The sequence below is a fragment of the Cynocephalus volans genome, chromosome 13 (genome assembly GCF_027409185.1).
Source record: "Cynocephalus volans isolate mCynVol1 chromosome 13, mCynVol1.pri, whole genome shotgun sequence".
NCBI classification, from domain to species: domain Eukaryota; kingdom Metazoa; phylum Chordata; class Mammalia; order Dermoptera; family Cynocephalidae; genus Cynocephalus; species Cynocephalus volans.
This window is the reverse complement of record NC_084472.1, coordinates 6,266,295-6,338,383: the sequence shown is the minus strand read 5'-3', so window position 1 is coordinate 6,338,383 and position 72,089 is coordinate 6,266,295. Positions and strand designations below refer to the sequence as shown.

Here is a 72,089-nt window from a genome sequence, read left to right as displayed (position 1 = left end):
GGAAGGTATTAATGTCTGAAGTCTAAAAATCGAGAAAGAGCATCATAAGCATGATACTCAGAAATAGGGAAGTAAATATAAAAAGAAAAAAATTTGAATTTGGTTGACACTGGAAAATAGAACTGGAACTTGAGGAACTGATGGGCAAATTATGTGCATATATTACATTGATAAAATAATTCATTATTTAAAGACTCACAAAGTATCATCAAATTTAAAGATTAAATGTTTCTGAAATAATGACACACTTGATTCTACAGCATGAAAAAACACGGCCCCCATCACACACCCACACACAAAGCACATAAAATCACCAGTACCAAGTGTAGTCCAGGGTAGGTGCTGAACTCCCAGAGTACAGAAGGGTTCATAGGTTCCTCCGGCCAGAAAATGCACATTACCTATGAGGGGAAAGATTGGGTTGGGCTCAGATTTCTCCAGTTCAATATTTGATGCCAGAAGCCAGTGTAGCAATATTTAAAACGTTCTGAGTGGGAAAAGTGTCACACAAGAGTTTCATACTTAGCCACATTGCATATAAAGTAAAAAGACAAAAGGCAGATGCTGTCGAGCAGACAATACTTCAAAAATGAGCCCTTATTGGAAAAAGGAAACAAAAACAAACAAAAAAAAACCTTAATGATGAAATTTAGCCAATGAAGGGATGAAGCAAAATAATTCAAAAAAAAAAAAAAAAAAAGGAAAAACTGTAGTCAAAGCCTGGTGGTGAGCTCTGAACACACTTAAATATAAAACCAAGACTTAAAAACCAGGAAGTTGTGCTAAATGAGGAGAAATGTTATGAACTTTAAAAATGGAAAGTTAATAATATAACTTTTAAAAAGTGAGGACTAAAAATGATGCAAGGACCCAACGTTGCATCAATTTTCCCGTATTCCAGAGCAAAATCAACAGAAAATGCCTAAAAATGCTTGAAATAGTTAGATGCAAAAGGAAACAATTCAATCTATTTTAAGTTTGAGAGGAATTTTATAGAAATGAATCTCTTGTAAAGAAACATTTACCTGAATTTTAGTAATTCCTTTAGTTATTCTTCTTTCTGTTAAAGTCAATGGAGATTAAACGTTACAACTTTATTTTAAATTAGTAAATAAGATCCCATTCTATGAAATAATTTTTATATCTGTTTATATAAAAATACACCCGTGTAGACATAGAGAATGGACTGGCGTAATAGCCACAAAGGTAATCTTTACCATTTCTCAATAATGAGATTTGAAAGAATTTTTCTGTTCGACTTTCTCTTTGGGTTGCTTGATGTGCTTTCCTTTTTAAATAAATAAAAAATGATGTAATTTCTACAAACTAAAACCAAAAATAAATATTTACTGAATAGCAGTTATTTTCTGTAAGACATTGACTGTGCTTAAGTACTGTGGCAAATACAAAGGTTACTTTTACACTGACTTCTAGTTGGAAAGACAAAATTGACAGTGATGATGATGGAATTATTATATAGCTATAAATAGATGATAAGTACTATAGACATGATGGACGAAGATGATCAGCAAAAAGATAAACAGAAGTGGAAGCAAAGGCAGGGCCCGCCTGACCGTGCAGCTGGCATTCATGTGGGGTTTGCACTCATCGATTCGTTCAGTGAGGAAAATCGAGGCAGAGAGATTTCCTGGCAGTTAACGGTTTTGTCCAACTCAGTAAAGGGAGAGGAGAAATATCCCTAACAGGTGCTGTTATTTATTAAAATATTTCTCTGATTCCTTCATTCCTAATACCATGTCCTACTCGAATAAAATTTTATGCAATTATTCAAATTGAAGATCCTGGGTCGTTTTGATAAGGAGAAGTTTTTAAAGATTTTAATGCTGCAAATCGAAGGGGAATGGGCCACGTGCTTGTAGCTTAGTAAGGTGCCTGAAGGAAACCTGACTTCTGGACCCAGAGGCCCTGACAGCCGCTACTGCCCGCACCGGTGACAGGACGCCCAGAGCCTGGAGGAGGGGCTGTGGGGACCGAGCCCTCTGCTCCACGGTCCAAGTGACACACACAGAGCCTCTCTCGTGTTTCTTCTGTGGGAACGTGCTCAAGAAGCCAAAGAATGAAATTAGCTATTTTTTTGCACCTCATCCGTGCTCCATTTTATCCCTTGAATTCTGAGCTGTTCTAAGTGAAGAGTCTCCCTCATACGTGGGGAGAATACTCTCTCCAAGGCCTCCTGCTTGCGTCCTGCTCATTCTTCCCCAAAGTGAGGGCTTAAGGCGATAAAGCCCTGTCAGTTGCCCTCCGTCAGGTCCACGTGTTTGCTTCTCGGCTGAGCATGAGCAGGTGGAAGGCCACAGGTGTGGAAAGCCTGCATTCCGGCCGGGGAGCGTGTGATCAGAGCCACCCACCCAACTGCCTCCCTGCTCCTCTGCGAACTCAGAATCCTAGTAGTCCAGACCAAGCAGTGACTGTCACCCATCAAAATGAAGACAACCAACATGAATTATTGAAAAGCCAACGTGCCGACCTTTTTCAGGAGTGCTGGTTTGAAAGCACATTTGTCTTCTCTTTTGAATCCCCTTCAGCATTTTTACATGGAATTTTGGAAAAGACAAAGTCCTTTCCCAGGAAGTAGCACAACCTTATCTATCTGGGGAGTTCTCAGTCTCCCTTATTTACGTGCAGGACGTCCTGCATGAATGCAGACTGGACTTCAAAGCCTGGCCTCTGGAGGGTAGAAGCAGGCAATTCCCCGGCAGGTGTATTTGCATGAGTTATTATTTGAGACCTAGGGAAGAGGAGACTAGAGTCATTGGAAAGACAACACAAGTTGCATTGCACCTTAAACAAATGGGCTTGTTCATTAGCTTTTTTCCACATAACAGGAAGGCTGGGACTAGTTAGAAATGGATTGTTGCAGTAGCTAAGAAACATCACAAAGAGTTTGGCTCCAATCTTCTCAAAAGGTGGATGGGTCGCCCTGGGAGTGCAAGAAGTGTGCTGGGCATTCAGACAACACCCCATGTTCAAGGCTGAAAGACAGCTGAACTGGGAGCAGGTAAGCAACTCTCTCCTAGGAAGACTGTCTTCTTGTTGGGGAAGGGAGGCTCTCTCCAGCAAACATCCACTGTATGGCCTTGCCACAACCAGGAAACAAGTCTGCCTCAGATAAAAAGAGACTAGATGACATGTCTTTACTAGACCAGTGATGACTCATTCTCCAGGTTGAAGAAGGGCCTGCCTTCCCTGAGATTAAGTCAGATCTTCTGCCAACCAGGCACAGTGGGGTTTTATTAGCAGGAAGAAAGGAAGTGCCTGTGGTCTAGGCAGTGGGTGGGACAGTGGCCTGGCTTCTGACCCCTTGGGCTCTGGGCCTTTATGTAGATAATGGGTAGAGCAAGAAGGAAACGAAATTGCTTTTATTGGGTACTTTGTGGGAAGCTGAACCCCAGAATCGTCCTGCTTTGGGATTCAGAATGAGACACAATTTGGCACAGGGGGTTTGCTTCACAAATGCATACTAGTTGTAGAATGCTTATAACAAATCACTCCAAAACCTACTGCCTTGAAATGAAACATTATTTGTTATCTCTCTCAGTTTCTGTGGGTCAGAAATTTGGGGACAGCTTGGCTGGGTGGTTCTGGCTCGGTTTCTAGGAGGCTGCCCTCAAAGTATGGGCTAGGGCTGCAGGAGCTGCTTCCGTCATGGCCCACACACATGGCCGGCAAGACAGTGCTGGCTGGTGGTGGCCCAACAGGTCCTCTCCGCACCAGCCTCTCCGCAAAGCCGCTGAGTGTCCTCACGACACGGCCCTGGCTTGCCCAGCATGAGTGATCCGACAGACCAGGGAGGGAGCTGCAGTGCTTTTTATGACCTTGTCTCCAAAAGCAGGCGCCATTGCTCCCATGGTCTTCTATTGGGGCCATAGGTCAGCCAGATTCACTGCAGGACAGAACTACACGGGGCATTAACACCAAAAGGCAGGGGCCGTTGGGAGACATCTTGGGGGCCAGCTACCCCAGCATGGAAACCAGACTGCTCTGGAAGCTTGGAGAGGAGCAGCAAGCTGCACCCTGAGGACTCACAGAAATCACGGTGGGAGTGGGAGGAGCTAGTTGGAGAAGGGCCTAAGATCTCGCAGTTCTGCAGGTACCATCTAAGAATTGATGTTGGACATTAGTGTTAATGTGATGTCATTTGATTTGTCTCTCCTGCTTTGGCTGATATCACTAAACAACCAACCAGGGAGTGAACAATAGCCACTTGGAAATCACCTTGTATTAGTCTGTTTCCTCCTGCTTATAACAGAACACCTGAAACTGAGTAATTTTTAAAGAAATGAATTTTTTTTTTTTTGATGTTTGAATTTTTATTTTTATTTATTTTATTTTATTTATTTATTTTTTAAATTTTATTTTATTTTGTCAATATACACTGTGGTTGGTCATTGTAGCCCATTACCGAAACCTCCCTCCCTCCCCCCTCCCTCCCAACAATGTCCTTTCTGTTCACTTGTCATATCAACTTCAAGGAATTGTAATTGTTCTGTCTTCTTCTCTCCCCACCCCCCAGTTTATTTGTGTATTTATTTATTTATTTTTAGCTCCCACAAATAAGTGAGAACATGTGATATTTCTCCTTCTGTGCCTGACTTGTTTCACTTAATATAATTCTCTCAAGGTCCATCCATGTTGTTGCAAATGGCAGTATTTCATTCGTTTTTATAGCTGAGTAGTATTCCATTGTGTAGATGTACCACATTTTCCGTATCCACTCATCTGATGATGGACATTTGGGCTGTTTCCAACTCTTGGCTATTGTAAAGAGTGCTACGATGAACATTGGGGAACAGGTATACCTTCGACTTGATGATTTCCATTCCTCTGGGTATATTCCCAGCAGCAGGATAGCTGAGTCATATGGTAGATCTATCTGCAATTGTTTGAGGAACCTCCATACCATTTTCCATAGAGGCTGCACTATTTTGCAGTCCCACCAACAATGTATGAGAGTTCCTTTTTCTCCACAACCTCGCCAGCATTTATCGTTCAGAGTCTTTTGGATTTTAGCCATCCTAACTGGAGTGAGATGGTATCTCAGTGTGGTTTTGATTTGCATTTCCCGGATGCTGAGTGATATTGAGCATTTTTTCATGTGTCTGTTGGCCATTCGTATATCGTCCTTTGAGAAATGCCTATTTAGCGTTTTTGCCCATTTTTTAGTTGGGTTACTTACAAACTGTCCCTGTTTGCAGATGACCTGATCCTATATATCGAACAGCCTGAAATTCATTTCTTACAGTTTCAGAAGCTGGGAAGTCCAAAGCCCAGGGAATAAATCTGGTGAAGGCCTTCTTCTTGGTGGGACTTTCTACAGGGTCCCATGGTGACCAAGATATCACCTGGTAAGAATGGGCTGAGCAAGAGAGCTAACTTACTTGCTATCCTTTTAAAGCCATCAGAAACATGCCCATGACCACCCACTAAGCCATGTACCCATTATTCCATGAATGGATCAATCCACCCTTAAGGGCAGTCCTCACAATTTAATCACCTCTTAAAGACTCTTCGTTTCAGATGCCATAATTGGATTTCCTACCCTCTTAACACTGTAACCATGGAGATTAAATTTTCAATACACGACCTTTTGGGGAACACATTTGTCAAATAGCCCACCTGCTGCTGAAGAGGAGCCTGTCGAGGGGGTTCCTAGTATAAGTGACCTCAGGAAGGGAGATCAGCCATCAAAATGTATCTGTATACCCTGACTGAGGACAAAAAAGCTTTCTTGTTTTGAAAGTTAAAGAATAGAATAAAGCACAAAGTATCCTGTCTGCAATGAGTAAAGGGGATTTAGAAGAACTAAGTCACAGCTTTACTGTGTGGGCTCTGAATGTGCAGCCAGTAGCAGCCTCAGCCTCCCCTGCTGCCCCCTCCTCAGGACCCTGAGCATCTGTCTGCCATCCCCATGTCCCGCCACAGAGCAGCAGGCAGAACACATGTGTGCTGATTTGCCGAGCCAATTGATTTGTGTTAGGGACTGGTTCTGAGGCGGGCACCGGCTGTACTGGGAATAATTTCACTAGTCAGTTCCTCTCACATCCCAGGCCTGGCAGATGTTTCTGTGGAAAGACCCCTCCACCTCTGCTGAGCCAGGCTTTGCTTTTAATATGGTGGTGTCCCAGAGCGAAAAAAGGAGAGCAGTTTGGGCCAAGAGTGCCTGTCTGAGAACAAACCAGGTGCTTCAGGTCCTTACCACCCTGGATTGTTGATGGCGACTCCATCAGAAGAAATCTCGGTGGGTCACCTGGCTGGGGCGAGGGCAGAGCAAGTGGGGCCAGAGAACCCACTGCTGTTCCCCTCCCCCCGGAGCCAGCTTCCCAGGGAATCTGTGCCGCATGCTGCGCACCCCAAGGCGGGCACAGGAGGCTCCCCGGTGAGACTCTCATTCTCTGGGCTGAGGAGATGCCCATCAGCCGTACATGTGTGCCCATGGCCAATCCTGACCTGATGAGACTGAACTCCTAAGCTCACGGGTGAGACTGGCCTGCGCTCCTGCTGTGCTAGAGCCTGCTGCAGACTCATTCTGCCTCTGCCCAGTTTTGCAACCACGTGCTGGATTTTCTTTCCTGGTGAATGGACAGGAAGGGGCCAGAGGTCCATTCCCATCTGGGAAGGCGCGAGCGCACACAGGATATGCTCGCCTTGCTGTGCTGCCTGCAGACTCTCCAGCCCTCCACAGAGCTGGCCCCAAGATGCTCCCAGAAGCAGCCTCTGGACACCCCCGTCTTTGGCCTGGAATTCCCCATTTGTGGTTATTTAAAATTTACCACAGATAGGTGACAGAAAAGACTGTCCCCTCCCCTTGCTTCCCAGCCTCACACCCAGCAAATGACACACAGCCAAGCCCGGAGGTCAGAGCTGCGCCTCCAGACCCCGAGGGGGCTGGGGAGAGTCTGGAGAGAAGAGCCCTTTGGGGGACCTTGGGCAGTTCCACCTACAGGTCTGGCTGGTCCACACGTCTGGGACGTGGGCTCAAGTGCCACCTCATCAACACAGAGGTGCCTGCTCAGGGCCTCTGTGGTCTGCCGTGCCAGAAATCCCGAATTCCCACATTTACATCCATTCATCTTCCTGGCTGTCCATCAGCTGGAGAGCTGCGTAGTCCCAGGAGCCAGGATCCAGATTTTGTAGGACTGAAGCTTACACACTTTGGAAAAGCCCTCTTTAAGAAAAGTACAGAAATAAGAATACAAAATTAGGTATAAAGTGCATATTCTGTAGGAGAAAAAAATGACAGCATTCTAAAATTTAAAAAGTTGGCAAATACTGTAAATGTCACAAAATCCAAAAACAATATTTTTAATTAATTTGCTCACTGTTATAATTTTATAATACTTAATTTCCCTTATATTTAGGGTTTCATACTAGTTGATCATCTCCTCATATGACAACGATTTTATAATATTTTTCTATAAAGAGAATAGATAGTTCAGTCTCTTCTGTAGAAGTCCGTCTCTTCTGCTCAAAATTTTTTATTATAGATAATTTAGAAAAGTTTCTTTTGATTTAACAGCTCATTGTTTGTAATGCCTATCAAATGTCAAATTTGGGAAAATCTGTCTTTCCTTCCTACATGTAAAATTTCAGGACATTTCAAGTTTGCTTACACAGTAATTAATAATAAATATATTTTAGATTATAACTCATTATCCAGCTTGTCACTGATGTTCTTATTGTAGAGGTGTATTACAAATTTTATGTTATCATCAATGATGTCAGTGTTTTAATGCATCAGCAAGAAATCTAAATAGTTTTCCAATGTTTTAATATACTTCGCTGCCCTTTATTCATGCTGCCTCTAGGTTGACTTCGCTGAGAGCTCGGCCAGGGAACCGGCTACACGCAGGTCTCCATCTCAGTGTCAGTGTCCAGAGAACCGACTCGCACTGGGTTGAATAGTGCCCTCCCAAACTTCTCCGCCTGGAACCTCAAAACGTGACCTTATTTGGAAATAGGTCTTTGCAGATGTAGTTAGTTAAGATAAGGTCGCACCGGATTAAGGTGGATTAGGTCTAATGACTGGTGTCCTTATAAGGAAAGAGGAAGCACAGCAGGGAAGATGAGCACATGAAGACAGGCGGAGATGGAGGTGATGCAGCCACAAGCCAAAGAGCACCAAGGACTGACGGCCACCACCGGAAGCTGAAAGAGGCAGAGAAACGTCCCCTCCTAGAAGCTTCAGCAGGAACATGGTCCTGCTAACACCTTGATCTCAGAGTTGCAGCCTTCAGAGCTACCAGAGAATACATTTCTGTTGTTTCAAGTCACCCAGTTGATGGTACTTCATTACAGCAGCCCCAGGAAACTAATACCTGTCTTAAGATACTCCCTTTATCTGGACCCCAAAATTTCCCAGGCCATTTACTTCACATAAGGGCATTTGCAATGGGAAGAGAGGTCAGAATGGAAAGAGACGGTTTTACCCAATTGTATTTAAAATGCATTAGAAAATTTTACAAAATCATAAATGAACATGTTGTTGAGGTCCCTTTCCTAGAGGGCTCCAAAATACAAGCTGCCTTAGGAACAAGACTAGAAGCCTCTGCCCTAGAACCAGGCACCTGTTTCTAAAGAAGTTCTGTGTCAGGTTCAGGTCACAGGTCAGCCATTTGTGCTGTCAGGACTCACATGATGGGATTTGGAAGGTAATCCTCCACAAACAAAGATGCTTAGAGTGAATGAATGAATAAATGAAAAGAAAGTTCATTAAATGTTCTTTAAAAATCTTTTGTAAATGTTTAGAACTTTCTATTAAAACATAGTCCTTATCCTTAAATAACTGACAGCCCAAAGAGGTGCCGACCATCTGTGTGTGTGTGTGTACAGCACAGCAGAATTAAATAAATGCCACAAAATGTACATAGCAATGCTCTAGTAGCTCCAAGGAGGGAGGAGCAGTTCTGGGAGGTAGATGCTGGACATGTCAAAGGAGGGGTGGCAGGAGACTAAGACCCTAAAACATAGGGAAATTCTAACAGATGCAGTAGACACCTTTACTCCAGCCAGACCCCAAGACTGTTTTCCAATGCTCTGGGGAGAGGAGTCAACACTCAGAAGATCTGTCATTCTTCCAAAGAAGATTGAGCTTTATGCTGTAAAGTCCATTGCCCAAAAAAGCAATCCAACCTTATTGGAGCCATCCATGTTGAAAAGTTTGGCATAATGTTTAATACCAATTTTTATCTTCCCTTTGCAGCATTTACAGCATTTACTTTCCCTTAGTAAGCGCATATAAGACCTAAGAAATGGAATTTTTATACCTGTGAAAGCTGAGGAAAAGTAAATTAAAAACATCCTGAAAGAAAGAGGGCATTAGATAATTTTTTCACAAATACTGAGTCTTCAGTTATTTAGGGACCCTCCTTTTCCATAGCAGAGGAAAGTGGAATCCCGAGAGATTAAATGGCCACCCACAGTCAGAGCAAGACATGACCACCATAGCCCACGCCCTGGCTCCTGAGCTGCTGCAGTCTTGCTGCACCGGGCAGAGCTGCTGCAATGCTAGATAATGGCCATCCCTGATATAGGTTAACCAGGGGAGAAATGATAAAGTTGGAGCTTAATCTACCCCTGGATGAAACGGCTTTAATGGTGACATTTAAGCCAGATCTCCATAGTTGAGCAACATGGCAGGTGAATCCACACAAAAATCTTTTTGAAAAATAAGATAGAAAATTAGTCAATTGTTTTAAATTAGTGTATTTGAACTATCCTCATTTAAAACAATGATTTTGGCACCTGAAAACACAGTTTGAAGGCTTTATTCATTTCACTGACCTAAGATATAAATATTTTCACTAAATCGATCAGTTGTTTTATTAAACTAATTGACCGTTTTTGACTTCAGGAATGCTCAGCTTCACTGTTGGGCCAGGACAAGGGGTCCTGGAGGGGAACCTGGAGTAATATCTAAAACTGTGCCAGCATGATGCTGGAACAACTAGCTGAGATGTAGAAAATTAGTAAAAAGTGGTCTCCATGACAGCAAAGTAACCCTTTTGTCAACATCACCACTGCACGTGGGTCTTTGTATTTTTATCTAATGAGACCGGCTGCTCCAGCTTAATGGGCCATCACTGGCATATGTCTCAAGCAAGGGACACAAAGGCGGGAGCACTATTGATAGAGAGGGAAGCTGGGGCCCTCGGTGAGGAGGGCATAGGGTTGGTGCAACAAAGAAGCTCCTGGATCTGTAGGAATTGTAGTGGCTTTTTTTTTTTTTTTTTTTTAGGAATTGTAGCTGGCCTCTTTTGAGCAATTAAAAGCTGTATTTCTAGAAAAACAACTAATTCAACTGTGTTTATATAAGTTACAAGCACGTGAGCAGATCTAAAAGAATTAAAAAAGAAACTCTCCCACTTGCTGTGTCCATCTGTTTGGTGTGATCAGCCTTTCACAGGCAGGACAGGTAAAGGGAAACCAAACAGTCACAGATGGAAGTGGGGTTAAAAGGTTTAAAAAGGTTTAGAGATTTTTAAGTGTCTGAGATTTTTTTTTTAAGTGTGTTGTATCTAAAAGAAAAACAGCTGCCTTAACTCACAGGAGCATGGCAAAGGCCAGGGAAGTCTCTCATGAGGCAGGAAATCCATCTTTTATCCAGAGGCCAGGAAGCCATGCGTGATGCAGTGCCACTCTACAGTGGGCCTGGAGTCCCAGGGACGGCGGAGGGCGCATTGTCCAGATCATGAGCACACGGCTGCTGAGTTCCAGCTCCTTTGCATCTGTTGCTGCCAGACCCTCGTGCCCAAACTAAGGAGACCAATTCCCCTGTTTGCCCAGGACTGTCCTGGTTTCAGAACTGAAAGTCCCAGGTCCCAGGAAACCCCTCCAAGACCCAGGCTAATCAAGGCGTTTGGTCATCCCAGCTCTTCAGAGAATTTCACCATTATTTGTTGTTCCCTCACTTTATCTTCTTGTGTCAAGTTGATTGCTGCACTCTTTCCCAAGGATGCAGAAGATTAGACACGTAAATTCAATGAAAAGCAATGAGCACAGTCTTAAACCACTCGACTGCTGAATCCAAGGACAGCTTGCTCAGGCCAGCACTGGAAATCATAATGGAAATGAAGCTCTGCTGCAGGGAAATCAAAGAGCTCGTCTTGACCTAGGGAAGCTCTTGGCCTGCATTACTTACACACGAAAAGTGGTCCTTTTTGTGTTTGGGCGGGAGTCAGAATATGGATCAAGTGATTCCAAGTTTTTTTCTACAATAATAACCAACCAGTAAGTAATGAACTGGTTAACAGAAGGATTACTGTGCCTCAGTTTCCTCAGTTCCAAATTTAAAGTCATAACAGTATGTACCTCACAAGATTATTACAGAGGCCGGATAAGATAATACTTGTAAAAGCACAACAGTGTCCAGCATTGAGTCTATGTAAGTGTTAAACAAATAAACAAAAACTTAACTGGTTAACTTCTGTCTTTCAGATACAGGTAAATAGATGGAACTATACACAGACGTATGTACAAACTTGTGTGAGAAAAATGCTTACAGGAATGAGCGTAAGAAGATTGCAGAACCTCCCTTGAATGTACGGCCAAGATTTAAGACACAGACAGGGGTTGTTTCTTCTCGTTAGGGGCGGTTTCTTCACAGGGCGGAGTCCTCCTCTCACAGCGCTCTTGAGTCACCCGCAGTCGGTGCTCACACGGCTCTGCGGGTGTAGACATGGCGCGACCGCGTGCTCCGGCCCGCGGCTCGGCTGCGCATGGAGACCTCGGGGCGCTCTGCCGGGTGTCTGCGTCGCCTTACTCAAGAGTTTGCTGGCTCCTGGGGCTTATAATTTAGGAGGGACAGTAGGCACGCCCTGAAGACGAGCGCGGGCCGGACAGAAGGACGACACCGGGCCGATCCCGCCTGGCTCGGGCCCCTCCTCGGCGGCCGCCGTGCAGGGAGCCGGCCTCGCAGGGCAGGGCGGACGTGCGGGGACGCGGGGACAGGAGGGCAAGGGAGGCGGTGCAGGCCTGGGGGACGCGGCGGGCGGCGACGGCGCGGGGAGGGAGGAAGCGGGCCCGGAGGCGCCGGGCTCGGCCGCCCCTGCACAGCCCCGACCTGCGGCCGGGAGGCTGGATTTGGGCCCCGTGGCCGTTCAGCAAAGGGGGCCCTGCTCGGTGAGCCAGGCCGAGGCGACCGTGCTGGAGGATGATTCTCACGGGGACGGCGATCACCACCCAGACCGGTCACCGGGACAGGCAGAGGCGGAAGAACCGCACGTGGGATGGAGGCCGTTCAGTGGGTTGAGCCGAGACAGGAGGAGGTGAGCTGGGTCTGTGGCGCTTCACGTCCCAGGGAGACCAGACGAAGGAGCCGCTGAAGTTTTGGAGAAATTGTCCCGACTGAAGAGAACATTTTGTCACCAACCTAGAGTTGGAAATGGAAGCCACGAAACTGACAGGTTACAGGAAGGTGTAAAGAGAAACCAAGCAGCAGGCTGCAGACCTGTGGGAGGGAAGTGGGTCAGGGACCCTGGAAGTGAGGTCTAGATCTCTGATGACAAACTGGTCAGCTCCTATCCCTCCAGCCCTGGCCTGCGGAACCCTCAACGCGGAGACATGAATATCTTGGACCTCACTTCTGATGCACGCCCGGGGCACACCCATGGGACCCCACTTCCCATCCATGCCCTGGGATGCACCCGTGGGACCCCCACCTCCAATCCACGCCCTTGGGCACACCTGTGAGACCCCCCCACCTCTAATCTATGCCTGAGGGTGCACCTGTGGGACCCCACCTCTTATGCACACCCCCAGGGCACACCTGTGAGGCTGGATGATGGTGCGAGGTTTCCCTGGAGTTGTGACCCACCAGCACCTCTGGGTGGACAGAGACAGGCTAAAAGCAGGACTGCCACAGCTGAAAATACCTGAAAAAAAGGTGCCACCCACTGCCCCTCCAGGCCCACCCCTGAGACTGGATAAACCCCTACCTGGAAGAGTGGAGCAAGAGATCCTAGGACTGAGTTGCCCAAATCTTCCTCCCATACCCCTGCCCCAAGCTGGGTGGGAGGACGGAGCTTTCCAGATAAGATAGAGGCTGCAGGAGCCAAGTGGACACTGGACCCTGGCCTTTCATGCCATGTCCTGAGCCCTGGGGTTGGCAGCTTTTCCACAAAGGCAAATGACCATGAGAAGTTTAGGGGCAGAGTGAGTGCCTGATGACAGCTTCCTGTCTCATAGAGAAGCAGAAAGGGGTTCCAGAGCAGAGAAGCCCCTGTATTGAAGAACGTCAGGCCTAGGCAGTAATGCAGAGTGACCTGCGAGCCTGACCCCGGAGCTGGGATGACGTCCTAGACCACTCCTTGGATGCCCATGGCATGGATGCCAAGCCAGGATAATAATGCACCTCAGGAATGCCCAAGGGGACTGGGGACACACCCTAGTTACATTTGGAGCAGCATGTATTGGATTAAAGAAAACTTCTCATTAGAATGAATTTTACCTGTTTCTTTACTTTTTTAAAAGAAAAAAGTCACTTTTTTAATGTGACTACTAGAACATTTTAAATTACATATGTGACTCACATTTGGTCTAGACATTTTCTTCATCAGAATGAATGGGACATCCAAGTTAGAAATTAATCTGTGTTCTGTAAAATACAGGAAGTATCAATGCCACAGCTGGAAGTGAGGTCTGGGGAATTCATACTCACAACACATGCATTAAACTGCTGTTGTCATGCCTGACAACGTCTGTCCTCACCCAGGTCCAGTGGACTTGACTGCTGGAAGCAAGTGGCACAAAATGAGGCTGGACAGATGGACTGCCCTTGTAATCTGTATTAAGAGGTTAGATTTTTTTCCAAGTGCAAGGAGAGGCTATCAAAAGATTTATGGAAGAGCATAACATGATTTCACCCATATTTCCACAAGCCTGTTTTTGCTGCCGGGTACAAGACGGATTGGAGCAGGAAGCTGGGGGCATCTGTGTCTGCACAGGTAAAAGATGGGTTGCCGCAGTGGTGCACTACTAAATATTTAACAATCTGCCCTTTGGAAAGAAAAGACAAGGAAAAGCCCTGAACTGTAATCTTTGTCAGTTTCCATGGTGTAAATGCTCCTCCCTGTGGTTGCTTTTAAGCTGTGACGATGGAGTTGCTGCTGACAAAGTTGGGAAGAGTGTTAATGAGCAGCACAGCCCGGCCCGGCTAGAACAGAGGGGGCAGATGCACTGTGAAGGTAGAGCTGACGCTACTTGTAACGGACTGGATGTGGGGGACTAGGGAAAGGAGGGATCAAAGATGTGACTTGGGCACGTGGATGGAGGTGCAGCTGTTTGCTAGATGGGGCAGCGGAGGGAAGGAGTCCCCAGGTCTCTCAGAGACAACTCAAGTTTGAGACATTGAAATGAGAGGGATCAAGGAGACAACTGGATATGGGAGACAGACTCAGAGGAAGGGTCAGGCTCAGACACTGAAATTCAGGAATCATCAGGAAAAAAAAAAGGGTTTTTGACCCACAGGAAAAGAGGTGCCCACAAATAGAGAAAAGAGAGAAGGTAAGAGCCTGCCCCCGTCCTGCCCCCACCACCACAGAGAGGTCTGGAAGAGGCCTGAGGTGAGCCAGGCGGGGAGTGCCTGCAGGGCTGGCATGCCTCGCCCTGGACAGACACAGACTCCCTTGGGATGGGAAGGGACCAGCGGAGCCGCCTCTGCATAGAATTCTGCGTCTGCTCTCAGCCTTCACCTCTAGGCTTCCTCAGATGTGCAGGCTCCTTCCTCCTGCGGTGAAAATGCAATGACTGTCCCAGCCCAGAGCCGGGCACCTGGGGCCCAGCAGGGAGGGGGCTGAGGTTGGCGCCAAGTTGGTCAACACAGCTGGACCTCAGATTCTCACTCCTGCTGCTGTTGTCTGGGGCAATGCCAGCTGTTTCTGCAGCATCGGTGCCTTTGAGGGACCAGACGTTTTCCTTTGGAAATGAGGAACTTGCAATGTGAATTGGAAAGATCACTCTGAGCCTCTCAATATACCTGGTCCCTGCTGTCCTGTGCCTGCCAAACCACCACTGACCTCCATCTCGTCAATCTGAAAATGTCATGGTTTGATTCACCTTCTATGCTCTTCCCCAAATTGCCCCTCACCCCACTGCTTAAGCTCACTGAAATGTGCCTGGCATCATTCTAAAAGGTTTACACGTATCACCTCATTCGATCCTCCCAACAGCTCAGGGATGTGAGGACCCATAGCAGCCTCACTTACAGATGAGGAAACAGAGGCCAGAGAGGGAAAGTTACTTGCCCAAGATCACCCAGCCAGTGGCACTGGGATTTGGCCCCCAGCTGGGTAGCTCTAGAGTCCTCAATGATAACTGTGTGGGCACTGCCTATTGAGGGTGCATCAGTCTCAGTCCCCTTGAGGCTTAATTAAGCTCTTTGAAGGATGAACCATGTCCCACCCTCTTTCATTTTACCACATCCTGACAACCATCCTAACTAGGAATTATTACTAAGTAAGTTGAGCTCACAAGGATTTATAATTTTTCCAAGATCACACATCTGTAAGTGACAAATTTGAAATTTAAATTCTTGTCTATTTAATCCCAAAACTTATGCTTTTAACCACAGCAACAGAAAGAGACTTTTAGCCTGTAAATCTAGAGAGGACTAGGACACATGGGTAGAAGAGATGTGAAAACGAATGCCATCCCTGCAGAACAGTTTGGTAGAGAGAAAAGTAGCAAGGATTTGGAAGGAAAATATTTGGGTTTGAATTTCCATTCTACCAGCTCCATGATCTATGTGGCAAATTGCTTAACTTTTTTGGATCCCCTTTTTCCTGTCAAAGGCATGAAAACATCTTTCTTACCACTCAGGATGGTTAGACATTAAAAAGCAAACCAAGCCCTTGGTAAACTGCAAAGTGCTGTATTGTTGCTGTCGCTGCTGTGCTTACCAGTGACGATGAGACACCTTTTGTCACCAGGGCTGTGAGGGCTACCGCACGGCTCTTTCTCTGTAGGAAACTCGTTTCTGGTGGTTTCTCTCAGGCAGGGGGAGCTCGGTGTTGCTATCCAGAAGAGGAAGCTTCAGCTCAGAAACACCTCTCCTGATTGCCCTGGTGGTCAGGAGGACAGCCTGGGGGTGACCCTGCATCGATGTGGCTTTGTCTTCTTGGGACTTCCTTGCAGAGTGTGAACGGATGCTTTGTGGCAGGTCGTTACTGTCAAATACTTCAGGGAAACGCTGAGTTACACAGTATGTAACTCAGGACCTTTCGTTTGCAGCAGTGTGTTGTGTAGTTCCAGAAAATATTCCTAGGGGTTTCTTAAACATTTTCAACTGGTTTTTTGTTTTGTTTGCTTTTTTTCCAAGGAGCATCTCATGAGAATAATGGTCTGTGACTCATCCTGGGAAATGCTGTGTGCTGGAAAGATTTGAGAAACCAACAGCTGAGATGAAGAAAGTACCGGGTGGGCCCTCAGTTCCTCAGTGGGCTCCTTTCTCCACCAGGAGAAGGGTCAAACTTCTAGTGCCTTCTTGGTCGGAGATGTTCACTTATTTAACCCCCGCCCCCCCCTCCCCCAGTAGTTCATGTAGCATTGTTGCTTGTGGGAGCAGCAAGGCCTGTCTGGGCAGGAGTGCTGGCAGGGAGTCTTCTGAAGCCCACTCATGCAGTGCTATTCTGAGCAGCGGCCCTGCTCCCCTGCCCCAGGCCTTGTCCTGTGACTCACCCCTGTGTTCCCTGTCAGGGCAGGGGGTATTTCTGTCAGAAGTTCGTCTGGGATACTAAACTAGGAAAACCTTCCTCTACTCCAACAATCCAGTCTGAAAGGAGAAAGAGAAAGAACCAAGGAGTTTGCATTTAGGGACACTGTGAATTCTTAGGAGGGAGAGAATAACTCCTATGAAGTCAGACTGAAGAAATGTAGGTTTCTTGGGGCCCCTGAACCAGGCATGCGTTAGACTCAAGGGCTCACACAGAGGGAGCCAGATGAAGGGCAATCAATGAGATTCGGCCCCAGAGCTTCAGAAACGGACACCGAGTCCGCTCTACCTGTGCTTCTACCTGCACAGCTGGGAGGGCCATCTGGCCGCAGTGACTGCTGTCTCACAGATCACCAGGGTTCGTTTGTCAGATGCTCTAGTGCACGAGTCCGTGGCATGGGGCTAAAACAGTGCTCAGCTGTGCTTTAAAAGAATGATCTAGACGAGCATCACCCAATAGAACTTTCTGCAGAGACTGAAATGCCTGATATGTGCACTGTCCAGTATGGTAGCCAGCAGCCACACGGGGCTCTTGAGAATTTGAAATGTGACTAGCGTGACCATAGAAGCGAGTTTTTATTTTTATTTCATTTTAATTAATTAAAACCTTAATAGCCACATGTGGCTGCTGGCTATCCTGCAGGATGGCACCGACGTAGATCCATGTTGGTGTTGTTCTGTGTTACATGAGTAGGGCAGAGGGGTAAAGGAGGGGGATGCTGTGTTCTGAAATCTGTCTGTTATTCCCAATAAGAGAAGGTACCCCAACCCTGGGTGAGGCATCGGCATATGTGTGAGGACATTTTGGTTTATCACAGTTCTTGGGGGACTCTACTAGCATTTGTTGGGCAAGGGCCAGGAATGCTAAATGACCTGCAGTGAGAGAACAGACCCCCCCCCCCCCCCAACAGAGCATTGCCTTGAGAAGCGCTGCCAGGGACGGAGACTGAGCAATGGCCCAGGCTGGTGTGAGCCTCCACGAGTTTTATGTCATGGCTAGGGACTGGGAGAGTAACAACGGGTAAATATAACCAAGCGTCTGCACACGGAGTACGTGTGTGTGTACGCACGCATGTATGTGTGATTCAGAGAACACACCGCGGCTGCAAGTTTTCATCTGGTCGGTGAGAGTAAATCATACTCCCCATCCTGCCCTCCCCGCACGGACTCTGTAGGCTTGCTCTGCAGCGCCTCCTGGTGGCTAGAAAATTCTGCCATTGGCGCCCTGAAGGAGCTGAGTCTCCTTGGAAAACAGCATGAGGTGAGTCCCAGGAGCTCTGTCTCTAGGGAAGAGCTGCTGGGGAGGCCTGAGAGGATGTGAGGGCCTCCTGGTGTCCAAGGGCTTCCCCAGGAGGCCACCCGCGCAGCCCAGCCTGCCTCCTAGGAAAGCCACCTCAAGGCTGTGGCCGCATCCTCTGCACCCTTCACTGTTCCCTGTGTGGCTCCTGGAGGGGACCTGCAGTGGCCTCTCTGCCTTGCTTCCTCCTTTTCCTCCATAGGCGGGAGGCTTGGCCCCATCTAGTGCCCAGTTCAGGTTATCTGACCCGGCTTTGGGGCAGGGTGGAGTAAGGGGACATTTCTGGAGGGTGACCCAGAGAGCCCGAGGCATCATCACTAAGCAAGGGACAAACAAAGAGGAAGCTGGTGGCATGAAGCAAGCTCAGACCACAGGTGCTCAGAGAGGGGTCAGGGCCTGTTGATACACACAGAATCCACTTTTCAGCAGCCTTTTTTTGCATTTCTGTTGGGTCCAGGGGCTTACTACTGTAGACTAAGATTCCAGGTCTCCCTAAACCTTCCTTCCTTTCCCCACAATTGTATTCTCCCCACCCCCAGGGGTGTCTCTGAGCTTCGTAACTGAAGAACCCTGGACCAGGAGAAATGTTATTTGAATGTGTTTACTCCACAGTAAAGAGCCTGAATGGCTCGCCCCATTGCTGCTACTGACTGTGAGGCTGCTGTGAGAAATATCCTCACTTGTCCAGTGCCAAAGGATGGACACAGAGACACAAGGTACAGTGAAGTGACACTTTCACGGAAGTCTTGCAAGGTTGGGTGTCTGTTGGGCAGGCACGCTGGAAATGGTTAGTTACAGGGAGCAATTTATTCCCTAGTGTGCAAGTCCCTCCCCCAGTTCCTCATTGGCTGAGTACTATGGGTGTACAGTCTTCCCAGACATCGCCTAGGTTGCATTACTCCCTTATAAGGCATTTTATTGTCCTTCCCTCTGGCAGAAAGGGGTGGGCTCAGGACAAGCCCACAAAAAAGGCCTATCAGATGTCCTGAGGAGGAAGAAGAGCCAGGAGGTAAAAAGAACACAGTGACCAGCCACCACCTTGAGAAGCCACCCTTGGGAAAGTGTGCTGTCGGGGGTTATCACACCACAGGTTAGCCAAGCAACCCTTGTTAAGCTTCTCTTGAAAAGGAATCACTTAGGCTACTTTCCCACAGCTGCAGGCACTGCAAGGTCTGTCTTCACCCTCCCAGGGTGGACTCTGGAACCACGATCCCCATGGCCCATGGCAAGCTCCTCCAGGACGGAATAAAATCCAGGGTGGGGGTAAAAGGGATTTCCAGCTGCACATCTGCACATGAAAGCTGCATGCCAGAAGGGGACATACGTGCCCTACCTGGAGCCCCTGCCACTCAGTTGTCACGTGTCAGGGTTTGGCTCAGAAACAGGAGTGGCTCAGCTGCTGGAGTCCGGGTGGCTCCACAGGTAGGTGCCCAGGGCAGGGGTACAAGACCCATACTCAGATGGGCCCACACATGGGTCATCTTGAAATTCTTTATAACTTTATCTTTGAATTTGTGTTTTGTAAGCTAAATCCAATGAGACAGTGGATCCACAACTCCCCACGATGGGCTCTTGGTGGCCTGCTCCCCACCCCTGCCCACCAAGAGTGGCTGCTGCCAACCATGGGGCGCCCTAGGCACAAGGAGGGTCAGGTAAGTGGCCCTGTGCCAAGTTCAAGCACTCCCCAGGGAGCCCAACATTGAATAGCAAAGGAAAAACACCATGGCAGGTCACAAGAGAGACCACTGAGGGGTGGAAAGGCTTTTTTAACACTGCCGTTTTAACACTGGGCCCTGTGGATCCCATAGTCACCATGACGGAGAGTCCTCCACACTCCAGAGTCACTGCTGGCTGGGGCTGGGTGTGTCGCCAGCACCAGGAAGGGACCGCAGGCAGCGTGTGGAGACTGTTGGCAGCCTGCAGTCCCGGATCACGGGGAACGTGACTGCATGTGGCCTGGACCATGCACCCTGCCGCTGAGACGTTGGGTGACTCCCCCAGGTGCCAGTCACTCTCACTTCCACTAGGCCAGGTAACTTTTGTCATCCTGTCCCATCCTCACATGAATCTGTGGTGACTGTCAGAGTAATTTGCACCCATGAGCTTCCCCTCTCTCCTGCAGCTGCCCACGGGCACACAGAGGACTCGGGGGCAGGGGAGCAGGGCCAGCACTGGGTGGATGCCAAGCCCCTCCAGGCCAGGGGCCACCACTCGGCATTCTTTGCATCCACATGGTCACCTCTCAGTGCACGTTCAAAGCATGGAGAAGAGCCGGCGTGTGAGTGGCCTCAAGAGTCTCAATGGCAGCCATATCTTAATGAATCATAGCCCCCTGCCCCTCTTTTCCTCTTCCTGTGCCTTCTACTCTCTTCTCCGGTAACATGGATCCATTAACTCACTGTTTGTGTCAAGAGAATCAGGTAGGATAATACGATAAAATTATTTAAGACAACGTTCAGCTCGGAAAAGAAAGGTCTTGGTGTGGGCACTCAATACTAACACTAACATCAAAACTTTGTTGGTGTTACTTTTAATTTTATCCTGTCACTTAGGTCAATGATAGAAAAGTGTAAGCACTTAGACCTGGGGCAGAAAAACAGGTCAGATGCTTGGAGAACTCTGGTCGTTCCCCTGCAGAGATCCTGGAGGAAAATCCTTCATGCTGGCCGGGGAATCTGCCTTCCCATTAATGTCAACATGGGAAATGTGTTCTTCAAACAGATTTGTTCTCAGTTACTTAATCCATGACTGAAAACATTCTAAGGACTGACGAGCTAATGACACCAGCGCGAAAGCGGACTCTCTCCTCGGGAGCCTGAAATAACAGGAGTGTGATGGTTTCCCAACCTGCAGCTCAGTACCCTGGGCTCAGTTACTGCAGAACAAAGCACAGTCGGTGGTGGTTTTCTTTTATTTCCCTTAAGTGCAAGACCCATGTCTTGAATTCAGATAGAATCCTGAACAATGCAATTTTTTTTAAATGCATCTACTACTTGAAAGTGTCTCATTAGTTAACAATATTATACTGATTTTCATAATAACATACATAGTTAAGCCACAGGAATGATAGTTGAGCCACAGGAATGACTTACATTTTTAAAATAATATTCTTTGTTTAGTATACCACAGGTAAGATCTTTTTTTGGCCAAAATCTCTTTCCTGTGGGTGAATTAAAAGCCTAATTACTGCAAGTAATTTAAGTAATTAATGTCATCATGTCCATCCTCCACCACTCGGAGCACACTTGCACCAGCAGGTGTCACCTCAAAGCTTCCCGTAGCTTGCAAGCAGTCTGTAGTGACACGTCTGAATGGCTCTGGTGGGATTTTCTTTCCACATCCTCCCTCACCACCTAAGGAGGCACAGGATTCCTCACAGCAAAGAGCCTAAAACTAAGGCAATGAGCATAAGGCACCAACTTTTCTTCAAAGTTGATACAATAATTAGCTTTCAGCAATTTCTCTGACGGAAACCTGAAGGGAACATTAGACTTTGCATTGAGCTGGGAAGACCTAACACACAACATCCTTGAAGTTTCCTCGCATTATCGCAAGCATACCTGACTTAATGAAGCTTTCTACAGCCGGAAATTGGGAGAACCATTCAACACAAATATCAGCTACACACTGTACAGGAACAGGTAAAATGAATGAATAATTTGTCTCTGGCTCATTCATTAATTACAATAAAACAGGAATTAAGGGAAGAGAGGAGACTAGAGCTTTTCTTCTAGAGAGAGCCACAGAAGAATGACATTGCAGTTACGTATTGTTCTTAGTTTTGGTAATCTCATCAGCACTGAATGCTTGTCAAGCATGATGAAGCAGCAGGCGGGAGCTGGACACAGTTTCTTTGCCACCAGATTTGGGAGCCGTGAGAATAGATAAAGCCAATCTAAGCAGGCAGAGATCATGAGTCTTTGACTGTCCCCAAGCCTCAGAAGCTGAGAGAATGTTTCTGCTACAGCTAAGAGGAGCCCAGTGGACAGGGGACTGGACGGGGAGGAGCCATACAGGTCGGCAAAACCAAAAGATTCATTGGTCACCTTGGACAGTAACAGACATCGGCTTAATTATGCCACATTATGGACTAGGTTTAATTCACATATCTTGGCTTAAGTAGTTTCCCCTCTTAAACAAGCTGCCACATGACAGAACCATCTGCCTGCCTTTGCTTCCTGTGTCTGTCTGTGTTACACACCTGCCTGAAGAGAGTGGGGGTGGGAAAGTTGAGGATATAAAAAAAGGAAAACATCTTAAGACTGAGGAAGCTGTTGAGGTTGAAAAAAAGCAACTCAGCTATGAACCCACTTCCAAAACCTAAGAACATGTCAAAACATTTGTTGCTAATTCCACAGTATTCTAAACATCACAGTTTAATTGTGAGTTCGCTTAGCATGCTTGACTTTTGCCCTAAAATTAAAAATATTTATCTTCATGTTTCTGTGGGAGTATAACTCTGCCAAGTGACATTTATAAATCATCTTTAAAGTCATATTTAATCAAATCCCACTTAACATTTGCTAAAACCACAGGAAAAGGAGAAGCAATTAGGAGCAGAACTGAACCTAAATCATACTTAAAAGGTCAAACGCTAGCTCAGTTTTGAACAAAAATCTTTCAAAAGGAGGATTCTGCAAGTATTTATGCTATATGCTCTTGCAGTGTTGGTTGGTCTTCAGTGCAAATAATGGAAGCTGTGGAATGTTCCAAGTCTTGAATCGTGAAGCCCAAATTCTAGAAAGGGTTTAAGAAGTGCTTTCAGTGAAGATGAAAGGCAAGTTTTCTGTGTACAAGTTCTAACATTTGACCGTGGTCGTGCAGTAGACTGGGTGACGCCCAACCTCACTGAGGCTTAATCCCCCCTGTAGCTATTGAGCGTGGGAAATCCTACTGTGGTAATTAAAATGGAGGGGAGGGGCCTTGGGGTAGTGATTACATTGTAGAACTGTGCTGTAGTGAATGGATTAATAATGGTGGTCAGGGGTGTGGTTCCGAGGGCTTTAAAAAGAGAGTGAATGAGGAGGTCGGTCTCTCTCACTCTGCTCCACCATTTTCTGCCATGAGACCCTGCACTGCTCTAAAGCCACCACCAAGAAGACTCACCAGATGTGTTCCCTGGACTTTGGACTTCCCAGCCTCTGAAACGGTAAGCAGTAAATTTCATTTTCTTTACAAATCACCCAGTTCTGTGTGTTTTGTTATAAGCAACAGAAATGGACTAATACAGAAAACTGGTACCAGAGAAGTGGAGTGTTGCTTATAACAAATACTTGAAAACGTGGAAATGGCTTTGGAACTGGATGTTGAGGAGAGGCTGGAAGAATTTGAAGGAGCGGGCTAGAAAAAACCTCGATGCTGGTGAAAGTTTAGAAGACAAGAAAACCAGGGAAAGTTTGGAATGTTTTAGAGACTGGTTAAATGGTGGTGAGCAGAATGCTGATAGAAATATGGACAGTAAAGGCCATTCTGAGAAGATCTCAGATGTAAATGAGAAGGGACTTAATGGAAATTGGGGCAAAGATCACCCTTGCTATGAACTGGCAAGGAACTTAGCTGCATTCTGTTTATGACCAAAAGTTTTCTGGAATGCGGAACTTAAAGATGCTGACCCAGAGTATTTGTTGGAAGAAATTTCTAAGCAGCAAAGCATTAAGGAAGCTGCATGGCTACTTGTAACAGCCTATGCTGAGTTATGGTGGCAAATCATGATGTAAAGCCAAAATTTAAAAGGGAAGCAGAGTGTAAAGATTTGGAAAATTTGCAGCCTGGCCATGCGGTACATAAGCAGAGAGCATTTTCAGAAGAAAAATGCAATGGTATGAAGAAGATTAACACAAAAGAATGGGATTATCAAGAGAAGGGGGAAAAGGCCCTGAAGGCATTGCAGAAGCCTCTGAGGCCAACCCTTCCTTTTCAGGCCCAAAGACCTAGGGAAACATAATGGTCTCAGGGAACAGACCTGAGGTGCTCTCCACAGGCTCACTACCCAGGACCACGTCAGGAAGTTGCTTCCAGCACCAGCACCCAAGTTGCTTTGGCTGCTCCAGCTGTGGCCAAATTGGCCCCAGGTGTGGCTGGACCCACAGCTTTGGAAAATACAAGCCAGAAGCCTTGGTGGCATCCATGTGATGTAAAGTCTGCAGGCTCACAGAATACCAGAGCTGTGGAGGCTTGGGAGCTTCTACCCTGATTTCAAGGGATGTATGGAAAATCCTGGGGGCCCAGGAAGAGATCTGTCACAGGAGCAGAGTCACCGCAGACAGCCTTCACTAGAGCAATGCCGAGAGGAAATGTGGGGTCTGAGTAGCAGCAGAGAAACCCCATCAGCACCATGCCTAGTGGAGCCGTGAGATGGGGACTGACATGGAGACCCCAGAATTGTGGAGCTACCAGTTTGCAACTCCAGCTAAAGCATCATCTGAGACCAGGAAAGCCATAGGAGTGGAGCTGCCTGAGGACTTGGGGACCCAAGCCCCACACCAGCATGCAAAGGACATTGAAAATGGAGTCAAGGTACATGATTCGCCAGCTTTGAGATTTAATGCCTTCCCTGCTAGGTTTTGGACTTGTTTGGGACCTACTACCCCTTTCTTTTGGCCAATTTCTCCCTTTTTGAATGGGAATATGTACCCTATGCTTGTCCTACCATTGTATCTTGGAAGTAGATAACTTGTTTTGAATTTCACAGACGGGACTTTGAACTGTGGACTTTTGAGTTGAAACAAGTTAAGACTTTGGGGGATGTAATGAATGTGTTTGTGTGTGAAAAGGACATGAGTTTGGGGGGTCAGGGGTGGGATGCTGTAGATTGGATGGCCCCCCATCCCCTGCCAACCTCACTGAGGCTTAATTCCCACTGTAACTGTTGAGGGTGGGAAATTCTATTATAGTAATTGAAAGGTGGGGCTTTGGGAGGCAATTAGATTGCAGGATGACTGTCAGGGGCATGGTTCTGAGGCCTTTAAAAAGAGAGTGAATGAGGAGGTTAGTCTGTCTGCTCTCCCTGCTCCACCATTTTCTGCCATGTGAGACCCTGCATTGCTGTGAAGCCACCACCGAAGAAGACTTATTGGATGTGTTCCCTGGACTTTGGACTTCCCAGCCTCTGAAACTGTAAGCAATAAATTTCATTTTCTTTATAAATCACCCAGGTATTTTGTTATAAGCAACAGAAATGTCCTAGTACAGTGGCCCAAACCAATTTTGTTCTAGATTTGTTTTTCTCTCTTGATCACCAGCCCACCAGTGTATCACTCCTGCGAAACCACAGCCAAATCTCATCTTAGCCTCCCGCTATAAAACATCTTTATGGTTTGGCTCTAAGATTTGGAAAACTTGGAACCCGAGAATCATGGAAGACATCCACGCTGGGCTTTGAGAGGCTGGTCGCTGGACAATTTCCATGTGCTTAAGTATTTCTCAGAGCACATCTTCAGATGCTCAACGTGCCCCGTCCTCATATCTACAAGAGCAGTTCAGTCTCTCTAAGTGAGGCCTGGAGGGCAGGGAAAAACAAAGAAACCCATAAGCAATATTTTTCATGAACTGAGTAACGTTACATCCATTTGGTTTGAAAAATGTTGGATAAATATTGGTTCATAGAAATTAACAGTGGAAAGAGCATTACCAGAGACTGGCCAATTTCAATAAAAACAAAAAGAATAACATTTATTCAGTGCTTTTGTTCACGTATTTATTTGAATGTGTAATATGTGCCAAGCACTGTTCCAGAAGATTCAACAGTGAAGAAAAGAATCAAGGCCTCTCATGGAGTACACATTTTAATGGGGGAGACAGACAATAGACATAAATGTATAGCATAATTTCAAGCACTGAGAAGTGCCATGAAGTAAAGTAAAACAAGAGAGAGCAGCTTGGGGTGGTGGGGCAAGCGCAGGTCCAGCAGACAGGGAAGGAGGAGCAGACCCTGAGCAGAAACCTGAGGGAACCAGGAAGCCAGCGCTCCTGGGCAGTGGAGACGCAGAGGAAGCGCGGGGCTGAGAGCCCAGCATGTGCGGGCAGCAGCTCCGGGCTGCAGCCAGGGAGAGAGGGGGAGAGGAGAGGTGGGTGTGGGCGGAGCCCAGGGGACTTCTAGGCCATTTGGATTTTATTCTGAGTGAGACAGGAAGCAACTAGAGGGTCAGGTGATATCAACCGAATATGTTTTTGAAAGACCATCATCTGCTAAGTGTAGGACAGATGGGAGGGACGTAACAGCAGGGAAATCTGGTAGGAGGCTGCTGTAAGCCCGGGTGAGAGGTGACTCTGGGGAGACGGGGGTAAGGAGAAGTGGAAAGGGCTGCCTTCTTTATATGTTTTCTTTCAGGAGTTTTATAGTTTCAGGTCTTACATTTAAGTCTTTAATCCATTTTGAGTTGATTTCAGTATATGGTGAGAGGTGCAGGTCTAGTCTTATTCCTCCACATATGGATGTCCAGTTTTCCCAGCACCATTTTATTAAACAGGCAGTCTTTTCTCCAATGTGTGTTCTTGGTGCCTAAGTCAAAGATCAGTTGATTGTAAGTATGTGGGTTGACTTCTGGGTTCTTTGTTCTGTTCCATTGGTCTGAGTGTTTTTATGCCAGTACCATGCTGTTTTGTAGTATAGCTTTGTAGTATAATTTGAAGTCAGCTTCTAGCTTTATTTTTTTGCTTATGATTGCTTTGGCTAATCAGGCCTTTTGTTGTTCCATATGAATTATTATATTAAACTAAAAAGCTTCTGCACAGCAAGAGAAACAATTAACAAAGAGAAAAGATAACCTACAGAATGGGAGAAAATATTTGCAAACTATGCATCTGACAAGGGATTAATATCCAGAATATACAAGGAACTCAAACAATTTACTAAAAAACAAGTAACTTGATTTAAAAATGGGCAAAGGAGTTGAATAGGCATTTCTCAAAGGAAGAAATACAAATGGCCAACAGACACATGAAAAAATGCTCAACATCACAGCATCAGGGAAATGCCAATAAAAACCACACTGAGATGTCATCTCACCCCAGTTAGACTAACCATTATCAAAAAGACAGAGAATAACAAACTCTGGCGAGGATGTGGAGAAAGGGGACCCCTCCTACCTACACTGTTGGTGGGACTGTGAATTGGTGCAGCCATTATGGAAAACAGTATGGACATTCCTCAAACAACTACAGACAGAACTGCCACATGATCCAGTAATCCCACTGCCTGGTGTACACAAAGGAATGGAAATCATCACGTTGAAGGGACACCTGCACTTCCATGTCTATTGCAGCTCTATGTACAATAAATAGCCAAGAGCTGGAACCAAACTAAATGTCCATCATCAGATGACTGGATAAGGAACACACACACAATGGAATGTTACTCTGCCATAAAAAAGAACAAAATTTTGCCATTTGCAGCAACACAGATAAACTTAGAGAAAATTATATTAAGTGAGATAAATCAGGCACAGAAAGAAAAATACCGCATGTCCTCATAAATGGCGCTAAATAAATAAATAAGAAAAAAGATACAAAATCACAATAATTCGTTGAACTTTCAAAAGAAGAGAACAGAACTGAGGCCGCCAAAGGAGGGAAAAGGGGGGGGGGGCCTAGCAAGAAACTGGTAAAGGACCATAAAAGATGATTACATTGTACATTTTTGAATATACTAATTATTGTGATTTGAGCATCACATATTGACGCAGGTATTGATATTCAACACTGTATCCCACAGATACATACAATTATGTTTCAATTAAAGAAATGAAATACGTAGGTTCTCATGAAAGTTTGATCATCAAAATTAACTACTAACTGACTGCATATACAAAGTTCGCTATCTCAATCATTATCCTAACTAACATTTACTGAGTGCCTCTAATTGCCCAGCATTCCTTATAAGTGCTTGGCGGCTGGGAACTCTCTCCTCACAACCGCCCTCTGAGGAGGTAACATTATCCTCACGCTGTCAGGTGAGGCAGCCAGCTGGCCCCAGACCCCGCTGGGGCTGCTGCAGTCAGGAATAAAGGCAGGTGGCCTTGCCCAGAGCCCGTGCTCGCCAGCACTGTGCAATGCCACTGCAGCCAGCTTCAAAGAATTCAAACAGTAAAGCCAAACACACTTTTTAAAAGAGCAATTAGGATAATTTACACCAAATATACCTTAATCCAGGTCTATATTCTTAAACATGGGAAAAATGAAAACTTTCTTAAGTAGTTAGTAATAGTCAAATTATGTCCAAATCCTGGGACATTCTTTATACTCCAGTGCACTGGAAACCTTCTTCATTTTATGACGCCCCTTCTGCAAAGCTATGCACACCCCAGCCAGCCAAGCACTGCTTCTCAATGTTTCAGAGCATACGATCTGTTATTACTTGGATCGGGATTAAAGGAATGATGTTGAGATTTGACAGAAAAATTCTAAATACAAAACATAACTAAGCAAAGGAAGGAAGAAATCTTAATGATGACAAAGACCCTGCTTTTCATCTTCCCAGATGTTCCGGCACCAGTTGGTGCGGGAGCATCTCAGACCTCAGAGATCACCCCAGGATGCAAGTTATAAGCATCTGAACTAGAAAATCAGCCATTGTGAATCAAGTCTCTTATGTTTTTTAACAACTGATTGTTCACATTCCTATTTAAAAATTAAATTAAAGCTCAAACTCCAAGTTGGCCTGATGTTGTTTTTCATTCCAAATAAATGATAGAAAACCAAGAAGCCAATTCAAGCAGTATCTCCTGTTAGAAATCTAAATAGAGAAAACGTTCAGAGTTAGTTAATTTCTCTGCGTTTGCTTATTCATCTGAAAATGGGGATTACAGAAGGACTGTCAGAACTAAACATGATGCTGTGTGAAATCAGCCTGTACATATGTAGCAGGGTAACAGTGACTGCTTTAGGATTGAATATATTGTTTTCTATTAAAAACCTATGATGAGGATTAGGAAAATGTTTACCAAAAATAACTAATTGACTGCAAAAGCTTTACAACGTAAGTAGCTTGTGTGGTAGCGTAGCTGGTTCTCCTCCCCTTCTCGGTCCACAGGCAACTGCAGGTTCTGGCCCCTTGACGGGGAGTAAGAGCAAGTCAGGTGTCTCACTTCTGGGATGGGTGGCTTATTGCTGGTGTCAGACCCTCTTGAGTTTCCTTTCCTCTGCCACTGTGATCCACAGTGCCTCCTTAAGGACTGGCCAGTTAGCTCACTTGGTTAGAGCATGGTGCTGATCACAGTGCCTCCTTGTTCTGCCCAAAGAGAGGAGGACATGGAGCAGAGCCCACAAGTGAACTGTGGTGAACATGTGGCATGACTGAAAATTAAACTTTGTCATTTTAAACACGGGGATTTGGGGGTTGTTACTGTAGAATAATATGGTCCTTCCTGACTGATCAGTGTTTTATGACGTCATGCCTTTCCTGTAATCCAGACCACATTATCTACAGTGGTACCTGTTTCATTAAGTTTATCAGTATAATGCCTACTGAATTGTGAGTTTATCAGTATCACTACTGAATCATGGCCTAAAATCCATGAAACATGAAAAGATGCAGAAACCAACTGAGCAATATATGCTTCACTCCAAATCAAGTATGGAAAGACTTTATCTTCAACCTAGTTGTAGAATTCTGTCCAAATCCTACTAGAACGTTGAAGTAGGCTGAAAAAAAAAAAAAAAAAAACCTGCCTAAGGATGAGGATTTTTTAATGCCATGGTCCACTGCTTGACTTAATTCCAAGTTGAAAGATACAGCCTTGGTGTCCCCCATTGCCATAGTACAAAAATGGAAGTCAAAAAAGGCCGTGTCTGCTCCCCTGAGTGTTAGAATCATACTGCAAGTGGTTAGCCCCCGCAGCACACATCCTAGTCTCTGAACTCTGACTGTATCAGGGTCTCAACGGCATTTTGGGCCTCCTAAAATGATAAATTTGTTCCCCTTAACTGGCTAAACTAAATGACATCCCAGGGAAGGTATAAAAAGTATTTCCTATAGATAAAGTAAGACAACATTAGTGATAATTATAGTGATAATACTTTCTAGTTTGGGAATGAGCTTCATAGTCATTGTGATAATCTGTGCATGTTTTTATTTATGGTTCTTGAAACATTTAACAGAATCAGACACCTTTTGATTTTCATTTTAAATTGTTTGTGGTTGAGAATTTAAGTTCACAAGCAGTACTTTAAACTTTAAAAGCTCAATTTACCGTCTGTGTAAGTTGGATTTATTAGCTTTACAATAGTTAAGTGCTTACAAAGATTTTGAAAGTTAAGGTTTAAGACTGCCCAAATAAGTAAGGCCCCTTGAAAAATTTAGGAAAATCAGATATAAAAATCTACAAAGGTAATGTAGAATGCTTAAGCCTTGAACTCTACAGATGAAACTGCCTAAAATTAGTTGAAACTGGCTTATTTTCCCTATCTCAAGTTGTTTGGCAAGCTGTCTTGCAGGATGTAAGCTGAGCATACAGAGTCAAGGACCTTACCCTCCAGATGACCTAAGCAGAAACCAAAAATCTTCCCTCTGTGGAACCGAAACGCTGGAAGGTGAAGCACCAGAGAGCACGTGCGGAATGAGAGGTCCTTCAGCAAGGAAGAGCCGGCGTGCAGAAGCATCATCACCACAGACAGTCTGACTTGGAGCTAGCCAATCCACTTCACCCGGTCACATGGCCTGATTCAGAGCCAGCTAATCAGTTTTACCTCATTATCATATATGGCCTGACTCGGAGCTAGCCAATCAGGTTTGCCTAACGCCCCGTAGAGCCTGCACAGCGCCTGCACAGGGGAGACAGATTTGAGGCACCTTGCCTCCTGTCTTCACGCAGGTTGACCATGTGATATAAAGCCGTTTTCTTTCCTTGAAAACCAGTGCCATGGTGCCATGGCTTCTGTGTGCATTGGGCAGTGAGCCCTTGCTCAGTAACATGGAGATTTAATTAACCAAGTTTGTAAGTGGAGCTAATTATAAGGAATTTTATTCAATGTCTTTGAATATTAATTAAAAGCCATCTAAGTTCTTTCTATACACAAAGTTCTCTTGGCTGTTGAAACAATCAAATGGAAGGTGTGCTCTCCTTTCTCAAAATCGATGTTTGCCTGAGTCTTTCTTTCAAGACATTTTTAATGTCCTTAAATTTAAGTGATCAAATTAAAGTCAATATCAAGCCTTTTATTGGTACTAGCCTGATGAAAACAATGGGGGGAGGGGCAGAGGGAGATGGATTTTGTTTATCCTTCCCGGCTATCTCATCATACTGCTACAGATACCACAGTGACCCTAAAGCACACTCAGAACACTCCAAGGGTGTCCTGGAAGAAATACAAAATTGCATTATGTCCAAGAGCAACTTCTCCTGGATTCTTTCTTACTCCAGCATCTGCTAAATCCAGGTATCAAATTATATTATCAATTCCCATCGTATGAAAGATAGGAATATTACATAGTAAGCTTCAATAAATGTCTAATTAATTGTAGGTAAACCCTCTAGTAATTAAGGTGCTAATTATGAATAACTGCAAAACACTGCCATTTCACATTAGTTTTCTTAGCCTCTAACCATACGGTTTTACTTCACTTAACCCAATGGAGATTTTCTCTTAGGAGATGTGTTAAATCTTCCATCTCACCAGGTAGTAGGTTTTACAGTAGTATTACAATAACTGAATGACTGGTATTTTTAAAAGCTCAAATAGTTTAAAGTAATTCCCAAATGTACCTGAATCCCAAAGAGCAGAAAATATAACTGATAGCCAGCAAATACTGTTCTTGTAAAATAGAATTGAAATCATATAATTAAGAGAATGTGTCCTTGGAGAAAAGGAAACTAACAAGCAAAACAAAATAAATAATAGAAAGAATAATCATATTTATATAGTTTCAGGCTTTATTTTATAATTATCTTTCTATAGGAGCAATAATCTGCATTTCCATAACAACATATTTAAAGAGCTGGAAAAAATAGGAATAAAGCACAGATTCCATACATAAATATCATACTCTGCATATGTACAAATAAATTCAATATATTAAATAGATTTTTGTAGACTGACTTCACTTGCAATATAATAAAACACTGAATATTAGATTCTGAGCATATTCATGCAGAGACTTTCACGCTGGTGAAAGTGACATTAGAGTTCTGGAAAACAACTTATCTTGTTGTAAACACCAAGTTTTCCACTTCTGACTATAGTGCCAGGATAAAAGACTTACGTAAGTGGAAAAACAAAATGTATAAATGTGGAACAAATGTTCTTTACTAGACACCACACAGACTAACCTTGACATCAAGGAAATATCCACAGGTCCCACATATTCATTCTCACACGTGGGCAGGGAGGGTGTCAGGGAGGTTACACTTGCACAAAGCCTTTTGTTGTTCAAAGCTCAGCTGCACTGCTGCTGCACAATGCACAGTCACTCCTCTTTGTTTCTTTTTTTCAGTAAGAGGAGTAAAACTAAAAAAATTTTCCCACGGTTATATTGAGTAATAAGGTCTATAAACAGACAGTATTAAATATCTTTAAAGTACTGCCAATTCTGTTTAAACAGATTACTAATTAGCTCAAATGAGCATTAATATAAGACTTAGCAAGTTTCTGATTGTATCTAAAGGGCAATGATGGGATCTTTGAAACATTAATGTCTTTAAATGCAGCTTTATTGTCTAAATATAGCTTTATTCAGATTGCTCTTGGTTCACACCTCAAACAACTAATGAAACTGAGCTGCTACTTGCACAACTATGCAGGTAACAAGGAATCAAAACATTAAATTTATTAGTATTTTGTATTAGACCTACTAACACCCACCCACCAAGCACACCTGCCAAAAATGGATGTTATTCTGTCTAAGCTCTCTGCAGAACTGTGACTAAAATCACTTAAGATATCTACCTTAGTGTTTTCAGGAAGTCTAAAACTAAGCATACATACTCAAACAAGATATAAGAGTAAAAGAGAGAGAGACAGGGCATGAATAAACAGGAAACTACTGTGGGTAGCATGTACCTGCAGAATGCATACTGCTGGTGTTTGTAGCCTCTTTCCAATGAACAGATTATAAAATGGGTCTAAGCCACAGAGGGTGAAAAAGGAATCCTTCAGAAATAACACTTTAGGAAATAACTATGAATGGTTAAAATACTGACAGCACAGTGTTTTAAATGTATGTCTTTCTAAAACAATTCTTCCCTTTCATCTAAATTTTTGTAGTATACAACATTTCACATGTTAAAGTTATGGTCTAGCTGCAACTCTAAATACATCAGAAATTATTTTGGAGGGAAGAAATGTATATGTACTAGATTGATGGAAACATTACCTCTTTTTTTAGAAGGAATAAAAAAAGTCTTCATTAGCTACCATTTGGTCAAAAACCAAGTAGGTTTGGAGATAGTCACTGTGTATTTTCTAGATGGAAGAAACGCCCATAGTTAAGAGAGCACTGAAGACATTTACAGAACCATTTTAATGTACTACCTTCAAAACTTTGCAAACTCAGATATAAGAGTTCAATTGCTTAAATGAATCTTTTATTGGACTAAATAATATTTTAAGGCTCAAAACAGCTTTCTGTCCCAATCTGGTCTCTGAAAACACTTAATAATTTCAATGGGGGATAAATTTCCTTTCCAAAACAAAATAAAGTTTTAATCTTTTTTTTTTTACCTAGTAAACTTCACTTTTAGCAGCATTAAATAAAATGCAAAGAAAGAAAATTATCTAACAATAAATTACAAGAGCCTGAGAAGAATAACATCTATGCCTATTCCCCCTTCTAGAACATAACTTGTCTAGAATTTGGCCTGCAAATTTTAAAATCAACTGCATTAAAATGTGACAGTACATTTTCCGTTAATTCTGCTGGTGTCTTAGAAAAGCTCTTACCATGGAAAGAGAAAAAAATAAGCTTCACGGGGAGTAGATACAATGGGTGATTTGGGGAAGTGGTAACTAAAAATTTTTCTTTATTAGCATTCAGAATCATAACTGCAAGGAAGTATGGATAACCTTAAACAAGTCCCAAATCCATGAAACGGCATGAGGATTTTCCCTTTCTTTTCTGCAAGCAAAATACTAGCATAGTCCTCCTGAATATTCATCTTCCTCTTCATCAGCAGCTGTAGTGATGACGCCATCAGGCTTTGCCTGCGGTGTTGCAGGTGATTTCTTCTTGATTCCGCCTCCTGGAACCACCAAACTCAGGCCCAGCTTTGCATACTGTCAACAATAAAACAACTTAAGGGCTGGATAGCTAGAATGCCGATATGTTTTACTTAGCTATAAAAAGACAAAGCCTAGCTCTCTACCCTCATGAACACCAATACTACCATTTAGGTGGAAAAACAAAACACAACAATGCTCTGTTGTCAGACAGCTTGTGACCATAATGTGATAGGTACACAACTAATAAAAGTATCAACTACAATGCCACACGTGGGAATTTGAGATAATCTGGACATACTGAATTAAGTAATACTGTAGTACCTATGAAATAATGGTCTGTTGAATAAAGAGTATAAAAGCTAGGGATAATTTTTTAAAATATAGACAAATTCACAAAAGTCTACGTAAGAATTTATCTAGAAAAAAAACTGGTTTCTCTACATATATCATTATAAAAAAATTGAAGTTCTTCAGCTGATCTGATACTATGATGAGACTCTAAGGTCATATGACCAAATAAACAGGTGCTCACAAATCTACTGAAGAAGAAATAAGAAAACTAGAAACGAATAGCTATAGTCTTGGTTATAGTCATAATTATAGTCATGGTTATAGTCTTATGAGGCTGCTTCTCACACACTGACTAATGTGTTCTTCACAGCAGTCCAACGAGATAGGTACTAGTAGCTCTTTTATAGATGAGTTAACTGAAGCTTAGAAATAGCTAATTCAATAACCTGCGTCACACAGGCAGTTGTCACAGAAGTGGGATTCTCACAGGTCTGTTGAGTTACAAAGGCCACTACATGATGTGCCCCTTTAGACAGTGAGCCTGAAAGAAATCTGATAAACTAAGCAACCCATAAAGGACATGGATAGAGGGAGAAGCTAAGAGATGAGACTGAATTTAAACACAAGCATGTGGTCAGCACAGTTAGATGGATAAGTAAACGGCTGCAACCCACACGGCTGACATCCAATTATCTAAATCTATGGTGAAATGCAATGGAAGTGGTTAGTTTTTAAGTTGTAGTTTTAGGTGAAAAAAAAGACACACAAAAGCTCACAAGTCCATTGGAAAAAAATAATCTCACGAGAAGCCTCTCCCTTTCAAGAGGAAAGAAGAAAGCTAACCACACATGCTCACTTACATCATTGTCCATGTACTTGAAAAGTGGCGAGTTGCAGACCTCTGACACCTGATCTTGATCTTGCTGGTCATATCCTTCGAGAAGCTGTTCAAGTGCAGCACAATCTTCACTGCCATTGAACCCTGGTATGCTACAGTAAACAGAAATTGCACTTCTTCACCTTTTCCTTAAAAGAGTTCTTCTCAGCCAGGGATGATTTTGCGCCCGGCAGACAACTGGCGATGTTTGAAGGCATCTTGCCTGTTCTAAGTGAGGGGATGCTACTGGCATCTAGTGGATAGACTGGGGATGCTGCTAAACATCCCGCCGTGCACAGGACAGGCCCCCTCAACAAAGAATTATCCAGCCCAAGATGTTAATAGTGTCGAGACTAAAGCTGCTCATTTTAAACACCCCTATCAAGAAAATCCCTCATTTTTATCTTCCTGCAACAATCTGAGAACTTTTTTTTCTTAGAAGGCAAATAGAGCAAAATGACTAAAGTCATTTATTCTCATGGAGGTCCCCGAAATAAAAACAGGAAAGACAAACAACTTGTAAAAATCCTACTGTAAAAGCTGAAATGGTAATCGAGTGCTCCTTTCACTATGAAGATTTAAAAAGAACACTTCATGGCCAGGAATACTTCTCTAAGCAGCAATCTTAGAAACAGCAATGTTAACGCTGCAAGTCACGTCAGCCCAGGCAACGTCTTACCTGTAGCTCTCCCGGACACATCTTTCTGCAGCCACGTAGTCATTTCTGTGGAGATGAACTAAGACTTGAGCGATTGTTTTCTAAAACAAGAGATGTGATTATGGTCAAACTTATACTATTTAATCAAGTCAATTTCCTGGCAGTATTAAAAACACCTGGACTTTAACTTTCAGAGTCTTGGTTTATATAGAGATTTATAAATTCTGTAGTAACTTTCACAGGACACCCAAGGGAAACTATCCTAGAACAACACTTCTCAAACTCTGACATGTACACACACCACCCAGTGATTTTGTTAAAATGAAGACTTAGATTGAGTAGGGCTGAGGCAAGCCTAAGATTGGGCCATTTCTGATAAGCTCCCAGGTAATGCTGATACTAATAGGCTGAGGACCACACTTTAAACACAAAGCCTTAGAACACAACTACCGTAAGTTTTAAAGAGAATTTCTTTCAAATATTTACACACATTTAATTTTGAAAAGGAAATAAAAAGAGGAGGGGGTACCAATAACTCTACAATTATACTTTGGAATTCTAGGAAAAAGATGTATGACTGAAAAGATTAGATAACAGAAACAATGATACTATTTCTAAGTCAACAACACAAGCAGTGGTAAGATCAAGGATAAGACTGATAAAATCTTATTGGCAAAAGAGCTCATAAAGTGTTTTTCAATCTTTTATATCTCTATTCTTTAGATAACTTTTATTGATCTATCAAGTTCACTGAGACTTCTCCATTATGAGATTAAGCCCATTCAGCATTTTATTTCAGATATTGCATTTTTCAGTCCTAAAATTTGCACTTAGTACATTTTTAGAGTTTCTTTTTTTTTAGTGGCTGGCCAGTGTGGGGATCTTAAACTTTGACCTTGGTGTTATCAGCACCACGTTCAAACCAAATGAAATAACCAGCCAGCCTGTTTTTAAGAGTTTCAATAAAAAAAATTTTTTCCATAAAAAGAAAATTCATTTTAATTGTGTTTACCTTTACCTCATGGAGCAGTTATAACAGCTGCTTCAAAGTCTTTATGTGACAATCCCAACATGTGGGTCACCTTGGGGTTCACATCAGTTATCTTAGCATATTTTCCTGATTCTTGCATGTTGAGTAATCTGGGTTGTATCCTGGATATCTGTGAATGCTACACTGCACAGACTCTGCTACGACCCTCAGGAAACTGTGGATGTCTTAGCAGGCAATCATCCCAGTTAGGTTCAGACTGCATGCAATGTCTCACTTTTGGTGGGCGGTACTTCTGATCTTAGTAAATCCTTTGCTGTGCTGCTCAGGGTCTGATCCACACACAAGCCCTTCAGAGGCCAGTATGGACAGCGGTTTAAAAATTATATCAGTTCTCGGAACGCTGCATTCCCCCTTTGGGCCTGTCCCACGCATGTATAGCTGAATAGTAAACCCAAGACTTGAGTGGGGCAGACACATATTTAGGGGATTCCCTCTTCCTGCTCTCTCCCTTCTGGGATTTTCTCCTCGCTCTCTTAACTCCTCTTCCCAGTTCCTCTGGCCAAAGAAATCGGGGTTCTATTGCAGTTTTATCTGCTGGAGCCACCATCACAGCTAGGGCTCAACCTCAGAGCAAAGCCAAGAGAGAAAAAAGAGAAGAAAACAATGGGACCTCTTTTTCCAGTTCCTCTGGTTAGAAAGATGGGGTTTCTTTTGGAGTTCTCAGTGCTGTAGCCAGTGCTGCCCAGCTCCATGACTGGGGGCTTCTTTCAGGGCAATGCCACAAGAGGAAATAAAAAAAAAAAAAAGAAACTCACTCCTTTATTGGTTGCTTCTCCAAGTGTTTACTCCTCTCCATGGTCTGCCTACTTTTCAGAGTTTGAGGGTAGATGCTTTTTGTATTCTAGCTGGTAGTTTTAATTGTAATTGGCAAAACAGATGGGCTATATAGTGGGTTTACTCTTATCTTGGTCAGAAATAGAGGCCCATAAAGCCTTACTTTATGGAAACATACAAATATCCACAGCTTGGGTATGTATTTATACCATTATGAAAAATTATCTAATATAAAGCCAAAAATGAGCACTTTCAAAGAATACCTTATAACAAGTTGGATAATTCTCAATTTCCTTATAAATATTTTTTTCTTTCTGAATAGAGAGTGCCGCCTCATCAAACCTAAAGACAAAACAAAGAAATGTAAAATAAGGCAGGTCTAAATGATCTGTAACAGAGGTCATTTTTGTAATGTATTTGACTTTAGAGATTTTGGAGAAACAGAGAGGACAGATACTTTAGCAACTGCTCCGTAACCCATGTTCCCATTAGTTTTGCTTAACTGGCTTGTCTTTTAAATGCCAAATTCTCCCCTTTTAGGCATTAAGCTGACAGACACAGCCAAAGAACTTAAGTCATCTGAGTGAGTTCAAATGTAGAGTTTTAAGTTTGGTAAGGATTATCTAAGCATCTATCAAATGTGACGAACTGCTTAGTGAAACGTATTAGAGGGACAGTCCTTGATTCCATCACCCCAATTTCTTTCTTCCAACTGAAAGAACATGCAGACGCCCCAACAGCATTCCACTCCATCCCTGCCCCCACTGCTGCCTCAGTGGGCCCCAACAAGCTTGTGCTGCCTAAAAGGGCAGAAGTGAGGGAGACAAGTTAGAGGGCAAAACAAAATCCCTCCCATACCTTTAATCCTCAACATTCATCTTTTCTATCTACACTCACACAGTCTCCTTTTCTTCTATTCCACCCGATGACAGAAGGAAGAGGAAAGAGAGGAAAGGGATCACCAAAACTCTTTCCCCAAAACCTCCACGCCCCTACCCCTTTCTCACTCCCCCAGCCCTAATTACATCACATCCTAATCAGATCCTCATGTCATGTAAAGTTTATTACTCTCTGGATTCCAGGACTCCCTTAGCAGCACCTAACTCATGGCTGGATGAATTGTGCAGTCTCTACCCATTTCTCTCACCCCAGTAAACACTCGGAGGTCATTGGAGCAACTACCAGTGAGTGGCTCAGCACTGGTGTTCATACAACCCACCAGCTGAAAAGGGCAAGAGTCTACACTGTTAGGATACAGGGGGACAGAAGCGGTGCTGTGACCCAAAATAAAATACAAAATGTTATATTGTATGCTCTGTTTTCTGTATATTATCTTTTAAAAAAGTAATTGCATATATATACACACACAGTGGTTTAGTTATGGTAACATTGCTACTACTCACATTAGGAGTTAGATTGAATTTTTGTGGGCTGCACCTTATAAAATAACACTAATTGGAGAAATGCATCCTGAGTTTCTAAAGCTCAGCTTGACACATTTTTGAAACAAAGTCATTTTGTAAGTGGGGTATGGTAGCAGAATTCTTAGAATGTCCCCGTGATTCCTATCTCTCATATACACTACCTGTATTATCTCCCCTTGAATGTGGGCATGACCTCTGAATATAACAGGACATCACTCCTGTAATTAGGATACTAATCAGTTGACTCTGAGTGAACCAAAAAGAGACTGCATGGCCCTGACCTAATCATCAGGTGAGCCCTTAATGGGCCTGAGCCCTTCCTGAAATTAGAGACTGAAGTCAGAGAGAAGTGCTCCTGCAGGCCACCAATCAGCCACAAACTACCATGCCATGAACCACCTATGGGGCACATGCCAAGGAGTGAAGGCAGCCTCTAGAGCTCAGAGTGGTCCCTGGCCAACAGGCAACAAGAAAACAGGAACCTCTGTCAAACAGCTACAAGGTAATAAATTCTTCCAGCAATCAGTGAGCTTGGAAGAGGACCCAAGCCTCAGAAGATATCACAGCTCCATCTGACACCTTGATTTCAGCCTGGTGAGAGGACCCAGCTACACTGTGTCCAGGCTTCTGACCTAAAGAAACTGTGGGATAATCAGTGAGTGTTGTTTTAAGCTGCTAAATTTGTGGTAATTGGTTTTACAAAAATAGAAAATTAATTCAAGGGGGACTACATGTATCTGTAACATTTGGGTTTTTTGGGGTTTTTTTTGTCTTTTCGTGACCGGTACGGGGATCGCAACCCGTGGCGTGGTGTCGCCCGCACCGCGCTCAGCCAGTGAGCACACCAGCCATTCCTATATAGGATCCGAACCAGCGGCGGGAGCGCCACTGCACTCCCAAGCACCGCACTCTCCCGAGTGTGCCACGGGGCCGGCCCAACATTTGTAACTATGACCATTAGCTTATCACAGATCCTATTTTATGAAATAAATTATATCAGAATACTCTGTAACTATAATGTCCAGATTCTATCACTCTAGTAGGAATCCCAGTATTTTACATTTTTCATATATTTAACTATAAAGGCTACATTCTTCATGTATGATTTCCTTGGTGTAGTAGATTATGTCCCCCCAAAAGTCACTGAAGCTTGAAGTGTGTCCCCCAGGTTTTATGTATTAGAAACTTGGTCCCCATTGTTACTGTTAAGAGGGTGGGGAATTCTATTACGGTAATTGAAAGGTGGAGGCTTGAAGAGGTGATTACATTGTAGGACCATGCAGTAGTGAATGGATTAAAAATGGTGGTCAGGGTCGTGGTTCTGAGGGCGTTAAGAAGAAGAGAGGAGAGCCTGTCTCTCTCTCTGCTCCACCATTTCACAATGTGATACCCTGCATCACTGTCACCACCACCAAGACCCTCACCAGATGTGTTCCCTGGACTTTGGACTTCCCAGCTTCTGAAACTGTAAGCAACAAATTTTTTCTTCTTTATACAATACCCAGTTCCATGTATTTTGTTATAAGCAATAGAAATGGACTAATACATTTGGCATAAAAATAACATTTCCATGTGCTAATATCTACCTAATAAGAGAGCCAAGAGAAATACCGTGCATTTTTATGGGCTTTGTAGTCAAAAAAGTTGACTGGCTTTGCTAAAAGTGCATGAAATTGGCATATTGCCATCTATTTTCAAATGTATCCAGGAAATTATTCATTACTTATTATAATGAAACACAGATGACCTCAACTTTCCCATCAGGTAATTCTTAGTACTCCAAGCATAATAAAATAATCTGGCTTTGCTAAAGAGAGCATAAATTGTTTTTATCTTCTTGTAATTCAAAAACAGAGTTAGGCCCAAATAAAACAAAACAAAATGTAAACCCCACAGAAATTATGTGCATTTGACAGGAAACTGTCAGGACCTCATTCATCCCCAAGCTATCAACTGATACCTTCCTCACAATGACTCAAACTCTTCCTCCGGCCTCAACTATTTCCTGAACTCCAGAATATATTTCTAACCACCTACAAAACATTTTAGCCTATTTCCAACCCAGCTTATTACCATCTTTAACAAGCTTGTTTCTATATTCCTTACCTCTGTTATTAACAGCATCACTGACAGGACACAGTTGCCCAAGATAAAAAACCCAGTGATTCTCAATAGAACACCTCCCCAAACATACATTAAGTTGTCCCTCGGTATCCATGGGAGATTGGTTCCAGGACTCTCCTCAGATACCAAAATCCACGGATGCTCAAGTCCACTATAAATGGCACAGTATTTGCACATATGTGCATTCTCCCATATACTTTAAATCATCTCTAAATTACCTATTACAATGTAAATGCTACATATCCAATGCTACAAAACCAAATAACAAAAAAGACACGGTATAACAATTATTGGTTATACTGTATTTTTTGTTATTTGCTTTTTTGGCAGCTGAGCAGTATGGGGATCTAAACCCTTGACCTTGGTGTTACACCACCACACTCTAACCAACTGAGCTTACTGGCCAGCCTTTAATGTTTTTTCATTTGTATTATTTTTCATTATTGTACTGTCCTTTTTTATCTTTTTTTTTCCTGAATATTTTCAATTCGTGGTTGGTTGAACACATAGATGTGGAAATCATGAATATTGAGGGCCAACTGCATGCAGCCAGCCCTCCTGGCATTCTGGGTCTTGTGACTGTCTCAGCCGACTGGTGGAAAGCAACACTTTTCTTTATTGAGTGAGTCTTACAAGTGGGATTTGGGCTCACTGAGAACACACACAGTGTGCGGGTCTGCTCAACTGTCTCGGCTTGTCTCTCAAAGGCACAGGGACGTAAGCCTTAAGTCACGGTCAACTTGTTGGAAAGGGCTTTTCTGTGAGGAAAAGAGGGCACTGGTCTAGGACTGACTTTAAGGCCATCCCAGATGCTACCTAAATAAACTCTAATCACTTTTGAATTATGGTTCTCTAGAACTGAAGGAAAAGAGACTAATGTATTAAATAGATTTTTAAATTTTGCTATATCAACTTATAAACTGTTGTTAAGTTAGAACTAAACATTAAAGTCTCATGTTAAGGTAAAAACATAAGTGTATTATTAACTGAATATAACAAGCATAAAAATTTAAATTTTATGCCACATTTTATTCGATGTTACTTGTGTAAAGCAAAAAAAAAAAATTACCACTTGTTTTAGTTCTTTTAGGCAATTGATGCCCTTCAATGAGATTATAATCTAAGGGTACTTCAACAAGTTTGTGGGGAAATAGAATTAAAAGACAATATGAATCTTTCCACAAATTTTTTGAAGAACCCTCATATATATTAAAGATATTCAAATATCACATAAATTATCTCAATCATCTTTCCATTAATATAAACTCTCCGTGTTTCTTCTTACCCTGCACTACGTAAGTTCCTGATAGAAGTACCATGGCAGTAAACTCTTTTTGTAAATTCTTTTGTACCACAGGTACCTAGTGACTTTTCAAAATATCAAATTCCTTCATATTCCTGAATAAATTTAAACAAATTTTTTATGTTGTTATACATCTCAAGAACACATTTCCATAACTTTAATTTTTATTCAAGCACTATGGAAAATATCATTTAAAAATGGACTGTTATGGGGCTGGCCCGTGGCTCACTCGGGAGAGTGTGGTGCTGATAACACCAAGGCCACGAGTTCAGATCCCATATAGGGATGGCCAGTTAGCTCACTGGGTGAGCGTGGTGCTGACAAATCCAAGTCAAGGGTTAAGATCCCCCTTACCGGTCATCTTTAAAAAAAAAAAAAAATGCACTTTTATTAAAACAATAAAAAAAAAAAAGGAATAAAACAAAGCCATGAAGTAAATAAAAGACCCTATTGGTTGCCCCAGATGTATAAATATCCACTTCTCAAGTATATCCACACAACATTCTCACTCCTGCTCATTCGACTTGTACTTTCTCCCACCACTGAAGAAAACTCTGTACTTGTTTTACAATGGTTTTCATTACACATGTCAAAGCCAAAACACTTTCAGAGTGATGGTGGCTACCACGCCTACCAGAGTTCTCCAGAGGAACATGTGTACATGTAGTTGGAAGATGTTCCTCAGCTGGCCTCCCCGGGGAGATCCTGGCCCCTCTCCTCTCTTTTGCTATTCCCCTAAAAAACAGTTTTAGACATCTAGTTTGGGAAACAAAAGGGAAAAAGATGTGAAAAGCAGAAATACTTCAGGGTAGCTGAAGCAGAGTGACCTCCCACCTAGGGCTGTTCTTACCTTCTGGCCCCTACCTGCAACTTTAGTTCTACTTCAGTGGAGTCCTATGGCAAGGGGCCTTGGGCTCTATCATAAGGGCATGGGAGCCTTAGGGGAGGACATTAGGAGATGGGAACAGGTGAGAAAAGGAGGCAAAAGTACAAGGGTATTTCAAAAAGTTTGTGGAAAAATAGAATCTTTTCATGAGCTTTTTGAGGTACCCTCACATGCCAGAACTTGCTTATTATCTGCCCAGTAGAGAGAAGAGTCAAAGACACTATTCCGTGTCCGTTCTCAAGCTCACAGACGTCAGAATCTAGGTAATACCTTACCACTCAGCTATTTTGCAACAGCCCGGGAGCCATCACCAGGAACAGCTTTGTTTCTGTCAGAAACACTTTTAGAGACTAAAAACTGTTCCACTTATAAGTTGGAAATTGCTAGTTAGCATTTCAGTCCTTTTGATTTCTGGGAAGCAATGATTATTAAGATGAATAAAGGTAATGCATGACCCAAGACTAACTTATAAATTAAACTTTGCTTCATGCTTTAAAACAAAAGTCCTAATTTAGAAACAAAATTTCTGTTCCATTTAGAAAAACAACCAAAATTTAATCAATGCAGAAAGTTCCCATAAAGTAGCATACCTGAATGAGAATGTTTAGTAGTTAATTATAAAAAAAATAGTTAATTATAGATTAATTTATTTTGATGGTACTGTACATCTGTTTGAATCATATTTTAGAATCTGCAGTCTTCAAGAAGAAAAAATGTAATTCAGTCTCAGAAGGTATAAATCGTTTCACCAGTCATCTCTATTTTGATTGTTTGACTAAACATATCTTGAATCTTTTTCTGTCACTGGATAGTTAGGGGCAAGTTTTAATTAAAATATCTATCTCCAGACTTACAATTTCCTGAAGGTATTTATCTTAAATATTATTAAATGAGAACTTGGCAAACACAATTTTATTAATGGCAAAAATTGTTGACTAAGCATAAAACGAGGTAAAGGAAAAAAATAAAAGGAAAATCCAATAGGATTCTAGCTTTATGGTGTCCAGCTATTCATGCCTTAGATTACATGTCTAAAGGATAAAGAAGTAAATACTCTATTTAATGACATTACCTGGCTGTCAAGAATGGGTTAGCATTTAGGGCATCTTTATCATTTATCTCCATATACATATTTTTCCTCAAGAGAGAGGTTATAATTTAACCAAATAACAGATTCATTCAGAAAACTGTTCTTTCTCATGCCACTGAGCCATGTCTTAACCAATAAAAGCACAATCCATGATAAATTTTGGCATTACACTTCCGAAAAACAGCAAACCTTTTTCGTCCTGGGTGGCCTGGTGTGTCTGCGGCTTATACCAAAGATAAACAAGCTATCCACAAAATTACTTACCAGTTCCAAATGTGGATTCATAGTATTCATGGACACACAAAAATATAGTTTTGAAAGATGTACCTGCGTCCTCGTACCAGCAGTCTGGAGGCTTTTCCCAGTAATTCAACTGCCTGTCGTAAGCGTTCCTCATTCTGAAGAATCAAAGAAAAGGAAGTGTTGGCTGCTTTAATGTAAAAATCACTTTATCCCTCAATAGTTATTTTATAAAGAGGTAATGGAACTGGGAGGGTGGGGCAGGGGGACATCAAAGCTGCTAGTCCATTTCACTACTCTGTAATAGAAAAGAAGAAAAAGAGTCCAGTTGTTAGCATGGAAAAGTTTTAAAAAGCAGCCACTGCATTTCTCCCTGTTTTCCTAAATATTAGGAATCTAAACATTCTAAGTAATTAAAGAAAAAAATAAAATTCAAACTTACCTCAAACACATTAGCTGTCTGTTGATATAACTGTACAGCCTTTTCTGGATCTACATTTTCTATAAGCCTGAATAAGACAAGAAAATTTGACTTACATGAGAAATAGCAAACTTGTTTTTCAAAGGACTTTATTAAAATGAAAAGACAAAACCTATATGCAGACACTTGTGCTTCTAACAACAGTCCCGCACACTCACTTTCCGGCTCGCTCCAATGCCATGGCCGCTGTGTCTGGGGTGCCATTCTCTAGGTACATCATGCTGGCTTTCTCAATCAGCTGAACAGCCTCTGGCAGTTTCTGCATCTCCTTTAGGCAAAGGATACAGCACAGATCAGAAAATGCATCAGCTTAAACATAGAGTTGACAATCTGAATGTTATTCAATCATTTTATCCCTAATTCATGAGAGCAAATGTCTTAAAAACATTATACAACAACAAATATATTTAAAATGAAATGCCTTCACATGGTTACTCTCCCAACAAAGCTTCATTTAATCAAATCAAAAATGCACCAGTTAATTTCTACAGAGTTCATCATCACAAAGACTTTCATACAAACTATATAAATGGTAGAAACAAAAAAATTTTGCTCTCTACTGTTTTCTAAGCATTTACAATTCTTCAAACATTTCCTGAGTCCCTACTATATACAAGGCCTATGCCAAAGATCACAAGCTCGTAGTCCAAGGGCTGTATCTCATTTCCAAGTGCACTCTGCCTCAGCTATGCAGCATTTTTAAATCAGATACTTTCACAAAAATTCTATTTTATGGCTTCTTTCAAAAAAATACCAAAAGTTATGGCAACAGCGGGCTTGCATTCCCACCTGGCAGTGGTGAGCCGGTGCTGAGCAGCAGCTGTCTCTGTTAGATGAGGCATGCCATCTCCTGGCACTGGCTGCACTTCTCCCCACTGCCCTACACACCCAGGCCTGCCTCATTCGCCTCGGTCACTCCCCTACGCCCTGAATTCAACTGAGTTCATAACCCTCTTCCATGCCAATTGTCATCAACAGAATTCTTTATCCTACTATTAATATATACATCTTAGGATCTTATGGCCCTAATATCTATTATCTCCAATTCAAAAATTAAATAAACAAACTAAAAAACAATCATTCAAAAGCTAGATATGAAGTTTACAGGAGGTATCTACTTAGGGTTGGCTTGTTGTGTCCTAAAGTAGGCTCCACACTGACATCTCCTGGGTTGTTTCCAAATCTGCCTATTCAGTCCCTCGTTAAGTTGACAAACTCATTAGAATATCCCTAACGAAACTGCTGGTCTCATTCTTACCAACTCCAAAACATAACTTTTGCATTACTTAACTAAGAAGGCTAACAATAAAACAGACTGAAAGATACCACATGAAATAAAGTTGCTATCATTTACTCACGGGAATGACATGTTAATAGATCCATAAACCTCAGTGAAAAACAAAACAAAACAACTTTTTTTGTTATAGAAACCAAAGGTCAATGAAGGAATCCAAGTCTATGGAGCATGTTGAAGGATATTTGAGAAAACAAGGAGATAAACCTAACAGAATCTATTTTACTCACTTTAGTCCTGAGGGTCATTTTGGCTTTTGGAGAGCATTTCTTCCCCTAATCACCTATCTATTCATTAAATATATAATGAATAGCATTGCTATACTAATATAAAAGCATTTGGGGGGATAAAAAGAAATACAACGCAAGGACTATCCATCCTTCATGAATCTTGCCTGGTAACTAAGACATATAGAGCAGCACTACATTAGAAGGAAATATGAAATAAGTGCCATCCAAGTCCTATGTTTAGAAATTAACTACCTCTCCCTGCTTTTGTATCAAATCCAGTGAGCCTGCAAATAACACAGGTCCAACCACAATACTGATACTTCTCCATGAAAAATGATGGGTTAGCTACTTAAAGGTCATACCATTTACTGTAAACATGCCTATTTTCAAGTGGCCTCTGTATCCCTGTAACCTTACTGCTCCTATGGAGCAAACAGGACATGAAATCAAAACAATCATAAAATGACAGAACCAGAGACTGATCAAACAAGTCCCTGTGGCATCCCTTGTATCTCCATCTACAAATCATCACTCCCTAAGCCTTGTTAGAGGATAAATGTAAAGGTTTATATGACAAATTGGTGGAAATTTTAGCCCACAGAATTAATTGTGGACCATGTAGTTCAGGATTTTTAATGCTGTCCAGGACTGTCCAGAGGTATATAATTTAAATACAAGACTATGCCAGAAAGCGTTTTCTTTCACTTGTTTCCCTATCCATTAATTCTATTTTTCCTCCATTAAAAGTAGTGCCTTTCCGGGCCTAGCTGGTTAGCTGAGTTGGTTAGAGTATGGCCTTATAACACCAAGGTCACAGGTTCGGAAAATTGTACCAGCCAGCCGCCAAAAAAAGAAAAAGAAACTTCATAAGGTAATGTGCACTAGTCTTAAGTTTAACCGAAGTAGTGCCTTTCCAACCCTCATATTAAACAGACACTTAGGCAGTGGAAATGACGCCTGAATAATAACTTTTGATGAAGACTCAAGTCTCAGCACAGCTGTTAGAATATAAACTGAGGTTGCGAGAGTTATAGTGTTCTCGCGTTGCTGTACTAAGACGGTGTATCCTAATAATAAGCACGAGGCACACTGAGACTACCTGGGAGTTTCCTAATTCTCATGGGAAACTGAGACAGGAGAGCACCGGTATAGATCGATCCCTAGCTTCTTTGTCTACAAGAGAAATTCTATTTGCTAAGGAACTGCTGCTAATATAACCTACCTTGCATCACCAAATATCAATTCAGTTGCATGTTTAGCCAAAAAAGCTTTATTTCAATGGGTACGTTAACAGTTTATCATAAGGAAGCATCATAATTTATTTAGATATTTTCCTATAATTAAAAATTTAAATAATTGCCACTTTTTCAATAAACGTCTTTATGCGTAAATCTTTGCTCTCTATTTCTTTAGGATAGATTCACAGAATCTAGAATTTCTGGGTCAAAGGCTATGAAAATTTTTAAACTTAAGCATGTTACCGGCTATTACTAACATTCGTTAGTCTTTCCAATATTTCTAAATGTTCTGTAATAAGCATGTATTCACCAAAAAAAAAATTAGCAAGTTAACATTATAAATGTCATAAAAATTAAAATCAAAAGCTTCACTAAAGTAAGTTCTTCAAACAAGTCATAGAGCTTTTATCATACTTGAAAACACATATAAAAATGGAAAGAAAAATACTTTATTTCAATCACCACCTGGCATGCTTTGAGAGTCACTATCATAAAGTAATAAAATTCTGTCTCACCACAACAGGTTATTAATTCCTAACCTGCTTTTAAGAAACAGCAATATAAAAAGCAGCATGGGCACATTAGTCAAAATACTCCATTCAAAAAGAATCAGCTAAAGCAGCAATAGCTGTACCCTGCGGATATGCACAATCAATTATGTTTCGATAAATAAATAAATAAAGCAGCAACAGCTTAAGTCTGTAGTTCTCTTCACCTCTTCTTTCTATAACCCATGAATTGTAATAATAAACAATATGCTTGTAAGTTTTACTACATTAACATGCCCTTAAGTTCTCTAAAGTACAGAGACCTCCCACATACCCCCTTTTAGAGAAATGCGCATTTGTCCTGGTTACAGAGCTTAGAAACTTGCTGTTCCCAGTTCTCTCCAATACGTTTTCTCTTAAATTTCTCTTTTAAGACTCCCTATCTTAGGATACACAGAATATACTTTATAGGTCCAATTAGTGTTACTCTGGACAGGAAACGTTAATTTAGCGTCTCCTGCCTCACAGTAAGAAAACTTTTCAAGCTCAACCTAAATTCTTCTTTAACACCTTGTAGTTCATTCATTTTACATACACAACAGTTGTGACATAACAACAATATTACTGACCTTCAACATCATGCCAGCTTGCTCATAAGCTCTGAAAAGAAAATGTAATTTCTCTGATGAGATCTTAATGAAATAAGGAGGAGGAGAAACTTTCTGGTGAGGACACTACTGGTGAGGGAAGTGACTTCAATTAAAACTGGCTCAGGCACAACATATTACTGTAGGTATGCAGGTATTACAACAAAACGTCATTTTTTCTTATTTTCATGGGCAACAGTGCCTTTGAAACATCAGACATTTGAATTGAAGGGATTTTCTTTTGCAAAATTAAGATACAAAATTAAGCAAAGCTCAGAAAGGTTAAATGACTTTCTATTAGACAAACCTAAATCTAAGTTTTAAAACAAATAAATACTCTCCACAAAAGCAGGAGAAAGTTTCCTGCTTCTCTTCCACAGGAAAAGAGGGAGAAAAAGAGGCTCTAAATTACTTGTGTTTTCATAAGCTACTGAACAAAATGGTCCCAAAAATGCTCAATTTAATTTAAACACTGTATTATCTTACAGTTAGGAGTGACTTCTTAAGATTCAGGTGAAGCAAATGGAAATGACTATTTTATTTAAATCAGTATGAAATAATTCAGTATTTACAAATTTATAACTTGGGAAAAATTTACTGAACTACAGAAAACAGCAACATTTAAAACATAAGCTACAAATATATTAAAAACATGGAGAATATTTACTTACTTGGCAGCATGAAAAAGACTGAATGGAGGTAACAAAGTCAAAATTAAGGAAAAAGGAGGAAATCAATAGTTTCTAGAGATCTACTATTTAAAAGACAGTTAACTAAATCACTAGGTTCCAGAAGTCAAATACTACAAACAGGTAAGAAAGAAGTAATTTAATGCCTGTGGATGTTTCTTGAAACTACAAAACTCACAAAAACATGACAAAACACTGTTTAAAATAGATTTTAAACTAAACTTTTCTCGTTTATGCATTAATCTGAAGAGTTTTACTAAAATACAAAGTTATTATAACTATAATTTGCAAGTAAGGTAAAATAAACATGTTTTTAATCACTAAGTTTTAAAATACCTCAGGTAAATTTATTGTTTTAAACTACTTATAAATCTTATTTCAAATACCTAAGGAAGACTGTACTTTAGAAAAATTTATACAGCAGGATGTGCATTTTCAAATACCTGTGATACTTCACTCTTCAGCACATGTCTACTGATTTCCCTCACTTCATCTCAAGTAAAAACATCATCAAACAAAACTAGGAAAAATAGAAGATAAACTCTGAAATGCAGTTCCGCAAACCAGTGTGGACCTCATGATCAAAACTCACTGTAAGTGCTCCTTCAGAGGTGAAAAAAGCACAAGTTTTCTAATCGTTTTCTAACTTATAAGCATTTTGCATTTTATCTCACATGCAGCAAATTTATTTTAAGAGAAAATAACAAAATTCTGTCAAAACCATCTAATTGTTTAATTCCTTTTTAAAAACCTGAAAAAGATACGCCCTATTATTTTCATGGGCAACAGCTTCCCTCAGGCAGGCATCTTTTGCTTGTTCAAACTGTTTGGCATTTTTAAAAGCAACAGCTGAAAGAGAAAAAAAAAAAAAAAAGCTTAAAAAAACCTCAAATAAATCATTACCGAAATCTGCATTTCATATAAAATACTACAAATATATTTATTTAATCAAATAGTTAGGAAGTTTCATAAAACTATAAAATATTTTCTAACGCAATTTCCTTACAACTTTTCTGATTATCAATAATTTAGAAACATTTTCAAAAGTTTTTTTTTTAATTGTTGACTACTGGCAATAAATCAGTGCTACTTCCACTCAAAACCAAGCAGTCTTTCTAACACCAGCACTCTCAAATACTCCCAAATTACAGGTAAGTTCTTTAGTCACAAAAGGCAGCAACTTACTTCACTAGTTTTACATTTAATAATAGAAACAGTGCTTTAGTTATAGTTCATTAAATTATTTAGAAACTGAACACCAATAAACACATTAAATAGCTTTATAATAAATCTTTGCTTTTGGCACGATCTTTAAATAAATGTCTAATTATGCATTTTTTTGAAAATGAAGCTTTTATACTATTTAGGTGTCTATCAAAACACTATTCAAAGAGCTAAAGTATATGGTTACATGTTTTAAAAGTGTAATAATCAAAGCAAAATAATTAGGAGTGGCCGTAAAATATCTTAAAAATTTTGGAAAACTTGCCAAAAAAGCATACTGCTTTAAGAAAAACACTTGCTGTAATGATCTCTGTTCTAGGTTAACAAAGTGAACAGGGCTACCTGAAACACAACTGAAATGTGTTCGGCACACTTCAAAATTGTGTCATACTTTATTTATATGCCAAATGATCACAGATATGCTGAAAACTATCATTCCACAATGAAAAAAGCTGAATTTTTAGTAAATTCTCTTTCTGTTGCACATTTCAGAATGTTTATACCTTACATACAGATAAATTTATTAAAATATGCATATTGATTAACACTTAATAAACATATAAGAATGTACCTCAAAGTGAGGCTCATAAAAAAACATAACACACCAAACAAACATATGATTTGCTGATTTGCTTAGGATAAGTGAAAGAAAAAATAAAGAGAACTCTTTATTCAATAACAGGAACTATAATAGAGGAATATCATAAAGTCATAAAGGTAGCATACAAATGACTGAAAATGAAGAACATACAAACAGAGCTAAAATCCTGTAGCTGTGTACCACCAACCCTACTCCATCTCTGCTGTCATGAAAGACAGATACCAGGATCTCCAACTCAGCCCTCAATACATCAGAAAAGAAGTGGAAGAAATGCAAGGGTTAGTGCAGTTGTTTTGCTTCTATTTCAATAAAGACTTTCAAGATTAAACACTGAAGCAACAGGACTACAGTCACAAATACCTGCTTTTCCATATTCAGAAGCAGCACTGTCATAATCTGGCTTCCATTTTAAAAATCCAGTTTTCAGGCTAGAATGAGAGGAAGACACATTTAACAGAAGTTATCAACCACATTTATAAGTCAGAATCCTGCTTGTAATGACCTTATAGGTCATTAAAAAAAAAAAAAAAGAAAGCCATTAGGCACAAAATCCTCATCTTGCCCACCTCCTCCAAACTTATTCATAATAAATACAACCTCGTCTCTTTCCTCCCACCATCACAGATGTAGTTTTCCTCCTTTTGAAATGTCTGTTTAACATCGAAATAGAACAAAGGTTCTCAATACATCCTCCCCAGACCAGCAGGATCAGCACTACCTGGGAACTTGCTAGAAATGTAAATTGTTGACCCCACCCCAGACCTACAGAAACAGAAACTCTGGGGATGGGCACAGCAATCCACAGTTTAACAAGCTCAGAGGTGCAGTAAAGCTTGAGAACCTGGGCAGCACAGTATTGTTAGCAGCTGGATTCAGAAAATTGAAGCTCAGAGAGAGGCTAGAGATATAAATGGAGGAGTCATCAGCATATGCCATACCAAGGACATACATAAAATTGTTGCAAGGAACCCTAAGCATTTTCTAATTGTTAAGCCTTTCCCTTTTTCCACTTGAGAAACTGTTTTAGAAACTCTATGCTTGACTGCCTTAACTGCAGACTCTGGCCCCTGCCATTTACCCTGCTTGCTTCTTGTACCTGCCCTCTGTGAGATAACAGCAGTCTCACATCCCCCAGGGGCCAGATGCAAATTAGGATCCAGAAGTGACCAATGGACTCTGTCCCATAATCAGCCAATCCAAATTAGCTGGACTGCATCCCTCATTTACATAAGAGGACCTGAATGGGAACTTGGGTGGGAAAAAGGCAGGAATTTAGGCTATATAAGATGGTTCTTTCCTTTGTTCTGGGAGACACTGGTTTAGGAGTTTTTGCTCCCCAGTGCTCTCCTTGCTTGCAAGCAAAAAGAGGTGTTGTAACACTGAATAAAGATCTGCAACACTAAAATAAAGGGCTATAAAAACTGCAACACTGATGCCGGTCTTAGATTCCTCTGTGCGTTCACCCCACAACATTTGGGGGCTCGTCTGGGATCTCTTCGCTCAGGGGAACCAAAACCCGCAGCTCCAGACGGCAGGCAACATGGTGAGTCTCCCTATGGGAGGTCACAGAGAAGATGTTCCTTGGCCCCAGGGTTGATTTCACTGCAGATCCTAGGGGAGACCACTGAGAAGACATTCCTTGGCCCCAAGGTCCTTTGTCCCCTGCCTGGGAGCTCCAATTGGCTTCGATTGGCACCAGAGTTTTGTTCAGTCGTTTGTTGTAGTACTCTGCACTTTAAACCTCCAGATGTAAGCTTTGGTTTAAGATCTCAATAACTTGTTTTGCATTTGAGTATCAGAGCTCTGATTTAGGGACTCTGTGGAAGGCTGGACACAACACTACTTCCCAAGTCCAGGACTCCCACAAGATGTTGTCAGGTCCTTTGGTTTGGAATTATTTGGAAATCTGTCATGGCCACTTGTCTTTGTCTTTCGTGTGTTGTCAGGTGTGCATATGTTTTGTAGCTTTATACGTCTTTAACTGTGGTCATATGTAACATAATAGTGAGGCATGGTAAGTATATGCCATCCTGTGTCTCTGACCTTTATTGTGTTACTTGTCCTAGTACTAGTTATAGGACTGGTATGTGCCACCCCAAGAGATTGCACTAACAGAAAAGTTTCTCCTGGAACTCCTCTACCTCATGTCAGTGGGGTGTTTTCTAGCAATCTCATTAAGTCGGTGTACCTTTTAGATTTTTGCCCAAAAATCCTAAACGTGAAGATACTCGGTACCTCAATTTGTGCAGTCTTGATTAGTACTATGGGAAGGAATATATCCCGCCTGTCTGCAGAGCCACTCCTCTGCAGGCAATGATATCACACTTTGATTATTTTCAGCCAAAGGCTTTGGGTCCAAAGTGGACCCTTTTGAACTCAAAAAGTTTTATGAATTAGAATGGCCCACCTTTGGGGTCAGCTGGCCTTCATATGGAACTGTAGATATTGCCACCGAGTCCAAGATGTTTGTCCCGGTAACCCTGGGCATCCCGACCAAGTCTTATATATTGCTGTCTGGATTGAAATTATAGATGAACTACCTCCCTGGTTAAAACAATGCCTGCAACCCAGGCATGGGAAATCCCCCTCCATGTACTTAGACCAATGGAACGGGGATATCCCTAGAGATAAAACAGGTCTCAGGATTAAAACAAAAGAAGAGGTTCTTGTAGCTAAACCGCTTCCCTCAGCAGGTTCCTCCGGAAAAGCCATCCAAGGACCTCCACCCACGGTCTTACAGGACACCTCTGAGGACTTCATTGATCTTTCTCCCTCTGTCCCTGTCTCTCCTACTGTACCTCCTCCTTACCCTACTTCTCCTGACTTTACTGTACCTTCAAGCCCCCTACACACGAGGAGTGGAGCGACCTATCAGACCGGGGGAGAATCTGAGTCTGTACCTCCTCCTTCTAGTGCTTCCCCCACACCCTTGCTCCCACTCCGACAGGCCCCCCTTCCCCCGGAACTCAAGACCAAACCCCTTTCATGGTCTATGTTCCATTCTCTACCAGTGATTTGTATAACTGGAAGAACCAGAATCCTTCTTTTTCTGAGAAACTTCAGGGTCTCATCTCTCTTTTGGAGACTGGGATGACTGCCAGCAACTCCTGCAAACCGTCTTCACTTCTGGGGAGCATGAGCGCATTTGCCGAGAGGCATTAAAGACTTTTATTGGCAGAGATGGACAACCTTCTGATGATCCTAGCTACCTCGAGTGCATATTTCCCCTTAGCCGGCCTAGTTGGGACCCCATCACTGATCAAGGTAAGGAGGACCTTGATCAGTATCGCCAGACTCTCCTTAGGGGACTCCGTGTAGCTGCCTGGAGGCCCACAAACCTTTCGAAGGTAAGCGAAACAATACAGGGACCAAGCGAGTCCCCAGCCACTTTTCTGGAGGGCCTCATGGATGCTTATAGGGTCTACACACCTGTGGACCCTGAGGCCCCAGATAAAAGGTGCACAATAAATTTTGCCTTTGTTATTCAGTCAGCCACAGATATTAGGAAGAAACTTTGGAGACAAGAAGGGTTTGAAGGGAAGCTGTTGTCTGAGCTAGTCAAAATAGCCCAGAGGGTCTATAAAGCCAGAGATAGCCCAGAAGAGAAACAAACAAAAAGAATGACTAAGATAATGGTGACCACATTCAAAGTGGTCAAAGAGCTACAGCAAAGGGACCCAAGGATATGAGACCTCAGCCAGGACAGAAGGGAAACTCTTCCAGAAGGCCCAGCTCCCCCATCCGAGAAGGACCAATGTGAGTTCTGTAAGGAAAAAGGTCATTGGAAGGACAAATGTCCCCTACTAAAGAAGAAAAAAGCCCATGTCCTACAGCTAGACAACTCTGAGGATTGATGGGGCCGGGGCTCCATACTTATGAGCCCCCAGGAGCCCAAGATAACTTTACAAGTGGGAGGCAAACCAGTGGACTTCCTCATGGACACAGGGGCCACTTATTCAGTTCTAACTAAAACTGAGGGATATTTATCTACTGGAAAGACCTTGGTACAAGGGGCTACAGGAAAGCTCCAATCCTACCCTTGGACCAAGGCAAGAATTACCAACCTGGGACAAGGGACTATTACTCACTCCTTCCTTGTCATGACGGATTGCCCATACCTATTGCTGGGAAGAGACTTATTGCACAAGCTGCAGGCCACCATATCCTCTAAGGGGGATATCACAGAACTGACCTTTAATCCTGTACCTCCTGCTCAAATAATGATAACATGCCCAATCAGTGTAGACTATATAGTAGCCACGGAGGCTCCCCCCATTAACTCTGGTTTCATCTTGGAGGAACTAAGACGGGAGATCCCAGGAGTATGGGCAGAAATGAACCCCCCAGGCTTAGCCATCCACAGACTCCCCATTGTGGTTCAGCTTACCAGCCAGGCTACTCCTATTGTAATAAAGCAATACCCAATTCCCTTGGAAGCCAGGCGAGGGACAGCTGTCCACATCCAAAGACTAAAAGAAGCTAACATTCTAATTCCATATAAGTCGGCATGGAATACTCCTCCCAGTACAAAAACCAGGTACTTTAGTCTTCCGACCTGTCCAAGACCTACAAGAAGTGAACAAACGTGTGGAGACCCTCCATCCAACCATCCCAAATCTCTACACCCTCCTCAGCCTGCTGCCACCATCCCACCAGACCTACACTGTGTTAGATCTTAAAGATGCTTTCTTCAGCCCCCCCCCCCCCCCCCCCCCCCCCCCCCCCGCAGGCTGAGATAAGCCAATCTTTATTTGCTTTCAAATGGACAGACCCAGAGGGGGGATATTCAGGACAACTGACATGGACACAGTTACCTCAAGGGTTTAAAAATTCCCCAACTTTGTTCGACGAAGCAAAGAGCCAAGACCTCACGCTATACCGAAAACAACATTCTGAGGTCACCCTGCTACAATATGTAGATGACCTTTTGTTGGCCACTAAAGACTATGAGACTTGCAGGGAGGCCACAAAAGACTTATTATGGGAATTACAAACCCTGGGATATCGAGTCTCAGCTAAAAAGGTCCAATTATGTACTCCAAAAGCCACTTACCTGGGGTACGAACTGCAGGGAGGAAAGAGAACTTTGTCCTCCATAAGAATAGAAACAATTCTAAAAATCCACCCCCCCGCCCAAGGACTAAAAAAGAGGTCTGTGAATTCTTGGGTGCAGTAGGCTATTGCTGCCTCTGGATATCTGGATTTACTGAAATAGCTAAGCCTTTATACTCTAGCACCAGGGGAAAACAAACCTCCCTGTCATGGATGGAGGTTGAACAAAAGGCCTTCAATGATTTGAAGAAGGCGCTTACCACAGCTCCTGCCCTGGCACTACCAGACGTAAATAAGCCCTTCACCCTGTTTGTCACTGAGAAACAAGGCATAGCCAAGGGAGTACTCACCCAGACACTGGGTCCATGGAAGAGGCCTGTGGCCTATCTCTCTAAGAGATTGGATAGTGTAGCCTCCAGATGGCCAACTTGTCTCCAGGCTATAGCCCCAACCGCTTTATTGGTGAAGGAAGCAGACAAACTAACTCTAGGGCAAAATATAAGCCTGGTAGCACCTCACTCTGTGCAAACTCTCCTTAGAAGTGCATCCGAGCATTGGCTCACCAACGCCTGCATCACTCAATACCAGGCTTTACTTTGAGAGCAGCCCCAAATAAAGTTTCTTAAGACTACAGCTCTGAATCCAGCAACTCTCCTTCTGGACAATGACCCAGAAGAGCCTCTCCATGACTGCCTTGAGACTATAGTGACCCTCCAAGAACTCCGACCTGATTTGACTGATGTGCCTTGGCCAGACCCTGATGAGGTGATGTTTATGGATGGGAGCAGCTTCGTCTCCAATAGAATCAGGTATGCCAGGACAGCTGTAGTCACACTAGAATGAGTCATCTGGGCACAGGTTTTGAAACAAGAGACATGCACTCAAAAGGCTGAACTCATAGCCTTAACACAAGCTCTAATACATGGGAAAGGCAAGACTCTCAACATCTATACTGACAGTAGGTATGCACTTGCTATAGCCCATGTCCACGGGGCCCTCTACAGGCAGAGAGGATTAATAACCTCTGGAAGGAAAGACATAAAGAACAAAAAGGAGATTCTAGCTCTCCTAGATGTCATATGGTATCCTAAAAAGGTGGCCATTATACATTGCCGAGGACACCAAAAAGGGGACACAATTGAGGCTCAGGGAAATGCCGCAGCAGGCCAAGCAGCAAAAGAGGTTTTGCTAAAACCAGTGGGGCCATCGAAGTCCTTAGTAGTCATGCCAGCACCCCAATTGCCACCAGTCTCACATTACACTGAAGAAGAAATTATACATGCTAGAGTACTGGACACTAAGGACAATGATGCAGGTTGGAAAATCTTACCAGATCACCAAATATATCTACCTAAAGCATTAAGAAGGTTATTAATAAAACAATTACACCAAAGGACACATCTCGGAGCTACTAAATTGACTGAATTGTTACGGAAGAACTATTATATCCACAGTCTAGACAAATTAACCAAAGACTTCATACAATGCTGTGAAATTTGCTCACAAGTAAATCCAAGACCAAAGTCTGGGGTGCCAATGGGAACCAGAGCACGAGGGTCAAATCCCGGAGAACATTGGGAAGTCGATTTTACAGAGGTAAAACCAGGACAACATGGGTATAAATGTCTCTTGGTGTTTACAGACACTTTTTCTGGGTGGGTGGAAGCTTTTCCTACAAAGACTGAAACTGCTCAGATAACACTCAAAAAATTATTACAGGAGATTATTCCCTGATTCAGCTTGCCCATAACTTTGGGGTCTGACAATGGCCCAGCTTTCATAGCACAGATCTCTCAATTATTAGCAAAGGCCCTACAAATAAAATGGAACTTACGTTGTGCTTATAGACCACAAAGCTCAGGTCAGGTAGAAAGAATGAATCGAACTTTAAAGGAAACTTTAACCAAATTAAAATTAGAGACTGGCGAAAACTGGGTAAGCCTCCTTCCTTTTGCCCTCCTCAGGACAAGATGTACTCCATATATCAAGAGAATTACCCCTTATGAAGTAATGTTTGGAAGGCCACCTCCATTGTCACTCTGTCTTCCAGACTATAAATTTGCTGAGTTCACTAACCATAACCTTCTTCAGTCTCTCCAAGCCCTCCAACAGGTGCTACATCGGATTCACCCACTGATCAGAGGGGCCCAACCAACAGCCAAGGACCTAACCCACATTCACACCAGCCAGGTGACCTTGTCTGGGTTAAACGACATTATGCCAGCACCCTCGAGCCAAGGTGGAAAGGACCTTACACTGTCATCTTCACCACTCCCACGGCAGTGAAGGTTCTGGAAAACGCCAGTGGATCCACCATACCCAACTCATATGGACACCCCAGCCTGGGAACTCCTGCCCCAGACCATGCCACAGGAAAATGAAAGATAAGACTCACTTGCTCTTCCCCCAATTGTTTTAATTGTTTTATGTTATACAATATCATATATATCATATAATATCATATATATATATATAATATATATATATATATTATATATATATATAAAATATCAGAGGGCTCAGGGAACCCCCCTGAACCTAAAAACTATACATGGGAGCTAAGAAACACAATTACAGGGGATCCCCTCAAAACCATCTATACTTCAGGAGCCCCCACTTTCCTAGCAGATTTATGTGAACTAATGGGAAACACATATTCAAAGGTTCGGGAGAGATAAGCGTTAGGAGGATTCGGGACCCCGTATGCCAAACATTGTTGGGGGTGGGATGTGATGGAGATCTCTCTAACGAAAAGGGCCTCCAACAGACCCAATTTTATGCTTGTCCTACAGCAAGCAGTCCTTCCTGTCAAGGACAAGGAAACTACCACAGTGCTGCCTGGGGCTGTGAAACTGAGGCATCCTGAACTCATAGATTCCTATATATCACTCAATAGAAGGCCCCCACCTCCAGGCTGTAGTCAACCCGGAACACGCAACCCCATGAACCTTACTATTAAGATGTGGAATCCCTTCATGGTAAATACCTGGAAAGCTGGGAGGACATGGGGAATTAGATTATACGTTACTGGAATAAATCCAGGGGGAGAATTCACTATTCAATTAAAAAGAGAGAATCAATTAAACATCCCTATAGGCCCTAACCAGGACCTCCTACCCCTTCCTCCATGTTCCCTGAACCCTAACCTGTCCCCTCAAGCTCCAGCACCACGGTCCCTAAATCGCACCTGACTATGCTTTTACCAACCCCCTCCTAGGAACTTTAGATTCAGTCTTTTTGTTTATCAACCAATCAAGCCCAAATGTAACAGCTGATTGCTGGTTGTGCCTAAATCCAGAGCCACCTTATTATGTTGGCCTAGGGATAAACAGCTCTTTAGGCACCAATAACCAAATTATTAGGTCGCTAAATCTAACTAAGATCACCAAAGATAGATTCTATCCATGGGGACGAAAGCCAAAACTTACATTTGGTGGTATAAAAGACAGAGGACTTTGCGTAAAGACTAACAGTTATGACCTTAAGAGGTCCCCTTATAGGACCACATGTACATATGCGGCAACTATTAATAGAACAACCCACGGGTCACAAGCTTCTAACTACCTTGTTGCCCCTATATGCTTGGTTTGCTTGTTTGACAGGGTTGACTCCATGCATAGCTATTCAATATTTCCTTACACCTAATAGGACTGAATTTTGTGAACTTATCTATATTGTTCCCCAAATTTATTACTATGAAGGAGAAGCAGGGAGGCAACATCTCCTTGCAAAACAAGCAGTTCCTGTCTTAATTCCCCTGTTCATAGGTCTAGGTGTTGCAGACTCTGCAGCTATTAATGCCACAGCTCTTATAACCAGAATTTTAAAGTCTTAAGTCAACAAATTGATCTAGACCTAGGGGAATTAGAAATATCTGTTAGCCGATTAGAAACTTCCTTGGATTCATCAGCATAGATAGTGCTACAAAATAGGAGGGGACTTGATCTTTTATTCCTAAAACAAAGTGGACTATGTGTAGCTCTAGGAAAAAATTGTTGCTTTTATGCAAATCATTCAGGAATAATAAAGGATAGCCTTTTCTTAGTTAGAAAAAGGTTAAAGGAAAGGGAAGAAATAAGAAACAAAAGCCACAATTGGTATGAAGATTTATTCTCCTGGTCTCCCTGGTTAACAACTCTCCTCACTGCCTTAATGGGTCCCCTACTCGTCATCCCACTACTTTTTACTATAGGCCTATGCATACTCACTGGCCTTACAAGATACATTAAGGAGAGAGTACAACTGATAAAGCTTATGGTTTTAAGAACCCATTATGCCAGATTAAACGTTGATGATGAGTCTAGGATTTGACTCATGTACATAAAACCAGTGGGGAATGTTGCAGGGAACCCTGAGCATTTTCTAATTGTTAAGCCTTTCCCCTTTTCCACTTGAGAAACTGTTTTAGAAACTATGCTTGACTGCCTTAACTGCAGATTCTGGCCTCTGCAACTTAGCTTGCTTGCTTCCTGCACCTGCCCTCTGTGAGATAGCAGCAGTCTCACATCCCCCAGGGGCCAGATGCAAATTAGGCTCCAGAAGTGACCCATGGACTGTGTCTCATAATCAGCCAATCCAAATTAGCTGGACTGCATCCCTCATTTACATAAGAGGACCTGAATGGGAACTTGGGTGGGAAAAGACAGGAATTTAGGCTATATAAGATGGTCTTTTCCTTTGTTCTGGGGGGCACTGGTTTAGGAGTTTTTGCTCCCCAGTGCTCTCCTTGCTTGCAAGCAAAAAGAGGTGTTGTAACACTGAACAAAGATCTGCAACACTAAAATAAAGGGCTATAAAAACTGCAATACTGACGCTGGTCTTGATTCCTCTGTGTGTTTGCCTCACAACAAGATCCCCTAGAGAGATGGTCGAGAGAGGATACAAAGACTAAGAAATATAAACAGAGGAACAACAGAGGGAATCAGGGGGAAAAAAAAAAAAAAAAAAAAGGCACCACTGAACAGGAAGGATAACCAGAAAGAGAAGGATATTATGAAAACCAAGAGAAACTGCTTTCCAGGATCACTGCTGGCTTCTTAAATGCCAAATCAAAGGACAGTCAATTTTGAGTCTTTACCTTACTTGCCCTTTCTGCAATATTGTATTTCTTTCTTTTTTTTCTTTAGTTTAAAATAATTTCAGACTTAACAGTTTAAACTAATTCAGTGACTTTCAAACTTGGGTGTGCATAAGAATTGCTAAACACCACCTTAGATTCTAAATTTCAATTCAATGAGTGAAAGCCTACCTACATATAACACTGCTAGTGTCAAATAAATAAATAAATAAATAAATAAATAAGGGAAGCAACTTTACATAAAAATGGGAAATCCCTAAGAGCCCTCAGAAATATACCCTTCATTTTGTGACAGCTGTGTGAACTGCCCTGAGACCCCAACTTTTAAGTAACATTTTTTTGCTAATTAAATTTAACATATTTAATCTCAAACATTTGTTTGTATATACTGTTACAAGATTCAAATTTGTAAGCAATTTTTCAAGCTTACCAAGAATTTCATTGCTCATAAAAATGAAAGCCTTTAAACTGCAGTGTCTACTCTAATCCACAAAATTGAAGAAATACACAGTAAAGCAAAATCCTAACCCTTCATCCCTACCCCAAAGTATTCACTATGTTCTGGATATTAAGGTAATATTTTAAATCCCACCAAAACCAAAATACAATCATTTAATTGTCTAATGTGCTATACATGGAAAGAGCCAGAGATTTTAAAATACATCCCCAGTCAACTGAGCGGCACTAGTTAGAAAGAAAGACTTGTAATTAATTTAGGTTTAACAGCTATACCTGTTAGTGCTTTTGATTCTTTTTTTCCAGAGTCAATAAAGAAACTGACCAATTTCTGCAGGACAATAGAAAACAGCAAAACCACCATCTATTTGGTGGTATTAATTATAAAACTAGTTGGCAATATTGAACTCTATTATCATTAGAAAATAGAGAAAAATCAAATCTCTCCTAAACTCCTGGCCCATTTTTCCTGCCACCTACTGAGCTACTGTCTAGAAGAACTTCAAACATAATACTTCAAGCCTGAATCCCATACCTTCCTGCCCCACCCTACCCACCAAACATGTCCTCTACCTTGGGTGAAGGCCTCTCTTTCCATTCCATCTTCCAAGTTAGAAACCTAAGAGTCAAGCCATCATCTCTGTATCCAGAAAGGTCATTAAAGCTTGACATTTTGACAAAGCCACCCAATCCTGCCCCCTGTACTGTTACTTTAATTCTCTCCCATGAGGTCAACAGTCTACTAATCTGTCTCTCACAGCACCTTGATGGGACAGTCACCTTTCCTGCTCTGCCCTCCTCCTCAATTTCCCCCATCCTGAGGATATTAACTTTTCCTTGCTTTGTATCTCCACCGTATCCACTGAATACTTCTATTCCACTTTTCACTCATTTGTTCACTTTTCTGTTCTCCTGTGAATTCAAAGCTGTTGAGAAAGGGACCACTTTTGGTTACGTAGTATCCCTAGGGCTGTCACAGGTACACAAACATTTGTAAATGTTTGCTTACTGAACATGCCAGTTATCCCTCCCTTCCTTCCCCCACAGTCCATTTTCCACATTGCTGCCACATTTATTTCACCAAAACCAAACCTAACCAGGTCCACTGGTTATTTGACGCCTAGAAAAGCTAAGGTTTAGGGCCATCTGAGGGGCGGTGCTTTCAGTATGACCCCAACTCCCGCTCTAGCTCATCCCCTGGCACTGCAACTTCACCACATTCATTGCTCCCTGAGCATGTTTTCAGGCCGGTGAACTTCCTGTACATAGAATCTCTCTCACAGGATTTTCCCTCCGACTAAAAAATTCCTTATTTTTCAGGCCCTGCGCAGAAATCACCTTTATGAAACCCTCCTAAACGTCCTCAGGCAGAATAAACTTCTCCCTCTGTGTTACCAAAGTACAGTCAATACTGCTTTATGATGGCCCTTATCACACAACACTACTCCAATTATACTTTTGTGTTCGCTAGAAAGGGAGATCGTTGGGGGTGCCTCCTGCACCAAGGCAGCCCCAGGACCTCACACACCGCCTGGAAGTGATGTGGCACAGCAGAAAGAGCCTGGGCTTTCCCACTGTTTGAACACTGGCTCTGCCGTCTTTCAAAGTGTGCGGCCGTGGGCAAGTCATTATCAGGCCTCTCTGAGCCTCATTTCCGCTTTTGTAAAATAAGCACTTCTATTTGGAGAGCTGTGAAGATCGCAGATTATGAAAATACGCACGTGAAGCACCTAACACAGAGCACAATATGTATGGACTTCCCACTATCAGTAATTGCCAGATAAAGATTCGTTGGAGTAATGAAACTGGAGGAGGGAGAGAAGGTGCCAAATGTACTAGGATAGCTCGGTTTAGTTCCGCTAACATTTGTTGGGTGCCTGCTGTATACCTTACCAGAAGGTGGCAGAACACACACATAAAAGGACGAAGGAAGCCTAGTTTTTGTCCTCAGGACAATATGATGACGGATGTCAAGGGTTCGCCGACGAATTTTTAGGATAAATCTACACAGTCCCCTCCACAACACAAGGGACTCTTTTAGAGCGGCGATTCTCAACAGGGAGATTCTGTTCCCCAGGGGACATTCTTGGTTGTCACAAATGGGAAGAGAGGAGGGAGCTGCGACTGGTACCTGTGAAGCAGGTGGAGACTGGGGACGCTGCTAAACATTCCACAACGCACAGGCCAGTCCCCAGCACAAGGAGCCATCCGTGCGAGGTTGAGAAACCCTGTTGCGAGGAAAAGCAGCGCAACCCTGCGCCAGTCCCCTCCCCACCGACACCAGATCTGGCGTGAGGGTGCAGCGGTCCGGCCCCGCCCCAGCCCCGGGGATGCCCTTCCGCCGGGGACGCCGGGGCGCTGACTGGGGCCGGACCACAGGGCCGGCACCTTGCGGCGCACACAGGCCCACGTAGGGACTCTCACTCACTATTTCTCTGCTTTGGCGATGTGCTCCAGCCCCTCGTTTATCTTCTGAGCCGCCATGTCCACAGCCCGGTTCCTGACGCGGGGGGCGACGAGAGCCCCTCCTCCTCCGGCCGCGCAACAGCAGGGCCGAGCAGGCGTGGGAACGCCGAGGAGGACGCCGGGAGCCGCAGCAGCCGAGCGGCGACGGCGGGCCGCAGGGCTCAAACCAGGGGCGGCGAAGTGGGCGGAGCAGGGCCGGGCGTCCCGCTGGGGGGGGACGTCGCGCAGGCGCAGAGCAGCAGGGCCGCCCCGACCCAGGGCTAGCAGCGCAGTCCTGGAGGGCTGCTGCAGAGACGTGCTCGTACGTTCATGCATTCATTCCCTCAAGTATTTATTGAACACCTAATATGTTTCGGGCACTGTTCCAGGCCCCAGAAAATCGTCAAAGAGTACTACTGGCAAAAACTCCCGCCCTCATGGAGACTCGCTTTCTCATTCACATGAAATCGCTGTGGATCCTCTTTGTAGTTAGTTGACTTTATAACTTATTACATTTGAGGTTTCTTTGTAACACGGCTAGAATAGTATTCATTTGTTCATCCATTCTGCCTTTTGAGCGCCAATTACATGTCAGTCAATAAGCAAAACAAACTGTAAGCCCCCGAGTACTGCCAAGAAATCACTCGAACATTTCAAACTGTGATAAGTGCTCTGAATGCCAAGTTCAGGGAGTTAGGGTCGCTTGCAACAGTTCTGGTAGAAAAAACATCCAGCAATACAGTTGGCTCCATTATAGTTCATGGTGATTTCGATATCCACATAGATCATTTCTGCAATGCCTATATAGCCTCTCAGTTTCCAACCTCCAGCGGTCTTTGCTCACACCCAGCGCACACCCATTCCCAGGATCTTATCTTTGACCTTACTAATAACTGTGTTGACAGGAGAGAGTAAAGTGGGCTGCTTGAAATTGACACTATGCCCACTTTACTCTCTCCTGTCATTCCAGCTCATACCTCCTAGTGCCGATAATTCTTTACCTTCACCAGATTTCTCACCTTCTTCCTATCCCTCTGCTCGTACATTTCCCTCTTTTCCCAGCATAAATTTCATGTTCCATCATTTTAGCCACTCCTTTGCACATACTTTCAACTTCCTTGGCTCTCTCTCCCTCCTTTCTCCTAGCCTGGAAAAACCCCTCTCCACCTACTCTGGAACTGCTCTTGAGCAAGTGAATATGGCTGGAGAAAAACAAACCAGCAAGCTAACATTACTCATTTTAATGATCATAAACATCAAGCAGAGCATTAGTGCTGCAGAGTGAGTGTACTACATTTCCCTGGTTAAATCACTCACCTACTCAATTAGATGACTATTCACACCTTCCTTCTGCTTAATACTCCAACACAATCTCTCTGCTTGTCTGCCAACTCTCGCTTGTTGAATAGAAAATAGCAATGAGAAGAGCTCTTCCGTGTGGCCACCCCATCTACCAATCTACTGGCAGCTATTTGCAATATAAGTACCAGCAACACATAAGACCCCTCATCATTTGGTTGTCTAGCCTGGGTTTCTTTAAATGAAGGAGGTACATTTCAAGAGGGTGAAAGTGGAAACTACAGCCTTCATAAGGCCTAAGCTTGGGAGCAACTGAACATCACTTCTGCCAAATTTTATTGATCAAAGCAAGTCACAGGCTAGTTCAGATTCAAGAAGCGGGAAAATAGAAAAGCTGCAAAATATTCTGGCCATGATTTCCAATTCGCCACAACTCTGGGATGTCTGAGTATAAGAGCACTGTTGCCAATGGAAAGCCTTGCATTTTTAAGTGAAATTAGACTTAATAATCACCCAGTGCTGAAACCATTGAAAGTGCCCAGAAGTTTTTCTAAGGGATCTGCACCAACAGTCCATGGCTTCCTTCTCATTCTCCTTTCTTCACTCATTCATTGTTGAATTATTATTTACTGAGCACCAACTCTGCATGAGACACTGGCCTACACACCAGGATACAATTGTTAAGCAAGAGCCATAATTAGTGCCTGTCCTCATGGAATTTGTGATCTATGAGGGGACACAATATTTAACCTAATTTTATTTCATCATCAACAAAGAAAGCATGAAAAAGAAAGCCATGATAGCCCCTTGGCATTTGAGGGTTCTATTGTCTAAATGACTTTTTCTAGGGAAGCTGTGTTAAGTATGTGCTAATGTGCATTCACATGAAAGGGGACAAGATGAAGAAAAATGGAGACAGTAAAGGGGTGACACAAATACCCCCGCCTTTTTCTTTTCTTCCCACAATAAGATTGAGGTAGGAATTGAGCAAGGGGAATTTAAAATGAGAAGCCACCCTGGAGAAGCCAAGGATGGAAAGTGTTTTAGTCCATTTTGTGTTGCTATAACAGAATTACCTGAGACTGGGTAATTTATAAGGAAAAGAGGTTTATTTGGCTTACGATTCTGGGACAGCTATATCTGGCACGGGCCTCAGGCTGCTTCTACTCATGGCGGAAAGCGGCAGGTACAAGCAGATCACATGGCGAGAGGAAGCAAGAGAGAGAGGACGTGCCAGGGTCCTATAAACAACCAGCACTCATGGGAACTAATAGAGCAAGATCTCACTCAGGCACCCCCTGCCCCCAGGGAGAGCATTAATCCATTCATGAGGAATCCACCCCCATGACTCAATCAGTTTCCAACACTGCCACATTGGGGATCAAATTTCCACATGAGTTTTGGAAGGGACAACACATCCAGACTCCTTCAGGAAGCCTGGACTTAATGATGACAAACTGAGATGTCAGTTTTCCAAGCTAGACCTGACAGCATGACTCAAGCACTGGTAACCCAGGAGAGTAATTCTCGGTATCACAGCAGCTACTACCAGGACCTAAGCAAAAGTTGTCTTTGTGACATCAACCCATCTCTCACCTCCTCTCCTGGGCCTCTTCAGACACTTAATGCCCCTCACCTCCCAACAAGGCTGGCTGCTGGCCAAGTGACCCCATCTGAGCCAATTCTTTCCTCTAGTGCTAAAAATTCCTTGTCTTTATCCTGTGTGTTCCCAAGCTCTCTGTTTGTTTTGCATGTGACTAAAGTGACTCTCTTCAAAGTGAAAATGAGGCTTCAGAAAGACAGAGCTTGCTAAGCCTACCTGCTCTCCAATGGTGGGCTTAAGCCCAAGAGAGTTCTTTGAGCTTGAGTCCTCAGGTTCCTGTATATACAAAACCTGCTGTCCTCCCCTAGCCCAGCCTGCTGCCAGGAAGCAAAATTTTTGGACCCATCTTCCTCAGCTACATGTTCAGTGAAATAAAGGGTCTTTGTTATTGTTTGAGAGAAGCTTTGGCTGCCGAATGAACTGACTACTTCAACCCACAAATCATTAATAGGGAAGCATGAGGGCTCCACATCATTAAGCTTTGTTTATTTAATTGCAAGTACCTTGACAGTGTTATTTTATCCTATTTCCCCCCAAATATACTGCTACCCTATACATTACATACACTTTGGAGATCTGGCTTGAGAGTTTATCCATGAATCATAAAATCCTTTCTCTGGGAAAATATATTCTGAGTTACAAATAACAAATTTACAAATAAGTATTTTGAACAAAGCTTGTTATCATTTGACAGGTTCCTTTCATTGGAGTAGAACTTTAGAAAATTATTCTTGGTTTTTGCTGGGATAAAATTAAGGAAAGCTATTATGATCTGTGTTTTTGGTAAGTATTAACAGCATACATACAAGGGAGTAAAATCACAAATTTCACTCACAGCTGAGACATTTTTTCCTGTGTTTCATTGTGTTCTGTGGTCTTGCGGTTCTCTTCAGCAAACACACGGTGGCACCACCTGCACATGCCATGGGGCCTCCAAATGAAAGTGGTTATTGTTACTTTGGACTACAGAGACAGATTCTGGGCAACATTTTTGCATTGGTTACTCAGCTTTTCACATTGAAGCAGTCTCTCTCTCTATTTTCTACAGAAAGTAAAGCAGCGTTGCCCGAGTACAGTAAAGCTGGAAAGAGCTGAAGCATTAAACGTGCTTAATAACAGATCTCTTTTACATCCACAGTAACAAACACAATTGTTTTGATGAACAGTAATTTTTTTAAAAAGAGAGAGAAAGATGTAGAACTTACCTTTCTAGTTATCTTTGTATAAAATATTTATTAAATTGGTTTAGTGGAGTCCTACTGTATATTTCATTGGACTACTTGCAGATAACCTAGTTCTATCCTGGAAATATTCTATTTTTAAAAATATATCTCATAAGTATTCCTGTGAAGAAGACCTTGATTGTAACGATTCCTTTTCTTTCAAGGGGAATACATCTGAGTAGTTATATTTCATGCAAATGTAAATTATGCAAATTTGAAATAACACAACATAAACTATTACTCATGCCTAACTTCATTAATGAAATTTTTAAGATAACATGTATCTTCCAAACTAAAAATTCCTCAAGAATTGCACACTTTGAAGCTGTCAGGAATAAAGAGCTGTGAACTGGGTTTATACTGTTCATTCAATGAATATGTGTGGAGTGGCTTTTCTGTGCCAGGCACTGTTCCAGGCTCTGGGGTAGAGCTGTGAACACAAGACAAATCCCCGCTTGGTACTCATGAGCTCATGTTCTGGTGGGGGGGGGTGGGCAACCAAGAAACCGGCTAAGGCAGTGCATGAGGGATGCTATAAAATAAAAGAGATGTGGGGGTGGAACAGTGATGCATGAGGGTGAGGAGGGTTGCCTCACTGGGCAGGTGACAATTGAATGGAGACCTGAAGGATGTGATGGCCTGAGCCCTGGGCTATCTGGAGAAAGAGCACTGCTGATACAAAGTACCAGCAAGTTAGTGAGGCAGAGGCTGTGTGCCTGGCCCACTTCAGGTGACAGCCAAGAGGTCAGTGAGACTGAGAGAGAGATGCAGGAAACAGTGAGTTAGGGGTGAGTCGACACATGCCTTCCTCTTCCAGCATCCATCCAAAGTTTTGCAAAGCTGGAATTATGTTTGAACATCTTCGGGAACACATCTCTTGCAACTTCCCTCTACTTGTGTACTTAGAAATGAATAAACATTAATAAAGAAGTTTTAAAAGCACTCATGGTCTATGACGTAATATAAAGTTTGTTCAAACATGAAGTTTTCAAAGCCCACGAAGTGTGCAGTATTGTAAAAGCATCTACAGGGCCCTTTTACTCCAGATTCTTGTGCAGCTGAGGAGACAGAATCACATTGCTATAGCAGGACACGTGCTGGACAGGAGACATAAAAGAACAAGAGAAGCATACAGCTGTGTGCAGTAGGCACACAGCGGGCCATGGCCATAGGTGCTTAGTAGGGCCATTGTGTCACCAGCTTGACCTCCGCACACCCTGCTGTGTCCTATCCCCTCACTGCTTTCCCCCTGCTGTTATGGCCAGAGGAGACCATGGACTCAGAAATGCACTAGCGGATAAGGAAAGATTTAGCACTGCCCTCAAATGAAAAGAGACCTTTCAGATTTGAGGAAAGAAGAAAAAAAAAAAAAAAAAAGAAAGAAAGAAAAAGAAACCCTCTCTCCAGCCCCCAACAAAATCAAAGATGAAAGAAGAGGTTTTAGTTGGCAAATAAGAAAATAAACAAGTGCTTGAGGTTTATGCTTCTTTTTTTAAATTTGTTTTTGCAAAGGGTTTTTCTTCCCTGAAAAACAAAATACTAAAATAGCAAGTTATGTTTTCATTTATAAATCCTTCTCAAGAGGAAATCTAATAATAACAAAGGGTTCCCATTGGATTCCAGCTTATTTCATAATGTAAATATATTTTTATCCTCTGGGGAAAGAAACCTACCCTGAGCCAGGTAGTTATTTAAATTCATGATGTTATTCACAGTATTTTTTCCTTTTCTTTTACCTTGAAAAACCTCTCAAAAGAAGTTTTAGATTCTACAGCTGTATATTGGGCTGGGTCTCTTCAGTTAGTGATACGAAGTGTAGAAAAACAGATGACAAAATGATTTGCTATGCAAAAAGTAGTTTGCCCTCAACAAGTCTTATATTAGACCATAAGTCCGTATTTGAGAGAGCAGGGCTCTATGTTGAAAAGAGAAAAGGCTTAGAGTTAGTAATACTTTCAAACCTCAGCTGTACTCATATTTCTTATAAAATATACATTTTTTTTTTTTTTTTTTGGGTTTGGCTTCTTTGATCTTCAGTTTCCTCTTCTATAAAATAGGAATAATAATAATGTGGCGGGTTAAAAACAACAGCCAAATCTCTGGCACCCCTGCTATTGAGAGGTGGAGTCTACTCCACTCTTCTTGAAATCTGGTGGGTTTTGTGACAACCTTGACTGAAATACATAGACGACGTGATGCTGGCTGTCTCAGGCCTGGGCCTCAGGGCACCGGCTTCCCACTTTCCAGTCGTGGAGTCCTGAACCATCTGACTTCTCTGCACCGCCATGGTGTGAGGAAGCCTAAGCCACCCGGTGGAGGGTCTGTATTTGGAGAGAGAGATGCACAGCCCAGTTCTTCCAGCCCCCAGCCCTTGCAGCCACCCCAGCTGAGGTCCTGACATCACCGTGAAGCCCAATGGAGCTCCTCTGACTGTGCGCTACCCGAATCCCTGATACACCCTATCATGAGATACAATAACAAATTGTTGTTTTAAGCCACTGAGCTTGGGATAGTTTGTTAAGCAGCAGTAGATAACACACCAAACAGCTACCTATGGAGCTATTGTCGGTTTTACAGATAATACCTCCAAGACACCTAGCCCAGAACTGACACATAGTGAATGATCAGTAAACAGCAGCCACCACCATTACTGGTCCTTTTATCATCTCCCCATAAGACAGTTTAATAGAAACGTGGTCAGAGAATCCTCTCCGAGCTCACAGAGGACATTAAAATCTCTCGCAGCTGACTCGTGTGGGAGTCCATGGGCTTCAGGATTGCAAATCCTTCCTCGCCTAAGCAAGTCAGGTGTGGGACAGCCACTAAGCCTGGCCACGGCTGGCACCACCAGCAATCACGTGCACTCCCAGTGAGCGACGTGCTGCCCCTGCATTCCAGGAATATCACATCTCCACGCTGTCTCCTTTCTTCTCCCGCAAATCTCCCTGACTACCTACACTCAGTAGGCAGCCAAACACAGTTGGATTTAAAGAAGGCACGGTGGCCTGAGAGATCTTTAAATGCAGCTGTTGACGCATAGGCTGTGTGGAGGAGTTGAGAGTGCGCCAGCCAGACTGAGTGAATTTACAGAATGCAGAATGCCAAGGTCCCTGCTCTCTCCTGGGGAGGTCCTGCTCTCTGTCCCATTG

The 72,089-nt window shown here is 42.7% G+C and overlaps 1 protein-coding gene across 3 annotated transcripts; it reads right to left on the bottom strand.

Moving 5' to 3' along the window:
* Window positions 1-32,650: 32,650 nt before the first annotated feature.
* NAPG (NSF attachment protein gamma) lies at window positions 32,651-64,969 on the bottom strand. Of its 3 annotated transcripts, none has more exons than XM_063077329.1 (12): window positions 64,799-64,969; window positions 52,146-52,213; window positions 50,725-50,809; window positions 49,943-49,960; window positions 49,254-49,284; window positions 45,533-45,642; window positions 45,336-45,402; window positions 44,981-45,051; window positions 38,090-38,168; window positions 36,023-36,102; window positions 35,327-35,456; window positions 32,651-34,229 (listed from the first exon to the last, which is right to left on the bottom strand). In XM_063077329.1, exons 1-12 carry the CDS (start codon window positions 64,852-64,854, stop codon window positions 34,086-34,088), a joined length of 939 nt encoding a protein of 312 aa, XP_062933399.1. In that variant the 5' UTR covers window positions 64,855-64,969; the 3' UTR covers window positions 32,651-34,085. The 3 variants fall into 3 exon arrangements, with proteins under 3 accessions (XP_062933399.1, XP_062933398.1, XP_062933400.1); XM_063077328.1 differs by lacking the exon at window positions 64,799-64,969 and adding an exon at window positions 64,502-64,604; XM_063077330.1 differs by lacking the exon at window positions 64,799-64,969 and adding an exon at window positions 57,188-57,537.
* Window positions 64,970-72,089: the final 7,120 nt, after the last annotated feature.

What these genes read in the sequence shown, in the direction of transcription:
- NAPG (XM_063077328.1), bottom strand. Translation starts at nt 64,578, where the DNA reads ATGGCTCCTTGTGCTGGGGACTGGCCTGTGCGTTGTGGAATGTTTAGC. An exon ending in ATTATCCAACTTGTTATAAG is followed by an intron (nt 36,103 to 38,089) that starts GTATTCTTTGAA and finishes CTCTTGTTTTAG; the next exon opens with AAAACAATCGCTCAAGTCTT. An exon ending in TCAAGTACATGGACAATGAT is followed by an intron (nt 34,230 to 35,326) that starts GTAAGTGAGCAT and finishes TATTGTTGACAG; the next exon opens with TATGCAAAGCTGGGCCTGAG.